Source organism: Eleutherodactylus coqui, chromosome 12, assembly GCF_035609145.1.
Source record: "Eleutherodactylus coqui strain aEleCoq1 chromosome 12, aEleCoq1.hap1, whole genome shotgun sequence".
Classification (NCBI taxonomy): Eukaryota; Metazoa; Chordata; class Amphibia; order Anura; family Eleutherodactylidae; genus Eleutherodactylus; species Eleutherodactylus coqui.
Window position 1 is genome coordinate 28,741,337 of NC_089848.1, and position 72,089 is coordinate 28,813,425.

General features: G+C 49.2%; 1 protein-coding gene across 1 annotated transcript; it reads right to left on the reverse strand.

The window, feature by feature from the left end:
• Positions 1–41,097: 41,097 nt before the first annotated feature.
• On the reverse strand, positions 41,098–43,157 carry LOC136586985 (cyclin-dependent kinase 5 activator 1-like). Its single transcript, XM_066585362.1, has 3 exons — positions 43,068–43,157; positions 42,278–42,365; positions 41,098–41,381 (listed from the first exon to the last, which is right to left on the reverse strand). The coding sequence occupies exons 1-3, from the start codon at positions 43,125–43,127 to the stop codon at positions 41,155–41,157; spliced, it is 375 nt and encodes a 124-aa protein (XP_066441459.1). The 5' UTR covers positions 43,128–43,157; the 3' UTR covers positions 41,098–41,154.
• Positions 43,158–72,089: the final 28,932 nt, after the last annotated feature.

The following is a 72,089-nucleotide window of genomic DNA, read 5'->3' on the forward strand; positions in this document are numbered from 1 at the left end:
AACTGTTGCACGGTCTGACAGAGCAGACCAACCGCTGGCTTTCGCCACTGAGCCTCCAAACGGGCATGGTCGTGTGTGACAACGGCCGTAACCTGGTGGCGGCTCTGCAGCTCAGCAGCCTCACGCACAGGCCATGCCTGGCCCACATCTTTAATTTGGTGGTTCAGCAGTTTCTGAAAGGCTACCCACACTTGTCAGACCTCCTCGGCAAGGTGCGCCGGGTCAGCGTACATTTCCGCAAGTCCAACACGGACGCTGCCAGTGCACCGACTGCTTTGCGACGTGCCCTCACAGTGGAACTCTACACTTCACATGTTCTCCCGGCTGTATGAGCAGCGTAGAGCTATAGTGGAATACCAACTCCAACATGGGCGACGAAATGGGAGTCAGCCTCCTCAATTCTTTACAGAGGAGTGGACCTGGATGGCGGATATCTGCCAGGTCCTTGGAAACTTTGAGGAGTCCACCCTGATGGTGAGCGGCGATGCTGTAATCATTAGCGTCACCATTCCCCTGCTATGCCTGTTGAGAAGTTCCCTGCAAAGCATAAAGACTGATACTTTGCAGGCAGAAACGGAGGTGGGGGAAGACAGTATGTCACTGGATAGTCAGAGCACCCTCATGTCTATATCTTAGCGCATGGAGGAGGAGGGGGAGGAGCCTAAGGAGGAAGAGACAGCTGGGCCCACTGTAGAGGGTACCCATGCTGCTTGCCTCTCATCCATTCAGCGTGTATGGCCTGAGAAGGAGGAGGAGGAGGAGGAGGAGGATACTCAAAGTGATCTTCCTAGTGAGACAGCCATATGTTGCGTACAGGTACCCTGGCACACATGGCTGACTTTATGTTAGCATGCCTTTCTCGTGACCCTCGTGTTAAACGCATTCTGGCCACTACGGATTACTGGGTGTACACACTGTTTAACCCACGGTATAAGGAGAACCTTTCCACTCTCATTCCCGAAAAGGAAAGGGGTTTGAGAGTGATGCAATACCACAGGTCCCTGGTGGACAAACTGATGGTAAACTTCCCATCTGACAGTGCTAGTGGCAGAAGGCGCAGTTCCGAGGGCCAAGTAGCAGGGGAGGCGCGGAAATCAGGCAGCATGCTCAGCGCAGGCAGGGGAACACTCTCCAAGGCCTTTGCCAGCTTTTTGGCTCCCCAGCAAGACTGTCTCACACCTCCCCAGTCCAGGTTGATTCGGAGGGAGCACTGTAAGAAGATGGTGAGGGAGTACGCAGCCGATCGTACCACCGTCCTCCGTGACGCCTCTGCTCCGTACAACTACTGGGTGTCAAAGCTGGACATGTGGCCCGAACTCGCGCTGTATGCCCTGGAGGTGTTGGCGTGCCCTGCGGCTAGCGTCTTGTCAGAGAGAGTGTTTAGTGCAGCTGGGGGAATCATCACGGACAAGCGTACCCGCCTGGCAACTGACAGCGCCGACAGGCTTACACTCATAAAGATGAATAAAGCCTGGATTTCCCCAGACTTCTCTTCTCCACCAGCGGACAGCAGCGCTACCTAAAGACTTTTGTCAATCTGTGTATGATATTCGTCTTCCTCCTCCTGAAACCTCTCGTAATCACCGCGAACGGGCAATTTTTCTGTGGGCCAAAAGGTTTTTCTAAATAATATTTATCTGTTTCAATTCTCATTAAAGCATTGAAACTTCCCCCTGAACCAATTGTTTTTTAGACTGAGCTGCCTCTAGGCCTAGTTAAAAAGTAAGCCACAGTACGTTAAGCGATTAATGGGTTTCACCTGCCCTCTGGGTTGGGCATGGGCAATTTTTCTGGGGTACATTTGTACTGTCAGTACAACAATTTTTCGGGCCCTCGCCTACAATGTAATCCAAGTAATTTTTATGGGCTTCGCCTGCACTCATGGTACACCACTGTGTCTGGGATTGGCCTACACTTTTGCTACAGAAATGTAACTCTGTTCTGCCTACCTATACTTCTGCCACAGTAATGCTACAGGGGTCTGACTATACTTCAGCAACAGAAATGTTACTTCGGTCTGCCGATACCTCTGCTCCTGAAATGTTACCTTGGTTGGTGTATACTGTTACTACTGTAATTTTACTAATACTGGGCTCTGCCCATAATGCTTCAACGGAAATGTTACTGGGGCAGGTCTATACTGCTAAAACAGAAATGTAACTAATAGTGGGCTCTGCCCATACTGCTTCTACGTTAATGTTACTGGGGCCTGTCTATACTGCTACTACTAAAATCTTATCAATACTATGCTCTCCCTACACTGCTGCCAGGGAAATGTGAATCTGCTGCTTTGCCCATACTGCTTCTACGTTACTGTTACTGGGGTCTGACTATACTGCTACTACTGAAATGTTACAAATGCTGTGCTCTTCCTACATTGCTGCCAGGGAAATGTGAATCTGCTGCTTTGCCCATACTGCTTCTACGTAAGTGTTACTGGGGCCTGTCTATACTGCTACTACTGAAATGTTACAAATACTTTGCTCTCCCTACACTGCTGCCAGGGAAATGTTTATCTGCTGCTTTGCCCATACTGCTTCTACATAAGTGTTACTGGGGTCTGACTATACTGCTACTACTGAAAAGTTACAAATGCTGTGCTCTCCCTGCACTGCTGCCAAGGAAATGTGAATCTGCTGCTTTGCCCATACTGCTTCAACGTTACTGTTACTGGGGTCTGTCTGCACTGCTGGAACTGAAATGTGACTGGGGCATGTCGCAACTGATACTACTGAAATGTTACAGGGGTCTGTCAGTACTGCTGGAACTGAAATGTTACTGGGGTCTGTCTAGACTTATACTACTGAACTGTTACTGGGGTCTGTCTATACTGATACTACTGAAATGTTACTGGGGTCTGTGTATACTGCTGCAAATGAAATGTTAGTGGGGTCTGTCGTCACTGCTGCCAATGAAATGTTACAGGGGTTTGTGCATACTCTTACTGCTGAAATGTTACTAATTCTCGGCTCTGCCTATACTGCTGCTACTGCAATGTTACAGGGTAGTGGAAACGGAGGCTTCCCAAAGACATGATGGTGGCGAGGCCGCGCTACTAGGTTCCACAGGCTCAACAACTTTTCAGCGACGCGGTCACTGGGAAGGTGCATATAACCACGGATACGGGGACAGGACACGTACCGCCTCAAAAACTTCCCCGGCCTCCTCCTCCAACAATGAAAACATACTTGGCCGAAGCCCACCTGTATTTAATCAGACGTTAGCTCTGCTGTCCAGGGCACTGCAATGGGATCTATTTATGTACCGCCAGTGGGTTCCAGGGAGCCACCCATGCTGTGGGTCCACACGGAGTTCACATTAGGGAGATGTACCTGCCTGTGTCTATGTATTAAAAACCCCGGTCAGACTGGGGCATGCAGTGTGGGCCGAAGCCCACCTGCATTTAATCTGACGTTACCTCAGCAGTGCTGGGCAATGCAATGGGATTTATTTATGTACCGCCGGTGGGTTCCAGGGAGCCACCCATGCTGTCGGTCCACACCGACTGCACAATTGTACCTGCCTGTGTTGACTTATAAAAACCCCGGTCTGACTGGGGCAGGCAGTGTGGGCTGAAGCCCACCTGCATTTAATCTGACATTACCTCAGCTGTGCTGGGCAATGCAATGGAATTTATTTATGTACCGCCGGTGGCTTCCTGGGAGCATGCTGTCGGTCCACATGGAGTTCTACCTGCCTGTGTCTACTTATAAAGAACCCCAGTCTGACTGGGGCATGCAGTGTGGGCCGAAGCCCACCTGCCTTTAAGCTGATGTTAGCTCTGCTGTCCAAGGCACTGCAATGGGATATATTTATGTACCGCCGGTGGGTTCCAGGGAGCCACCCATGCTGTCGGTCCACAGGGACTTCACATAGGGGATTTGTACCTGTCTGTGTCTATGTATTAAAAACCCCGGTCAGGTTGGGGCATGCAGTGTGGGCCGAAGCCCACCTGCATTTAATCTGACGTTACCTCAGCTGTACTGGGCAATGCAATGGGATTTATTCATGTACCGCCGGTGGCTTCCTGGGACCCACCCATGCTGTCGGTCCACACGGAGTTGTACCTGCCTGTGTCTACTTATAAAGAATCCCAGTCTGACTCGGGCATGCAGTGTGGGCCGAAGCCTACCTGTATTTAATCTGATGCTACCTCAGCTGTGCTGGGCACTGTAATGGGATATATTTATGTACCGCCGGTGGGTTCCAGGGAGCCACCCATGCTGTGGGTGCACACGGAATTCCCATTGCGGAATTGTACCTGCCTGTGACTATTTATAAAAAACCCCGGTCAGACTGGAGCATGCAGTGTGGGCCGAAGCCCACCTGTATTTAATCTGACGTTAGCTCTACTATCCGGGACACTGCATTGGGACAAACTACAGAAGCAATACAGCGCTAATGAGACGTGCACAGCTACGCTAGCATTGGAGTCCGCTGTAGGCCCGCGATTGCTGAGGGTTTGTGCAGAGGCCTATGTCCTGGGTGCAGTGAAAGTCCGCTTCCTGCCAACGATTGCTGAAGCTGTGGGCCAAGGCGTATGTCGTGGGCGCAGTGCAAGTCTGCCATGTTTGGCCGCTCAGATCAATTTTTTGTTCATGTCCTGGGTTTCCTAGGACCCACCTATGCTGTTGATGCAAACTTAGTTCCCATCGCGGTGTTTGACCTGTCTGGCACAAAGACACTGACTGACTTGGGTAGAGGGCAGAGCGCTGACGGCTTTCCCCTTGCAGTGTGGATTGAGCTATGCGACACCTTGACAGAATGAATACTGTGTGGCACATGGATTCCTCATTGCTATGCCCACGTTTGCAGCTCCTGACGGAGGTGGCACAGGATTGGATTTCTCATTGCTTCTGTACAGCATTGTGGGCTATCGCCTCGCCCCTTTTGAAGAGGGTCGCTGCCTGGCTCTGCCAACCCTCTGCAGTGTGTGCCTCCGGTTCCTCCTCATGGCAGACGCACTTATAAATAGACATGAGGGTGGTGTGGCTATGAGGCCAGCGTGTGGCATGAAGGCAGCTGAAGGCTGCGCAGGGACACTTTGGTGTGCGCTGTGGACACTGGGTCGTGCGGGGGGGTTGGGCAGCATGTAACCCAGGAGAAGAGGCAGCGGTGTGTCCCGCAGGCAGTGCTTGTGCTTAGTTGGAGGTAGTGTGGTGCTTAGCTAAGGTGTGGCTTACTAATGAGGGTTTGTCCAAAGTAAAAATTGTTAGGGTGGGGGCACTCTTGCCGCTATTGTGGCTTAATAGTGAGACCTGGGAACCTGAAATGCAGCCCAGCATGTTGCCCCTCGCCTGCCCTATCCGTTTCTGTGTAGTTTCCATCACTTTCTTGGGTTTTGCAGATTTTCACCAATGAAAACCGTAGAGAGCATCGGCGATATACAAAAATGCTCGAGTCGCCCATTGACTTCAATGGGGTTCGTTACTCGAAACGAACCCTCGAGCATCGCGGAAAGTTCGACTCGAGCAACGAGCACCCGAGCATTTTGGTGCTCACTCATCTCTAATTGGGATGCAGGCATTGAGATATAAGCCCTTCCCTGTAAATCATCCCTTCCCAGAATTCAATGAACGGCTGAGTGCTGCCTGTGATTGGCTACCCGCTCAGCCAATCAGACACAGCCCTTACAGGAGACGAGGATTTTTAAATCCCTAACAGGAAAAGAAGCTGCAGAAGAGCAGTAAAGTGTTGGGGAGCCAGCGCCTGACAGCAGCAGAGAGATGATTTTTTTTTTTACAGCAGCTTGGGATGATTTTCAGGGGAGGGATTATATTTCAAGCCCCTCCCTGAAAATAACTGTGCGGTTTGCCTGCATCCCATTGAAAGTAGCGAGATGGCATGGCAGTCCTTTGCCACAGCTGTCACAGCTGTGTCAGGGGATTCCTTCATACCTGCGGGGAGTCCCCTTGTCACTGAACACTGACAGTGCTGTCACAGTATTCAATAATGAGGAGACTCGCTGCAGGGAATCTTTCCACGCAGCACAGAGCTTCCTGATGCACAGATGTCCTATCTTTTGCAGGTGCCAGTATTTTGCACCTGTAAAGGACGGACATGTGAACACACCATAGGAAACCAATGGTTCTATCAAACGCACTTATTTTTGCGTACATAGGCGCACAAAAAAACGCTTGTCTGACTTCGCCCTCGGACGCACTTTTTTCCGCCAGTCAGTGTGTCTTATAAAGCAAACGTACCGGAATTCAAGCTGTCCGGCACTAGTGTAGGATCGCATGCCAACAGCAGGGCAAGTTGGAAGTTCTCTATCTCCTCTGCACTGCTGCTCGTACCTACCGCTGATTGGTGGTGAGCGTTGGCAGGAAGAGGCATTTTCCAGTAGAATAATGCTTGGCCGCACACAAGGGGATCACAGGAAGCCTCCACAACACTGTCAGACTTTTGTAGCCGCCTGGTCACCAGATTTATCACCAAAAGAACATATATGGGGCCATCTGGGATGTTAACTTCCACATCTTGAATCCCAGCTAGAGGCAGTGCAACAGGGTCCTAGAGCCTCCATGCCCGCCCGTATCACATCTTGTATCCCAGCTATAGGATGCCCAACAGAGTACTAGAGCCTCCATGCCCACCCGTATCACATCTTGTATCCAAGCTAGAGATGGTACAACAGGGTACTAGAGCCTCCATGTCTGCCTGTATCACATCTTGTATCCAAGCTATAGGCGGTCCAACAGGGTACTAGAGCCTCCATGCCCTCCGTATCACATCTTGTATAGATTAATTACATGTATAGACCAATACTATAAATAGTTTGCTGTCAGTCCACCACCAGGGCTGACATGCCGCCGTTTTGTTTATTTGTTTGATTTCAGTTTTTGCTTATTAAGGCTCTGACTTAGTGACCACCTTATTGAGGGACTAATATAGGTCTTTGAATCCTCTCTCCACTCTATTGAGGGACTATTATAGGTCTTAGGAATTTTCCTTGTAGGTCTAGAGCGAAAATTTATCAGATGGCTATCCAAAAGGCGGCTAGTCTGGGCTGCTGTGAATATGCCATCTGATTATCCAGGGACCCGATTACCAAAATTTTGCCCTCGGGATACTCTTTGACTTAATGGCTAAAATTATTCTATCTTTCTGTACTCGGGACTATTATCCCTGAGAAATTATAACTTTCTCTCGCATAAAGGGTAGAAATTTTTCTTACCTATACCCTACTCTTATTTCTACCATTGTAGTAGTAGGGTTCTCGTAGTCCTGTCAGTTCATTTATCTTATATGGCGACAATAATCTATCTAGTAATATAATTGTCACCAGTGGAAATGACAGTTCTACTCTGATTGATCCCTCTATATCCAGTGTGTCATTTATTTGACAGTGCTGGACATTTTGAGGCTTCATCAATTTTTTATTTTTGTACCACTATCCGATTTCTGACTGGGAGTCATTAAACCAGTAAAGTACCATTTTTTGCGTATTGAAACCCCTGATGAACCCACGTTGTGGGAGAAACGCGTTGGGTTACGCTCACAATTTTTAGTGGTCCGGCATAGCTTATTTTCTCGATGTGAACGACGTATACATCACCGAACCTGATCTCTGGATTTTGGGTCACGTTCTGTAACATCCAACTGTCGGACTTATGTCACTTTTTCATCTCCTGATTAGGTTGACGTGTATACAATAGATTCTGATAATCCTGTCAGATTCTGCAAAGAGACCGCATACACTAAATGGCTGAGTCATAACGATACTCAGACTGACCGGTCTATTACTGTTTATGGACAGTGGTATCAATACATTTTTATCGGTTCCATGGGTTTTCCTGGATCTAGATTTACGTGTGTATGTTCTTCCTTTTAGTTATTTCTTTAATAAAAGTTATATTTTATTATAATTTTTTTTGGTCAAGGGTCCACATAGTCAGTTCTTTCCAAACTAGTTGGACTTCACTGCCTCTGTTAAATTGCGTTTTCAAAGCTTTAAAACCAAATAAAGCTAATCGTTTGGGTATATTTTACAGCTCAGTCTGTCAATAGGCCGGGGGGGAGGGGAGCCATGATGCACAGGATCTCTATGCATTTCAGCAGTGTTGTCCAAACAAGCGCTAATAATTCTTGGAATAGGAATTTGAGGTTAGCGCGGTAGAACAGTAAAATTTCCCGAAAACATGAGTTTTTCTGGGCTCTGTTCCCTTGTTTTAAGTATTTAGTCTAAGTAGTGCTTATTGAAAATGTGCGCAGTACTTAAAGGAGTTATCCACTTTAGACAACCTATTCCACATATGTTATTCGGGAATTCAGAGTTAAATCCATCCAGAATGCTTATCTCCTAGCCAGAGGGGTGAGCTACAAAGAGCATCCCAGCTTTGGAGGATCTGCCCTGCTTTAAGCAGACAACCCATTGTTTTGAAAACGTCTCTTTAACCCCTTGAGTGGCACGCCCGGAAATTTTCCGGGACGAGCTCCTCTGCCCATAGTGATATAGCCCGGAAGATTTCCGGGCTATGTATCACTATGGGAGCTGCAGAGCACAATGCCACAAGCTGTGACAGTGTACTCTGCCTGCACAGTCCCACAGAGAGCAGTGCAAGGGCTTTGAAAAACCAGCAGAAGATATTGCCGATATGCCGGCAACCTCCTGCACTGGTTTGTTTACAGGTTGCCATAGAGACCATCGGCTTGTCAGAAGCAAGCCGATGGTCTCTGTGGCAGGGAGAGCTTGGTGCTTGGTTGTCAGAGGACAGCTAGGTACCAGCTCTTACAGCAGAGATCAGAGAAAACCTCCGATCTCTGCTGTGTGGTAACCCTTTACATGCTGCAGTCTATGTGACTGCAGCATGTAAAGGGCTGTCACTGCAGCATGTAAAGGGCTGTCACCATCAGACCCCCGGAATGTGATCAGGGGTCCTGATGGGTCCCTGTGGAAGTCCCCTAAAGGGACAAGAATAAAAAATAAAAGAATAAAAAAAAATTTTAAAAAAAAAAAGTAAAAAAATTATTCAAAAAATAATAAAAACACTTGTCTCCCTTTACTTTGTAAAAAAATCAAAAATATAATCACACATGTGGTATCCATGCATCGTAATGACCCAGAGAAGGAAGTTAATACATTATTTAACCCCTTTAATGACATGGCCCCTTTTTTTCTTTTTTCCCCATTTCTTTTTTTCCTCCCCCCTGTTTAAAAAATCACAACTTGTCCCGCAAAAAGCAAACCCTTATATGGCCATGTCAATGGAAAAATGAAAAAGTTATGGCTCTTGAGACGCAACTGCAAAACTAGTTGAAATGCAATGATTAGACCATTTTAAAAAACCTGCCCTGGTGGGCACGACAGGGTGGTAGGAAACCCGCCACTCAAGGGGTTAAAGGGATAATCCAGAGATTGGGCAAAATTGTCCTCATGGTTCCACTTATTGTCGTTATTCCAAACATCCATCTAAATTGTCAAACTGAACTTTAGTACCTTTTTTTGACGCCATGCTCTACCACTGCTAGCTTCAGATTAACACATTGTTACTTAAAATGGAAAAAGGACTGCAAAAACTACATCCCCCACAATGCCCCATTACCAGTTACTGACGTGGGCATTCATAACTGTACAGACTGGGTCAACAATACAGACTCTGAAGGCACTGAGCATGCCTGACCGGTAACAGCGGAGCGTACAGGCCGTAACTACTGGATACCAATGGAGAACCAAGGGGGGAGGTGGGGGGGGGGGGGAAGCAATATCTCTGAAGCTTTGTAAAACAAGGTATAACATTATATTGCACAATTCTCTGTTATCACCTTATGAAGCATATAACTTTCACTTTGAATCACGGGAATACCTTTTTAAGCATTGCACAGTGCCCAATCACCCAAAATTACCCATCATTTTTACATAAAAAATCACCAGCCCTTCCCCCATCAATAAAGACTTGAACAAATTTGAAAGTCTCCATTGGTCTGTGTCTTTGCTGCCTTCTCGGAGACGGTCGTCAGGCACTTCTGCCTTTCAATGGTTACCAATCAATTGATTCTTTATTAATAGAGATGAGCGAGCACCAAAATGCTCGGGTGCTCGTTACTCGGGACGAAATTTTCGCAATGCTCGAGGGTTCGTTTCGAGTAACGAACCCCATTGAAGTCAATGGGCAACCCGAGCATTTTTGTACTTCGCCGATGCTCGCTAAGGTTTCCATGTGTGAAAATCTGGGCAATTCAAGAAAGTGATGGGAACGACACAGCAACGGATAGGGCAGGCGAGGGGCTACATGTTGGGCTGCATCTCAAGTTCACAGGTCCCACTATTAAGCCACAATACCGGCAAGAGTGGGGCCCCCCCCTCCCAACAACTTTTACTTCTGAAAAGCCCTCATTAGCATGGCATACCTTAGCTAAGCACCACACTACCTACAACAAAGCACAATCACTGCCTGCATGACACTCTGCTGCCACTTCTCCTGGGTTACATGCTGCCCAACCCCCCCCCCCACGACCCAGTGTCCACAGCGCACACCAAACTGTCCCTGCGCAGCCTTCAGCTGCCCTCATGCCACACCACCCTCATGTCTATTTATAAGTGCGTCTGCCATGACGAGGAACTGCAGGCACACACTGCAGAGGGTTGGCACGGCTAGGCAGCGACCGTCTTTAAAAGTGGTGGGGCGATAGCCCACAATGCTGTACAGAAGCAATGAGAAATATAATCCTGTGCCACCGCCATCAGGAGCTGCACACGTGGGCATAGCAATGGGGAACCTATGTGCCACACACTATTCATTCTGTCAAGGTGTCTGCATGCCCCAGTCAGACTGGTAATATGTACCTTAAGAGTAACCGCGTTGGTGGTAATGTGGTGGTGACTGCGGACCTAGTAGCGCGGTTGTATTTTGTTGGTTTTCGGAATGTGGCCAGGATTAAGTTGGCCGTGGCGGGGGATGTTTTTGAGGCACTACGTGTCCTCTCCACGTGTCCGTGGTTATATGCACCTTAACAGTAACCGCGTTGGTGGTAATGTGGTGGTGACTGCGGACCTAGTAGCGCGGTTTTATTTTGTTGGTTTTCGGAATGTGGCCAGGATTAAGTGGGCCGTGGCGGGGGGATGGTGGGGGGGCTCTCTTGTTGTGTCGGTAAAGGTGAAATTCTTGGACTGCCACCAGACGAACCAATGCAAAGGCATTTGCCAAGAATGTTTTCATTGTTGGAGGAGGAGGGGGATGTTTTTGAGGCACTACGTGTCCTCTCCACGTGTCCGTGGTTATATGCAACCGCGTTGGTGGGAAATGGCCTCGCTGCCATCATGTCTTTGTGAAGCCTCTGTTTCCACACCCCAGAGACATACCATTAGCAGCGGTATAGGCAGAGCCCATAATTCGTAACATTTCAGCCGTAGCATTAGGACAGGCCCCACTAACATATCACTAGCAGCATTATAGGGGGAGCACAGTATTAGTTCCATTTCAGTAATAGTAGCACTCAAGACAGGCCCCAGTAACAATTCCGAAGCAGCAGTATAGTGGGAGCGCAGTCTTCGTTCCATTTCAGTAATAGTAGCACTCAAGACAGGCCCCAGTAACAATTCCGAAGCAGCAGTATAGTGGGAGCGCAGTTTTCGTTCCATTTCAGTAATAGTAGCACTCAAGACAGGCCCCAGTAACAATTCCGAAGCAGCAGTATAGTGGGAGCGCAGTCTTCGTTCCATTTCAGTAATAGTAGCACTCAAGACAGGCCCCAGTAACAATTCCGAAGCAGCAGTATAGGAGGAGCATAGTCTAAGTTCCATTTAAGTAATAGTAGCAGCCTACACAGGCCCCAGGAACAATTCCGAAGCAGCAGTATAGTGGGAGCGCAGTCTTAGTTCCATTTCAGTAGCTGCAGTATAGCCAAGGCCCAAGTTACATTTATGTAGCTAAAGTGTAGGCCAACCCCACACACCTTTCTGTACCATAAGTGCAGGCGAAGAACATAGAAATTGCTATGATTACACTGTAGGTGAGGGCCCAAAAAAATTGGTGTACCAACAGTACTAATGTACCGCAGTAAAAATTGGCCATGCCCAACCAAGAGGTCAGCTGAAACCCATTAATCGCTTTGGTTAATGTGGCTTAAAGGAGATGTCTCGAGGAAGCAGTTAAATTTTTTTTTTGCCCAGTCCCCCCCATTAAGTACACATTACTAAGCCCCCCTGTAAATGACATTTCTAGCTGGTTCGTACTTACCATTCCAGCGTTTCAGCAACTTATAAAAGTTTCCTCAAGATGGCCGCCGGCTCTTTCCCCGTCGCTCGCTGCAGCCCGACGTGCGCGCTCCCGAGACGCCGCCAGCTGTGTCTCCATGGCAACCGGACGCATCGCAGCCGCCGACCAGACGCCCCGCAGCCGCCGACCAGACGCCCACCGCCAGGCAGCAGGTAACCGGCGCTAGCCCCCGGCTCCCCAGCGCTAGACCCTCAGCCCAGGTGAAGGCCCCGGAGCCCAGCGCTAGGTTCCGGAGCCCAGCGCTAGTTCCCCCGGCCTAGCGGCAGCCCCCCCCCCCGGCCTGGCGGCAGCCCCCCCCGGCCTAGCGACAGCCCCCCCATCGCAGCGACAGCCCCCCCCCGGCCTAGCGACAGCCCCCCCATCGCAGCGACAGCCCCCCCATCGCAGCGACAGCCCCCCCCGGCCTAGCGACAGCCCCCCCATCGCAGCGGCAGCCCCCCCCGGCGCAGCGACAGCCCCCCCCCCCCGGCGCAGCCCGGCGCAGCGGCAGCCCCCCCCCCGACAAATCACTTACCTGGGAGGCGTCTCGGGGCTGCTGGGCTGGGCTGGGCTTCTCCGCTGGGCAGCTCCAGTTTCTGCACCTTCCTCTAACAGAGGAAGGTACAGAATGGCCGCTGCAGCGCGCTCCCGAGCAGTGACAGCTCGTCTGCGCATGCGCAGAAGAGCTGTAGCGGGGAGCACACTGAAGCGGCTCGTGCTGAATGGAGAAGACCGGACTGCGCAAGCGCGTCTAAAAAAGCAAGCTGCCAGCGAATTTAGACGGAACCATGGAGACGAGGACGCTAGCAACGGAGCAGGTAAGTGGAATAACTTCTGTATGGCTCATATTTAATGCACAATGTACATTACAAAGTGCATTAATATGGCCATACGGAAGTGTATAACCCCACTTGGTTTCGCGAGACCACCCCTTTAAGTGGTAACTAGGCCTGGAGGCAGCCCAGTTTAACGAAAAATTGTTTCAAGTTAAAGTTCCAACGCTTTTAAGAGCATTGAAACGTCTAAAAATTTTTTAGAAAAATTATATAACTGAGCCTTGTGGCCCTAAGAAAAATTGCCCGTTCAGCGTGATTACGTGAGGTTTCAGGAGGAGGAGGAGGAATATTATACACAGATTGATGAAGCAGAAATGTCCCCGTTTTGGATGGTAAGAGAGAACGATGCTTCCATCCGCGGGTGCAGCCTACATATTGCTTAGGTATCGCTGCTGTCCGCTGGTGGAGAAGAGAAGTCTGGGGAAATCCAGGCTTTGTTCATCTTGATGAGTGTTAGCCTGTCGGTTGACAGACGGGTACGCTTATCTGTGATGATTCCCCCAGCCGCACTAAACACCCTCTCCGACAAGACGCTAGCCGCAGGACAAGCAAGCACCTCCAGGGCATACAGCGCTAGTTCAGGCCACGTGTCCAGCTTCGACACCCAGTAGTTGTAGGTGGCAGAGGCGTCACGGAGGACGGTCGTGCGATCGGCTACGTACTCCCTCACCATCCTTTTACAGTGCTCCCGCCGACTCAGCCTTGACTGGGGAGCGGTGACACAGTCTTGCTGGGGAGCCATAAAGCTGTCCAGGCCCTTAAAGACTGTTGCACTGCCTGGGCTGTACATGCTGCTCGATCTCCGCACCTCCCCTGCTACCTGGCCCTCGGAACTGCGCCTTCTGCCACTAGCGCTGTCGGATGGGAATTTTACCATCAGCTTGTCGGCCAGGGTCCTGTGGTATAGCAACACTCTCGAACCCCTTTCCTCTTCGGGAATGAGAGTGGGAAGGTTCTCCTTATAGCGTGGGTCGAGCAGTGTGTACACCCAGTAATCCGTAGTGGCCAGAATGCGTGTAACGCGAGGGTCACGAGAAAGGCATCCTAACATGACGTCAGCCATGTGTGCCAGGGTACCTGTACGCAACACATGGCTGTCCGCACTAGGAAGATCACTTTCAGGATCCTCCTCCTCCTCCTCCTCCTCCTCAGGCCATACATGCTGAAATGATGACAGGCAAGCAGCATGGGTACCGTCAGCAGTGGGCCAAGCTGTCTCTTCCCCCTCCTCCTCATCCTCCTCATGCTCCTCCTCCTCCTCCTGAACGCGCTGAGATATAGACAGGAGGGTGCTCTGACTATCCAGCGACATACTGTCTTCCCCCGGCTCTGTTTCCGAGCGCAAAGCGGCTGCCTTTATGGTTTGCAGGGAACTTCTCAAGATGCATAGCAGAGGAATGGTGACGCTAATGATTGCAGCATCGCCGCTCACCACCTGGGTAGACTGCTCAAAGTTTCGAAGGACCTGGCAGATGTCTGCCAACCAGGCCCACTCTTCTGAAAAGAATTGAGGAGGCTGACTCCCACGCGCCGCCCATGTTGGAGTTGGTATTCCACTATAGCTCTACGCTGCTCATAGAGCCTGGCCAACATGTGGAGCATAGAGTTCCACCGTGTGGGCACATCGCACAGCAGTCGGTGCACTGGCAGATTAAACCGATGTTGCAGTGTCTGCAGGGTGGCAGCGTCCGTGTGGGACTTGCGGAAATGTGCGCAGAGCCGGCGCACCTTTACGAGCAGGTCTGACAAGCGTGGGTAGCTTTTCAGAAAGCGCTGAACCACCAAATTAAAGACGTGGGCCAGGCATGGCACGTGCGTGAGGCTGCCGAGCTGCAGAGCCGCCACCAGGTTACGGCCGTTGTCACACACGACCATGCCCGGTTGGAGGCTCAGCGTCACAAGCCAGCGGTCGATCTGCTCTGTCAGACCCTGCAGCAGTTTGTTGGCCGTGTGCCTCTTATCTCCTAAGCTGAGTAGTTTCAGCACGGCCTGCTGACGCTTGCCCACCGCTGTGCTGCCAAGCCGCGCGACACCGACTGCTGGCGACGTGCTGCTGCTGACACATCTTGATTGCGAGACAGAGGTTGCGGAGGAGGAGGAGGGTGCTTTAGTGGAGGAAGCATACACCTGCCTCTACCCCTGGACACCGCACTGCCTCTTGCAACCTGCCCTGCTGCTGCCCGTGCCTCGCCCTCTGAAGACCTGTCCTGTGTAGGCGTTGCACACCAGGTGGGGTCAGTCACCTCATCGTCCTGCTGCTCTTCCTCCGAATCCTCTGTGCGCTCCTCCCTCGGACTTACTGCCCTTACTACTACCTCACTGCAAGACAACTGTGTCTCATCGTCATCGTCCTCCTCACCCACTGAAAGGTCTTGAGACAGTTGCCGGAAGTCCCCAGCCTCATCCCCCGGACCCCGGGAACTTTCCAATGGTTGGGCATCAGTGACGATAAACTCCGCTGGTGGGAGAGGAACCACTGCTGCCCAATCTGAGCAGGGGCCCGAGAACAGTTCCTGGGAGTCCGCCCGCTCCTGAGCATGTGTCATTGTAGTGGAGTGAGGAGGCTGGGAGGAAGGAGGAGTAGCAGCCAGAGGATTTGGATTTGCAGCACTGGACGGCGCAGAACTGTGGGTGGATGATAGCTTGCTCGAAGCACTTTCTGCCATCCACGACAGGACCTGCTCACACTGCTCATTTTCTAATAAAGGTCTCCCACGTGGACCCATTAATTGGGCGATGAATGTGGGGACGCCAGAAACGTGCCTCTCTCCTAATCGCGCAGCAGTCGGCTGCGATACACCTTGATCAGGAGCTCGCCCTGTGCCCACACCCTCACTTGGGCCTACGCGTCCTCGGCCACGTCCACGTATTGATCCCTGTTGTAGGAATCTTTCTCAAGCAAACACAGAAACCAAAGTGCTGTCACTATATACAAGTCTAAAAAGGTCAGCCCCCTACATAAGCCTATCCTGGAGAAGTCACACAAGTGAGAGTATGTGTGTTTAAAGAGAAACCTCTTAACCGACAGAATTTGTGTACCGATATACTCTGTAAACCGACACGTCAAAACAACCTCCTCATGTTTGATAGTTGCCATCCACGGAGGATGATTGAGTCACTGCCATCGAGCCAACTATTACGTGTTCGTCGCATCACTCATGATGAGACACTAGACATGAGGCTAGAGGAAATGAGCAGACGGTTTCTAATGAGGGGTTATCCACAAGATCTGGTTTGAACATCCACCATAAAAGTGAAGGGCATCTCACGTGACGATTTGATGACCCCGAAGGCACAACCAGAAAAAATGTTGAGAATTCCATTTGTTTCAACCTATGGTCTAGAGAGTAAGTCCATTTCTAAAATTGTTAAAAGTATTGGCATATACTTACAAAAAACTGCCCTCAGATTGGGGAATGGAAATAGCCTCCACTCATGTCTTATAGAAGAGCCTCTAACCTGAGGGATAAGCTTGTACATGCACATGAGAATACACCTGGTACATCCGAACAAACACTCTTGGCCCCATTAAAATCTGGAAATTTCCCTTGTGTGAACTGTTCATACTGCAATAACCTCATTTGTGGGGACACCTTTTTTCATCCACGGACGGAAAGAAAATATAAATTCAGAGATTGGTACTCATGCGAATCTGCATTTGTAATATATGCAATCACATGTCCATGTGGACTTATATACATAGGTGAAACCACGAATGGGGTTAGAGTACGCATTACGGCGCATAACAGCATGATTCGGACGCGCAAACAGGATTTGACCGTACCTCAACATTGCGCACTAATTGGGCATACTGTAAGCCAATTTAAATTTCGGGTCATTGACCAAGTCCCTAAATCCATCAGGGGTGGTGACCGGGAGAAACTATTAAGGAAAAAGGGGCTTCAGTGGATTTTTAATAGAGATGAGCGAGCATACGCTCTAAGGGCAATTGCTCGACCGAGCATTGCCCTTAGCAAGTACCTGCCCGCTCGGGAGCAAAGATTCAGCTGCCGGCGGCGGGCGGGGAGCAGTGGGGGAGAGCGGGGAGGAACGGAGGGGAGGTCTATCTCCCCCCTGCTCATGGCCACAACTCACCTGTCACCTGCGCCAGCAGATGAACCTTTTCTCCCGAGCGGGGAGATACTCGCTAAGGACAATGCTCGATTGAGTAATTGTCCTTAGCGATATACTCGCTCATCTCTAATTTTTAATCTTGAGACGGTGACTCCTAACAGGTTATCTTTAGATGACAATTTTACCCCTTATATTTAAATGTATCTGAATATTCTCGTTGCTCTTGTCATTTCCTTTTGTGTATTGTATTTTAGATCGCTGTCCCATGTATCAGTCTTACCTGAGTTTCTCATTATTTGTCTCTTCTTTTTCAGGCATGTGTAGTAGTGGGTAAAATCCCTGGCATCCTCTTCCTGCGTTTCCCTGTTGTGTTATTCCGGATATGATTTATTATATTTTTTTCTGCATAACGGATTTTTTCAGGCAAAATTATTTTACTTTAGGGGGACTACCCACTAGAGTTTTCTTTCACTGCGAAATTCGCAGCGTTTTTTTTTTCTGCAGGGATCTATGGGACTTGTAATGTTAAAATCACGATCACGCAAAATCGCAATTTACTGCGAAATCGCGATTTTAACATTACAAGTCCCATAGACCCCTGCAGAAAAAAAATGCTGCGAACTTCGCAGTGAAAAATAACTGTAGTGGGCAGTCACCCTTAAAAAAATGTAATTTCCAGAAAGATTGACATTGTGTTACTTGTCTTGGATGAATAAATAAAATATACTTTGAAGCATATATGCTGTGATTCTTTGTATAAAGAGAGACCTCTATACACGTACAACATCTTTATGCATTATGGGTAAATTAATAGGCAAACGATACACAAGTGATAACACGATGTGATGTGGATAGAATGGGTATTGCCATAGACAGTGGTTATGTTCCGTTGGTTTAACAGGCTGAACCACATTGTACTATTAGTGAATGGACATGACACCGCTTTGCATTATAAGGGCTTAGTCACACGGGCGCATCGGCCGATGCGCCCATGTGACTGTGCCCTTACTGCAGAAAGAAGACGGCCGTACTTCAGGATGGACGACTCCCCGCAGTGCAGAAGAAAGAACACATGACCGGCAATGAAGCCGCTCACATGTTCTTTCCTCCGGCGCTGCAGAGAGACGTCCATCCTGAAATGTAGCCGTCTCTTTCCCGCAGTAACACGGGCGCCGATGCGCCCATACGACTAAGCCCTCACACGTTTGGCGGTTGCTTTCCGTCAGGGCAGTGGGCTGTCTTGCTGGTGGCTGCTGTGAGGAGCAACTTGCACGGAACTAAAATGAGCAGATGCGCATGTGGTTGATACTCAATACTTACACATATGGTTGGTGCCTGTTAAGATGGACGCCTGACGCTACGGAGTTATAACGCCAGTATTCTCATGAGTACGTGGGAATGTCGCATATGCGCAGTTGACTGATAGGCCCGAGAAATGCATAATGTGGCGGTTTGATTAGAAGACATGCGTACATTGAAAGCTATAGATATTATGGCAAACACAGTGTGTGGAGGCTGCGAGGTGAGACATAAAGGTTTCTCTTTAACCCCTGCTCGCTCCAGGGCGCACAGTTACATTCTGCAGCGTCGGACTATTTATGAAGCGAGATCATGGGGCGACCTCTTCATTTAGCGTGGGCGGCAGCTGTTTAATACAGCTGACACCCACGGGCAATAGCTGCAATAGGCACGGCCGATCGCGGCTAGTAACCCTTTAAAAGTTCTGACAGCGGCATTTAAATCCCCCGAATGATGTTCAGGGGTCCCAGACGCCACCCTCCCAAGATGAGATCACAGGGAGACGTGCAGGTGTCATGGCAGACGGGGGCTGTTTTAAAGCATTAAAGTTTAATTCACCCCCCTTTTGCCATATCTATAGTAAAAAAAAAACTAAATCATAAAACAAAAATACATATTTAATATCGCCAAGTCCGTAAAAGTCCGATCTATCAAAGTAGAGTATTATTTACCCCGTACGGTGAACGTCGTCTGAAAAAAAAGGAAGGCCAGAAATGCACCTTGAGTCACCCTGCCTCCCAGAGAAAAATGCAATAAAAAGCGATCAAAAAGTCGCGCAGAAAGATGGCGGAATGTCATTTTTTCCCTTTTACTCCACATAGAATTTTTAAAAAAATTTTCATTGCATTATATGGTACATTAAATAGTACAATTAAAAAATACAACTCAGGGCTTATTCAGAAGTGCGTATATCAGTCAGGTTTTTACAGCCCCGCCGATATACGCTGTCCCTTTCTGCAGGGGGAGGAGGTGGACTGGGCCAGGAACAATGCACTGAGCTCCCGCCCCCTGCCACTGTTTTCAATAGGAGGGGCGGTGGTGGAGCCAAGTTCCATCCCCTCCTTTTGCAAATAGTGGTGAGGGGGCGGGAGCTCAGTGCATTGTTCCCGGCCCAGTCCACCTCCTCCCCCTGCAGAAAGGGACAGCGTATATCAGCCCGCATACAGCTACATCAATGGATAAAGAAAGGAGATATGATTTTTTTAAAGGGGGAGTGTGTGTGGGGAGAGGGGATGAAAATGAAAAGAAAAAAAGAAAGAAAAAAGAAGGGCTGCATCATCAAGGGGTTAACACTCATATCTCTCACTTGTGTGGCTGCTCCAGGATAGGCTGATGCAGGGGGCTGTCCTTTTTTAGACTTGTCTATAGTGACAGCACTTTGGTTTCTGTGTTTGCTTGAGAAAGTTTCCTGCAGCAGGGATGGAAGCATTGCACTGTCCTGTTTTTTGAAGATTAAAGAATATCCATGTTGGACGCATTCATATTTGGATGCTGTCTGATACCTATACTTCTCCATATCTGCATTGTTGGTGAACTTGGATCCAGTTCCCTCTCGGGCGTGCATCCTGCTTTATAAGCTGTGTATTCCTGGTGAGTGCTGCTGACACCGTCTACCTGCCCAACATACATAGTTATGGAGTAAAATACAGAATTCAAATGGTGTTGGAAGTTTGTTCTTTTTAAAAGATTTATTTTAGAAATCCAACCCGGCAAATGTACAATAGAACCTCTGGAACAGCAGGAAAACGCTGCTGAGTGCAGGGGCCCATCTGCACCCCAACTCCCACAAGTCACAGCTCCTGAGAATGATCCACAAATGATGGAGTCGATCGAGAGACTGTGGGCGACATGGAGCGACCTCTCTTCTGTAGTGGGGAAGTTATGTACTTCCCACTGATGGAGGTTGGCCAGGCGCTCCCGGAGACCGTCCAACACACTCTGCATGGCACACACCTGCAGAGTGCACAAACGGACCTCCTGGAAGTACCAGGCCAGCCTCTCATCAGGGAGAGCATCGCGCCACGCTGTTAGGAAAAGAGAGATTGTATTAAGGGCAATTGAGCTTTTCACAAACAAAATACACAATCCAAGTCGACTAAAACAAACCAACGGGCTCTGCCATTTGTAACCCTGCTGATTCACTTGACGGCCCACCAAACACCCTGTCTGAAAACTGCCCCAGCTTGGTGCAGTAAGGACACATGTTTGCTTGCATTTGTTACAGCCCCAGGTGTTCTTGCAGAAAAGATTAGCCACCATTTTGCCTGGTATGTGAAGACTCAATGGAGGAATAGGTGCCTTTAAAAGGTGCTTAACAAACACTTTTTTGTCCCCCCCTTTTAAGGTCTCTGAGCAAAAGAGCTTGGTGTAATTGAGCAGCCGCTTGGGACCTAAAATTGTGTTCTGACAACTATCGGCGACTAGAAAAAAAAGGCGCCCGGTCATAGCTCAACCACTGCAAGGTCCAAAAAGCTTCCGTAACAAAGGGTCTGAATCTTGAACTACTCTCTATGACACTCAGCCAATCTTAAGGTGCCTACTGACTGCAAATAAACTAGTGAAAAGGTCAGTTGCTCATTCTCAGTTGGCTAGACAACACTAGTGCCACAATCTTTTACTAGTCCGTCTACATGGGCCACTGTGAGAACTACAGTCACCAACATGTGGTTTGCACTTACTAAACACAGGGCAGGACTCCAGGATCCGGTGTGTAGCCTCCTCCATCACAGGATGGGCTCTAGAGGAGCCACTGATGAAGGTAAACCCTCTGGCTCTAGAGAAAATTGTGCCAGCGGCTCTTCTGCTGCAAGGAGACAAGTATAGCATTGAGGAAAGTGTTCCCAAGCAAGCCTATCATAACACGCAACATTTCTTGGCTTTTTGAATACCTACAGGGGTGCTCCTCCATAGAGGATTGTGGTGGAGGGGTTGGCAGCTGGACTTCCATCTCTGCAGCTGGCACTGGCTGGCCATGTCCCATCCTGTGGCTGCATTGCGCTTCTGTTGGGACATTTAAAAAAAAAAAAGGGAATGGCAACTTTAGCAATACCCAAAGAGATAGACGCTTATGCTAAAAGGTAAGCATCAAGCAGTTTGATAGCCCACATCTTTGGATCCACATAGCAGACAGCCACCAGTGTAAAAAGAACAAAATGGTGCAAGCTTCAAAACACTTATTCTAATGCTCCTGCTGTCACTAAGCGAAGGCAACCCAAAAAGTGAAAGTGTTGGTCATCCCCATTGCAGGGCAAGCTACAGGGCAAGTGCTGGAGATCTGTACAGTGCCCATGGTTGCATACATGTCTCAGGCCTCTTTCACACGTGCGCCGTTTTAGCGCTGATTAGGTGCATGGCAAAAAAAAACATCTTAAAAAAAGCCCATGGTTTCCTATGGGTTCTTTCAGATGTGCGTCTTTTGGACGCCCAATAAAATTGCTTATCAAAAGATAAGACATGTCCTAAGCGAGCACTCATGGCAAAAAAAAGTTCACTAGCATGGCAAAAACTCACAAGTTTGACGCAATAAGATGCCTAAAATGTTCCGAAAAATACACACCCAACACCCACATGTGCCAATACTTGTGACATCACCAACCACACAGCTAGCCTACCTCTTCCCTGGCACAGAGTTTCCCGCCAGATCTTCCGTAACTGGGCTGGGTTCTTTAACTTTAGGTTCCTCCACCTTTTTTGTAGCTGCCCATGTTTTCTCCATCGCCCTTGAGACCTTCTGCAAAATCTACTTTTTGTGAATGTTGGGATGTAAATGTGGGCCATGCTTTCCGTCATAGTCGAGCTGGTCCATCAGATGGACCAGCAGTTGGGTTTCCCGCTGTCCCAGAGGAGATGCACGTCTGCTCATTTTGTGGCCCTAAGGTTATGAAAACAAAATGACAGAATATTTTCACTTTCAAGCGTAAGCTGCCATCGGGGAATGCTCGCAATTACGTGGGGTTGGGCCAGCAGAAGCTATGCCAGGCGCACATGCAGCCACCTCCTCCTCTTGCAGTTGGGCCCCATGCCAATGTGTATTCTCGCCCGACCCCAAATACTCTTTGTGGCGCTTTTTAGCACGCTAACACAATCACTTTGGCGGCCACATTAAACAGAGCTCAAACTTTCATAGTTGAAACTAGTGCCATGCGTTTAAAACCATAAATAGTCTGACTCTGGAGCTCATGGGGAGACAAGTGCATAAAGGCTGGTCAAAAACGCAGTCATAGCCCTGCAACTATTTAAAGCCACAAGTGCAGCCAATAGACCATGCTGTTATTAACAGTCACAAAGCACAGTTCTTTGGTGGTGAAATTAGATTTTAACCAACAGTGAAATTTTGATTCTCTAACAACGAGTAGCGGGGCAAAGCCGGTGGTGTGATGATGTTTGTGCGAATCCTTAAACAAGCCAATAAAGGCTGGCAAGCCAAGCAAATGCATGACTGCCATAGGGTTAAAAATCAAGGCACCCATGTACATTTAGCCAATTAGAAAACCCCTGGACTAATGTGGTGGTAAGAAGAGATCTTGTAGCAGGGAGGGCGCTGAAAAAAGCTTGGTGCTTAGGTTGGGCCCAGCCCCAGACTGATTTCTGGTCCACTGCTCATAGGCCTGTCTCTGGTGGTGACTTTCCCTGCTGTTGAGCCACCACAGGTCCAGAAACCAAAAGACCTCCTTGGCAGGTTCAGGCTGCAGGGCAGCAGCGAAAAGGGTCTCAATGGCCCCCTCTTGGTGGTTATGCAAACGGATCACCAAGTGTCCCAAATTAATATTGCCCGTGTGTAGGCTCCATTCCACAAGGCCCCTTTGGTTGTGGTCTCAAAATATACAGTGCTTAGACCATGTATCTTTTTACTTTGTTTACCATGTCCACTGAGGCTAAAAGCACCTCATTTCGTGGACTTCGAATAACAGGAGGGTGAGCAAAGGAATCGGCGGAATGACCTGGAAAGTGCAATTCAGTGAGAGAACGCCTACTCCTCCACTGCACCGGTCATCCGATCTGGGGGTGTGGTAAGGCTTGGGGGGTGGGTGTTTTGATATTATTGGGGGGGTGGTGGTAGGGAGCACTATGAGGTGGGCTTGAGTTGGGGATAGCGAGGGTGAGCAATTGTGGAGTGCGTGTCAGCTCTGCGTGGGTAAGAAAAGAGGAAGGGACTGATGTGGATTGAGTGCATTAGAGACAGGCGTAGGAAGAAAGTATTAAGGTTGGCAGTGAAGATAGCGATGGAGGCTATAGCAGAGAATGTGCAGTGTGTTAGTGTTGGTGGAGTATACCTGTCTTCCCCCCGTCAAGCAGCCATGTCTAGATGCGCGGTTCGCCCAATTGAACAGTTAAGCAAGTGAGGTAGGGTGTATGTGAAGCAGACTATTGCAGGTGATGAGGCAAGAGAGGAGGGGAGCGGTCAATGACTTTGACTTTCAGGGGCACTCAGTAGTGGTGTGCTGGTGATCCTGTACTGCTCCTAAATCCCCTCTCATGTGGGCCCTCTCTCTTTTCCCCCCAGTCCCCCACAGCCATGGGGGGAGAGCAGGGTTGGCTCTCTTCCCTGTTGCCCTGCTGCAGGATGGCGGTTGCCCGGCAGGGGGTGGGGGCTGCAGAGAATTTCAGAGACCAGAGGTGTCTCAAAGTCAAGGGATTTGGGGTGTCGGGGCAGCGGGAGCGAACGGCCCGGGGTCCGTTCGCCGTGAGACCATCTGGAACTGCTACTGATGGCAGTGAAACTCACTCAGCTGCAAGGCGGTGGAAGCAGAGGTGGGCAGCAGGTCCTGCTCCTGCGACGGATCGCTAGCTGGGAGGGTTTCGGACGGACTCCTTTTAAGTGCCAGTATGCTAACCTGGGGATCATTCTGCCAAGTAGGCCTGATGGGCTCATACTCCGGTGAGGCCTTGAGAAGGCTCTGGCTGCACCACTGGAGCTAAGGAGAGCAGTGCTGGGTCAGGACAGCAACTCTATCCATGCAGCAGCTGCCTCCGGATCACTGAAAGGTTCCAGCCGCCACTCTAGCCCAGGGAAGCTCGCGCCCAGTAGGTCTCGTGGGCCGCAGCGGCTCCCATGCTCTGGTGAGGCCTTAAAAGGTCTCTAACTGACAAGGCTTGTAGCTATATTATTGTATTAAGATGAAAAATCTTTTTATACACTGCTACACCCTTGTATGTATTATTGAAAATTCAATAAAAATTATTGCTACAAAAAAAAAGGTCTTTAACTGCTCCTCCGGTGCAAGGGAGAACAACGCATATTCACAGTGGGTTTTGTCGGGCCCGAGTGAACAGTTTAGGAGGAGAAAGGAGGAAAGGTGCCTAATAGAGATGAGCGAGCACCAAAATGCTCGGGTGCTCGTTACTCGGGACGAAATTATCGCGATCCTCGAGGGTTCGTTTCGAGTAACGAACCCCATTGAAGTCAATGGGCGACCCGAGCATTTTTGTATATCGCCGATGCTCGCTAAGGTTTTCATTTGTGAAATGCTGGGCAATTCAAGAAAGTGATGGGAACGGCACAGCAACGGATAGGGCAGGCGAGGGGCTACATGTTGGGCTGCATCTCAAGTTCCCAGGTCCCACTATTAAGCCACAATAGCGGCAAGAGTGCCCCCCCCCCAACAACTTTTACTTCTGAAAAGCCCTCATTAGAAATGCATACCTTAGCTAAGCACCACACTACCTCCAACAAAGCACAATCACTGCCTGCATGACACTCCGCTGCCACTTCTCCTGGGTTACATGCTGCCCAACCCCCCCGCATGACCCAGTGTCCACAGCGCACACCACAGTGTCCCTGCGCAGCCTTCAGCTGCACTCATGCCACACCACCCTCATGTCTATTTATAAGTGCGTCTGCCATGAGGAGGAACCGCAGGCACACACTGCAGAGGGTTGGCACGGCTAGGCAGCGACCCTCTTTAAAAGGGGCGGGGCGATAGCCCACAATGTTGTACAGAAGCAATGAGAAATATAATCCTGTGCCACCTCCATCAGGAGCTGCACACGTGGGCATAGCAATGGGGAACCTATGTGCCACACACTATTCATTCTGTCAAGGTGTCTGCATGCCCTAGTCAGACCGCGGTTTTTTATAAATAGTCACAGGCAGGTACAACTCCGCAATGGGAATTCCGTGTGCACCCACAGCATGGGTGGCTCCCTGGAACCCACCGACTGTACATAAATGTATCCCATTGCAGTGCCCATCACAGCTGAGGTAACGTCAGATTAAATGCAGGTGGGCTTCGGCCCACACTGCATGCCCCAGTCAGACTGGGGTTCTTTAGAAGTGGACACATGCGGTTACAACTCTCTGTGGACCCACAGCATGGGTGGGTGCCAGGAAGCCATCGGCGGTACATAAATATATCCCATTGCATTGCCCATCACAGCTGATGTAACGTCAGCTTTAATGCAGGTGGGCAAAAAATTAATTGGATTACACTGTAGGCGAGGGCCCCAAAAAATTGGTGTAGCAGCAGTACTAATGTACCTCAGAAAAATTGCCCATGCCCAACCAAGAGGGCAGGTGAAACCCATTAATCGCTTTGGTTAATGTGGCTTAATTGGTAACTAGGCCTGGAGGCAGCCCAGTTAAAATAAAAATTGGTTCAGGTGAAAGTTTCAACGCTTTAATGAGCATTGAAACATATAAAAATTGTTTACAAAAATTATATAACTGAGCCTTGTGGGCCTAAGAAAAATTGCCCGTTCGGCGTGATTACGTGAGGTTTCAGGAGGAGGAGCAGGAGGAGGAGGATGAATAGAATACACAGATTGATGAAGTAAAAAGGTCCCCGTTTTTGATGGTGATAGAGAACGATGCTTCCATCCACGGGTGCAGCCTACGTATTGCTTAGGTATCGCTGCTGTCCGCTGGTGGAGAAGAGAAGTCTGGGGAAATCCAGGCTTTGTTCATCTTGATGAGTGTAAGCCTGTCGGCACTGTCGGTTGACAGGCGGGTACGCTTATCCGTGATGATTCCCCCAGCCGCACTAAACACCCTCTCTGACAAGACGCTAGCCACAGGACAAGCAAGCACCTCCAGGGCATACAGGGCGAGTTCAGGCCATGTGTCCAGCTTCGACACCCAGTAGTTGTAGGGGGCAGAGGCGTCACGGAGGACGGTCGTGCGATCGGCTACGTACTCCCTCACCATCCTTTTACAGTGCTCCCGCCAACTCAGCCTTGACTGGGGAGCGGTGACACAGTCTTGCTGGGGAGCCATAAAGCTGGCAAAGGCCTTGGAGAATGTTCCCCTGCCTGCGCTGTACATGCTGCCTGATCTCTGCGCCTCCCCTGCTACCTGGCCCTCGGAACTGTACCTTCTGCCACTAGCGCTGTCGGATGGGAATGTTACCATCAGTTTGTCCACCAGGGTCCTGTGGTATAGCATCACTCTCGAACCCCTTTCTTCTTTGGGTATGAGAGTGGAAAGGTTCTCCTTATACCGTGGGTCGAGCAGTGTGTACACCCAGTAATCCGTAGTGGCCAGAATGCGTGTAACGCGAGGGTCACGAGAAAGGCATCCTAACATGAAGTCAGCCATGTGTGCCAGGGTACCTGTACGCAACACATGGCTGTCCTCACTAGGAAGATCACTTTCAGGATCCTCCTCCTCCTCCTCCTCGGCCATACACGCTGAAAGGATGACAGGCAAGCAGCATGGGTACCCTCAGCAGTAGGCCAAGCTGTCTCTTTCCCTTCCTCCTCATGCTCCTCCCACTCCTCCTCAATGCGCTGAGATATAGACATGAGGGTGCTCTGACTATCCAGCGACATACTGTCTTCCCCCGCCTCCGTTTCCAAGCGCAAAGCATCTGCCTTTTTGCTTTGCAGGGAACTTCTCAAGAGGCATAGCAGAGGAATGGTGACGCTAATGATTGCAGCATCCCCGCTCACCATCTGGGTAGACTCCTCAAAGTTTCCAAGGACCTGGCAGATGGCTGCCAACCAGGCCCACTCTTCTGTAAAGAATTGAGGAGGCTGACTCCCACTACGCCGCCCATGTTGGAGTTGGTATTCCACTATAGCTCTTCGCTGCTCATAGAGTCTGGCCAACATGTTGGGCGTAGAGTTTCACCGTGTGGGCACGTCACACAGCAGTCGGTGCACTGGCAGATTAAACCGATGTTGCAGGGTCCGCAGGGTGGCAGCGTCCGTCTTGGACTTGCGGAAATGTGCGCTGACCCGGCGCACCTTTCCGAGCAGGTATGACAAGTGTGGGTAGCTTTTCAGAAAGCGTTGAACCACCAAATTAAAGACATGGGCCAGGCATGGCACGTGCGTGAGGCTGCTGAGCTGCAGAGCCGCCACCAGGTTACGGCCGTTGTCACACACGACCATGCCCTCTTGGAGGCTCAGCGGCGAAAGCCAGCGGTCGGTCTGCTCTATCAGACCCTGCAGCAGTTCGTGGGCCATGTGCCTCTTCTCTCCTAAGCTGAGTAGTTTCAGCACGGCCTGCTGACGCTTGCCCACCGCTGTGCTGCCACGCCCCGCGACACCGACTGCTGGCGACGTGCTGCTGCTGCTGACACATCTTGATTGCGAGACAGAGGTTGCGTTGGAGGAGGAGGAGGAGGAGGGTGGTTTAGTGGAGGAAGCATACACCGCCGCAGATACCAGCACCGAGCTGGGGCCCGCAATTCTGGGGGTGGGTAGGACGTGAGCGGTCCCAGGCTCTGACTCTATCCCAGCCTCCACTAAATTCACCCAATGTGCCGTCAGGGAGATATAGTGGTCCTGCCCGCCTGTGCTTGTCCACGTGTCCATTGTTAACTGGACCTTGGCAGTAACCGCGTTGGTGAGGGCACGTACAATGTTGCGGGAGACGTGGTTGTGCAGGGCTGGGACGGCACATCGGAAAAAGTAGTGGCGACTGGGAACTGAGTAGCGCGGGGCCGCCGCCGCCATCATGCTTTTGAAAGCCTCCGTTTCCACAAGCCTATACAGCAGCATCTCCAGGCTGATCAATTTGGCTATGTGCACGTTTAACGCTTGAGTGTGCGGGTGCGTGGCGGCGTACTTGCGCTTGCGCTTAAACAGTTGCGCTAGCGACGTCTGGACGCTGCGCTGAGAGACATTGCTGGATGGGGCCGAGGACAGCGGAGGTGAGGGTCTGGGTGCAGGCGGGTAGGCACTCGTGCCTGTGTCCTCAGAGGGGGGTTGGATCTCAGTGGCAGGTTGGGGCACAGGGGGAGAGGCAGTGGTGCAAACCGGAGGCGGTGAACGGCCTTCGTCCCACTTTGTGGGGTGCTTGGCCATCATATGCCTGCGCATGCTGGTGGTGGTGGCTCCCCAGCTGATCTTGGCGCAACAAAGGTTGCACACCACTGTTCGTCGGTCGTCAGGCGTCTCTGTGAAAAACTGCCACACCTTAGAGCACCTTGGCCTCTGCAGGGTGGCATTGCGCGAGGGGGCGCTTTGGGAAACAGTTGGTGGATTATTCGGTCTGGCCCTGCCTCTACCCCTGGCCACCGCACTGGCTCGGCCTGTGCCCACACCCTGACTTGGGCCTCCGCGTCCTCGCCCGCGTCCACATCCTCTAGGCCTACCCCTACCCCTCAGCATGCTGTATTACCAGTAGTGCAGAAACAGAACGCTGTAGTTAAATGTGCCGCTTATTGGCCTGTGGTTGGAGGCTAACTTTGCTTACGGAACGCACAGCAGAGGCAGGAAAGAATTTTGCGCAAGCCTGCTGTAACACTTAGCTGGCTGCGTATGAATTAGGACAACTACCCCCAGCAGAGACCCAGTACACTGAGGACGGTCACAGGCAGCCCAAATAGATTTTTTTTCCCAAATGTTTTTGGAAAGGCCCACTGCCTATATACACTAAATATGTCTTCTGTCCCTGCCTCACCACTACTGGCCCTGGACAATGTAAAATTACTGCAGGACGCAATGCTCTGCACGGCCGATATACAAAAAAAAAAATGTGCAACACTGCAAAAAGCAGCCTCCACACTACTGCATACAGTTAGATGTGGCCCTAAGAAGGACCGTTGGGGTTCCTGAAGCCTAAAATAACTCCTAACGCTCTCCCTATAGCAGCTCCGGCACCAGCAGCACTGTCCCTGATCTCTGTCAGAATGCATCTGTGGCGAGCCGCGGGAGGGGACGATTTATATACTCGGGTGACACCTGATCTCGCCAGCCACTCACTGCAGGGGGTGGTATAGGGCTTGAATGTCGCAGGGGGAAGTTGTAATGCCTTCCCTGTCTTTCTATTGGCCAGAAAAGCACGCTAACGTCTCAGAGATGAAAGTGAAAGTAACTCGAACATCGCGTGGTACTCGTCTCGAGTAACGAGCATCTCGAACACGCTAATACTCGAACGAGTATCAAGCTCGGACGAGTACGTTCGCTCATCTCTAGTGCCTAATATTGTGAATGGAGGCAGAGGCATTTTGTGTGATGAGATATACAACCCCAATTACAAAGAAGTTGGGATGCTGTGTAAAATATAAATAAATTAGAAGAAAAAAAGAATGCAATGATTTGTAAATCTCATCTAACCACACTTTATTCACAGTAGAACATAGAAAACATATCAGAGGGGAAGGGAGACATTTTTCCATTTCATTAAAAGCAAAAAAAATAAATAAAACTCATTAAGAAATTGATGGCAGCAACACATCTCACAAAAGTCTATCCAGGGCCATGACTACCATCGTGTAGCATCCTCTCTTCTGGGAAGTGAGGAGACCAAATGCTGGAGATCTGGGAGAGGAATGTTGTCCCGTTCTTGTCTGATATACGATTTTAGCTGCTCAACGGTCCTGGGTCGTCTTTGCCAGGTTTTTCATGTTGTAATGCACCAATTGTTATCTATCAGTGAAAGGTCTGGACTGCCGGAGGCCGGTTCACCCCTGGATCCTTCTTCTGGGCAGCCATGCTGTTGTGATGGATGTAGTATGTGGTTAAGTAGTGCCTTCCTGAATTATACAAGACCTTCCCTGAAAGAGACGTTGTCTGGATGGAGCATATGCTGTTCTACAACCTCTATATACAGCTCAGCACTGATAGTGTATTACACAATGCAATTTCAAAATCATTGCATTTTTTTCTTTACATGTATTAACATTTCACACAGCATGCCAAGGGTGGAAATACGGACTATTCATCAATCCCTAAACAATCCTTCCTTGTACCTTTATGGTCTGCTCTTTTATCTAGGAAGAACAGTGATTCAGCCAATTATATGTTGGATACTACTTACCTTCTGTTTCACTCATATGAAGAGTGTGTGTCTTCTATGTCCTACGTAATACCGAGCCTAAGGGAAGATATAGGGGCAGGAGATGAACATGTGGAATCTCTGTGGGTAGAAATACAGGGAGAAAAAAAATAACTAAATCCTGATAGGGGTTTTCTATAGGCCACCAAAAGCAACAGAAGAAACTGAAACCGTACTACTAAGGCAGATAGAAGAGGTGTCAAACCGCAACGAAGTAATTATCATGGGGGACTTTAATTATCCAGATATAACATGGGAAAACAAAACCTGCAAATCTCACAAGAGTATAAAGTTCTTGAGAACAATTAAAGATAAGTACCTTACCCAACTTGTACAGGGGCTAACTAGAGGGAGGGCCACTCTGGACTTAGTACTAACTAACAAACCAGACCGAATAATGGGGCTGCAGGTAGAGAAACACTTGGAAAATAGTAACCACAATATAATTAATTTCCAGCTGTCATCATCACCAGGGAGCGACAAAAAAACTAAACTTTAGTAAAGCAAAATTTGATCAGCTTAGAACTACTAATCGGTAACATGAATTGAGACAACATCCTCAAAAATATCAGTACAGACAACAAATGGGAAACGTTTAAAACATCCTAATTACGTCATGTGAGCAGTTCATACCCTTTAAAAAAAAAGAACCACAAGTAGAAGGAGACCAATGTGGCTCGACAAGACTGTAAGGGGGGCAATAAACGAAAAAAAAGGAAGCGCCTAAATTATTAAAACAAGAAGGCAGCAAAGAAGCTATAAAATCATACAGGGAAAAAAACAAAATATGTAAAGAAAAGATCAAGATTGCTAAGGAGGAGGCAGAAAGACTGATCACCAAAGAGACCAAAAATAACCTTAAACTATTCTTCAACTATATTAACAGCAAAAGGATTTGTACTGTTAGCACTGGCCCTTTAATAAATAATGCAGGAGAAATCATAGAAGACAATGTGGGGAAGGCAAATCTATTAAATGGTTTCTTTTCAAGTGTATTGACGAACTAAAAGAAAATGTCACACGAGATGCAGGGGAATAGAACGAGCCCCCCACCAACTATTGTATACCTAACACAGGAGGAAGTACAGAACCGGTTAAAGAGGATTAAAATCGACAAATCACCGGGCCCAGATGGAATAAACCCAAGGGTTCTAAGGGAACTAAGTGATGTGATAGCTAGACCACTATTTCTTATATTTATGGACACTATCAAAGCCGGGGTTGTACCATTGCATTGGCGCATTGCCAATGTAGTTCCAATTTACAAAAAGGGGTCCAAAAGAGAGCCTGTTAACTACAAGCTGGACAGTCTCCTTTCAATAACTGGAAAAACATTTGAGGAGTTTCTGAGAGATGCCATCCTGGAATACCTCAAGGGAGAACAACGGTATAACTCCTCATCAGCATGGGTTCATAAGGCGTCGATCATGTCAGACCAATCTGATCAGCTTCTACAATGAAGTAAGTTCTAGGCTGGACCTGGGAGAGTCTATTGATCTCGTATATCTGGATTTCTCTAAAGCATTTGACACTGTGCCATAAGAGGCATAATAGGTTGATATATAAAATGAGACATTTCAGACTGGGTGAAAATGTGTGTATCTGGGTAAAGAACTGGCTCAGAGAAAGGAAGCAGAAGGTGGTAATAAATGGTTTGTACTCTGATTGGGCCACCGTCACTAGTCGGGTGCCACAGGGTTCAGTACTAGAAAAGGAACATATTGAAACATTATTGGAGCATCATTGCGAATGATCCAGACCTCACAGAGATCCTGCCATCCACCCCAATGATAACCTTCCGCAGAGGACACAATATAAGGGACCACCTTGTCAAAAGTCACCTAAACCCCGACACCAACGAGAATTGGTTAAATAGTCGCAAACCGTCTGGGACATTCCCCTGCCACAACTGCACAGCTTGCAAATTCATCTTAAAAAGCAACACATTCACAAGTGCGAGTACAAAGCAAAGATATTCTAACCGCGGGTTCATCAATTGTAGAACCCGCAACGTGGTGTACATGGCCTCCTGCCCCAGGAACTACGTCGGAAAGACCATACAGGAGTTCCGGTGTCGTATCCTGGGGCATGTTGGCAGTATTCAACGTGGGGAATCTACCCCACTAGCGGACCACTTTCGGGATGTTCATAATGGTGAACTAAAAGACCTGAAATTCCAGGGAATTGAGATCCTACGGACGAATGCAAGACGAGGTGACATTGATAAAAAATTGTTACAAAAAGAGGCCAACTGGATATTTAGACTAAACACGCTAAAACCAGAAGGCCTTAATGCGACACTAAGTTTCAACTGCTTCTTATAGCCTCTAAGAGGCTCCCTCCTTCGGCCAAAGAACCATTATAATTCTCCTTTGTCAATGATAATATCTCTTAACATGGATGTTTGTATGAAATAATATATATATATATGCAAAAATCTTTTTTTCTAGGTATCATCCTATAGATATATATCTACACATCATACAACTTCCCGGCACTACAAAAGCTTCATCTGACCTATTTTTTATATTGTCAATCTAATATCTTGGATATCACATGACTTATGCATGACACTATGATTTAAATGGAGTGCTACTGACAGAGCAGCCAGCTGCAGACCTGGATACCAAACCTCTAAAGTTTTCCTTCCCCCTGTAATCTTCAGGGTAATAAACAAATCCCTTCTATCTGGTTACTATGAAACCTTGTATTACAAGACTGCCTGAGGGGTTTCAGCTGCACTTCTATTAAAGTAGAAACTGACGCTGTCTACATCCCTTATAGCAAGTCGATTGCTGGCATGTCTATATACAGTTCATCATATGAACCCTCGGGGAGGGCTGGGCTACGTTCAAATCACGCCTTCATTCACGCCCATCTGTCGTCTTGGGGTAACGCCCCGCTTGATGACGTGTGACTGTCATATGTGATACACCTATACGTGACATGCAGCCCCTTCATATGATGTGCCGCGCGATTATCGTTTGATGCGGCAGATGCTATAATAAGACAAGATTTAGTGGCTCTCTTACCATCCTTGAGTGATCCTTTTCGCAGCTAAGCCACCGTACTATAGTACATCTGACCTCCGATACCAAGCTCCACCTATGCCAGCATATTATCCAATAAGGAGGCTCGCTACGTGATGACGTCATCACGTGGCGCGTCATGCGTTCTACTGTGGAACGTGGAAGCCTCCACTAACCTTGACCCCTCCTGGTCATCTATCCAATGAGTAGGCACGCTGCGTGGTGACGTCATCACGCGGCGCGCCATGCGTTCCACCGTGGAACGCGGAAACTAATACACGGTCACCTCAACAGTGGATCGCTCAGACTTCCACCACGATCGGATGGGGGATTATAAACCACGAAAGAAGGGTCTGCAGGATCGCCCAACGGTTGCACCATCTCGAGGTATATAAATACAATAACCGGGCATTATCCCCAGGTGGGCGTTCCTTAAGCTAGCTGATACCGCCCCTCGGGGCTCTAATAGGTTGGATCACAAAACTCCTCCCCTAGAGGAGGAGCTACACTTCCTTTTAAGCACTGTCAGAAGCCTCAGCACTTCATAGCCGGCCGCTCACCATCAGAGCCGCAGGCGCTACTTCTTCCACTCTGTCCCTGCTTTATACCCCGGTCTAATCCAGCTTGGACTGACACCTATGGGGTTCTGTCTTCCCTTGCTTTCCTGAATGAAGCCCAAACGGGGCATCCTTCCCTGATTGTAACTAGAATAACCTGTTCTCCTTTCTGAGCTAACCTGTCCTTTCTCTGGGACATATGCTGCTTCGTTCTTTTTTGCCATCCGTCTCTAAGGGCATTTTCCCTGACATACACAGATTGGACATACACCAACTGTGTTAGAGCGGATATAGAGCAACTATAGGGGAGCGTTCCAGTGTAACAAATGCTGACAGATTACCCATTGTGCTGAACAAACGGGCACTAATCTGTATCGATCTGAGAAATCTGGAAGACCAAGGTCTTAATACTGATAGACCTAGCAGGGAATATTCAGGGAGTCATTACCTGGCAACAGTCTAATAGTGGCCGACTAGGCTTGATCTGAGGCTGTCATCCACTGCCTGGAGGTGCTTCTTGACATACCTGAAGGGATATTGGTATATATTACTTTATATGCCAGATCTAACCAAAGACCATTTAAAATGAATCCGGCATCAGTACAAACTTAAGATACTGCGTCGGGAATGGCAATCACGGAGTGGGGACTGTAATTTCTAAGAAGTGGGGACCGTAACTTTACAGAAATATCGAATAAGCGGCACCATTTAAACAGGACCAAACCGTTACTAACGTCCTGATTTTGTAACAAATCTTGCTCTATTGCTCTATGACTCCTTAGATACCCAAATTAATGGGTGATAATCACCCGTGCTCCTGAGGAACTGCCCTTTACTAGGACAGGGAAATGCGTCGAGCCTTCTGAGCCTTTTTTTGTTCAGCATCATTGATGTGCAATGAGCCCATGTTCCTAGCACCTTCAGATGTGCCAACAAAAGTGTGCTGGAACTGAGTACCCATTGAAAACTACTTTAAGCGTCATCAATATGCAAAACAATATTGTGTTTTAAGTGAGCCGTTTAAGCTTTTCTTGTTCAGCACTGCTGATGTACAATGAGCCCAGGCTTCTAGCACACGCCTATGTGCCAACACAAGTGTGCTAGAACTGAGTACTCATTGAAAATAGTTTCAAGCATCATTAACATGCTAAACAATATCGTGTTCTAAGTGGGTATCAATCCATGTACCGCATTAACCCTTAAAGCATCTGTCCTCCAGTTTGGGATACAGAAAGGGGGTAGAGAATCTTTCCTTCTTCTTTTCAACCATTGGAACCTTTACCCGGTCTCTATATCTACGAGCGGTACTTACTCCCCCTATTATACCTGGGAGATACATTACCCCACACGATCCCTAACCAGGGTTGATCCCTTTCGTATGTGTGTTACTTGTTCTTCTGTGTATCGTCTGAAAGTGTTATATGTGAGCCCATGTTTTAAATATTTATTAATAAAAGTCATTAAATTTTAAATATCTATATCTGTGAAGGGTTCAGTACTAGGCCCCATTCTGTTCAATATATTTATCACCAACCTGATAGAGGGGCTGCACAGTAAAATATCAATATTTGCAGATAACACAAAATTATATAAAACAATACAACGGAGGGCAATGTGCAGCTACAAATGGACCTAGATAAGCTGGGGGCTTGGGCAGAAAAATGGCAAATGAAGTTCAATGTTGATAAATGTAAGGTTATGCACATGGGCAGGAGAAACGGATGTCACCAACATACACTAACTGGGGTACTGCTAGGGAAAAGTGATATGGAAAAAGACCTGGGGGAACTAGTGGATTGTAGAATTATCTGGAGCAACCAATGCCAGTCAGCCCCTGCAAAAGCAAATAAGGTCTTGGGGTGCATTAAAAGAGGTATAGGGGCAAAGGACGAGAACATTATCCTTCCACTATATAAGGCACTTGTCAGGCCTCACATGGAATACTGTGTACAGTTCTGGTCACCGGTACTCAGGAAAGATGTTGCAGTGCTTGAGGGGGTTCAAAGAAGGACAACTAAATTAATAAATGGAATGAGAGGAATGGAATACCCGGAGAGATTATCAAAATTAGGATTATTCAACCTGGAAAAAAGACAGCTAAGGGACGATCAAATAACTATGTATAAGTACATTAGGGGACAATACAAGGATCTCTTCCATGATCTGTTTATACCCAGGACTGCGTCAGTAACAAGAGGGCATTCACTACATTTAGAGGAAGGTTTCATCACCAATATAGAAGGGGGTTCTTTACTGTAAGAGCAGTGAGACTGTGAAACTCTCTGCCTGAGGACGTGGTGATGGCAAAATCCATAGAGGAGTTTAAAAGGCGGACTAGACATCTATCTAGAGTGCTATGATATTACAGGATATAAACATTAGGTGACCAATCGGTTATTGTTCTGGGTCTTATATTCAGGTAGGAACTATCAAAGGTTGATCCAGGGATTATTCTAATTGCCATTATGGAGTCGGGAAGGAATTTTCCCCCAAATGGGCTAATTGATTTTCTGCCTCTTGGGGTTTCTTGCCTTCCCCTGGATCAACAAGGTAGTTGCAACAGGCTGAACTAAATGGACATTGTCTTCATTCAGCCTAACCTACTATCTTACTATGTTTTGCCCAAAATTTTACATTACGTTGTAAACACTTGTGGTGCACATATAAATGGCTATTTATCAACAATGTAACAAACCATATGTCCCAGCAGAGCCAACACCGGCGGTGACAATAACGATTGGCAATTGTATCTGACCAAAACAAAAACCTCCGATCAGCCAGCTGAGCGCCCCATGCTTCCAGAGCCATTACTACAGGATGTTTTTTACTGTACTGTAATCTTAATGATCTCCCTCTCTTTCCACCAACCTGAGCAGGGAGTTCTGCACCCATAGTTGCCAAAAATACCCAAATTGATGACTCCCACTGCATCCGTAAGATCTTGCTACTAGCTAAATACACGATACATGGAGATAGCTCTCCATCCCCTTGTTATGCAAACAAAACAATGCGATTCTGAAACTCCCACCATTGCCAAGGAACATCTCCTCAAAAAGGATGACCCATAGAGATAATCTAACACACCCATCTCAGCAACTCTAAGGCACCTGAATTTGGTGAAAAGTAAGCTTTGCGTCTACTCACTGCATTGACCACCGGCTGCAACCACATTACTTTTTTGCTTGGCAATCTGAAAAACCCATACTTCATTAAGTTCGATCCCTAAGAAAAAAATCACGCGTGACCCGGCCCCAACTAGGACAATGGGACGCCGGACTGCGACATCAACCTGTGAAAAGACGTTACTAAGTCAACAATTCACAAAACAGTGAAACCTTCGAGCGACAGATAAAAAATCATCTATATAGTGAATGACCGCTGATACCCGCCACCACTCTGAAAAGGAACTAAAGAACTCAAAAATAATAACACGAAATGAGGCAATCACATATAATCTACAGCCCAATAATGAAAACCATCTCGGGCTTTACTGAAATACCATCCTTTACCGCTCTCCAGCAGGGAAACGGCAACTGATGAATGCGCGATCAAAGATGTGTACGAAAAACGCCGTCAGCTGGACTTTTCTTGTCTCCTTCCAGGGAACTAAACCGAATGAGGACACGAGCAATCTCGTAAAAGATTGTCCTAAAATGGGACCGTCATACCCTCTTTAACCCACAGGACACTAAAAGCCCCTTTCTTATCAAAAAAATTAAAACGCCTTCAACACTACCTTTGTTTTTTACATCAGGCAGGCTAACCAAGCCCCCTGTTTTCATCAAAAATTGAAAGCGATTTTAACGCTACCTCCATTTCCACATCAGGTGGGCTAACCAAGCCCCCTGGGCCACCACAGGACACTAAAAGCCCTTTTTCATTATCAAAAATTAAGAGCGATTTTTAACACTACCTTCTTTTTCACGACAGGTGGGCTGACCAAGCCCCCTGGACTAAATCAACAAGTAAAAGCGATTTTCCACATCAGGTGGGCTACCCAAGCCCCCCGGGTCCAAAGAGTTTAAAAGTGAATTTAACGCTATCACAAATTCACTGTCACCATAAACAATCACAGGAGCAGCATTTCAAGCAATTTGACAAATCCACTCACTGGCTTGTCCGTTCTCTGGCTCCGCCAAGGGTAGACTCTGCGCCGATCCGCGTTGCCGTCTTGTATTCTACTTTGTTACATGCTGTTCCTTACTGTGCCTGGGAGAAGCACCATGATCCCCATCGATCCGACGACCGCTGCACAGGTCTCGGGCCCACTGACTGGATCCTCCCCTGCGCCTATGCTGCCATTTATGAACATCCCCCATCAAGTTTGATGTTGACTCAGATAACAAGCGGTGGCTCCTCTTGTGAGGGTGCCGTCCATGACGCATGCTCTACCCAGAACCATTGCTTGCCTCGTGATAATACATAACCAGCTGATGGACTTTCGTCCTGTGCTGCTGATGTTCCGCTGCAGCTAAACATAAAAGCGAACTGCGATCTCAGAACTGCCTAGCTTGCACCCCTGTCTCACCCTCCCTATCAGCCAGCTACCACTCCCTCCCACCCTACCCTTATCCATACTACCCCTCCTTGTGGCTGATGCCCTCCCTCCTTTCTCGAATACCCGCTATGCACCCATTAAAACACCTCCCCACATGCCTATGATCCCCCTCTTGTGCCTCTGCTGCAAATTGGCCTCTAACTTGCCCCTCCCCCAACACAGAGGGACATTTACTCTGCCTCTTGCTTCTGCATAACAGCCCATAATCCTCCTTCCCACTCTCTCCCCTTCCTTCCCCTCCTCCCTCTTCCCCGCTCAACAATTACCCACTGCCATATCCCCTGCTTATTGCTGCACCTTTCCTACCGGCTTCACTTTCAAACATATGGGTTGCTGTTCCCGGTCCCCTGTGCGCACTCCCAAGCGCCGTGGTGCTGCCATACCACATGTTATCCAACGCTTACTCTGGCTGGCTCCCCTATCCCAGCTGACAGATGGCAGCCACTTCTCCAGGCTCTCACTCCACTGCCACTGGACTGCACCAGCACGCGCCCCTGTGCGAGCCTGCTCACTTCCCGACACATGTGAAACGCAAGGCTTGTGGGACAGATCCGGCCGGCCACCTCATTTTAGATGGCCCATCGGCTGTGCAGCTACTTAACAGGTATTCCACTCACCCAACCTGCAGCTCAGATCTGGAGGCCGCACTTAGTCTGTGACTGGTGAACTCTTCCCCCGGGCGTTGTTACTGAGATCACTATGGGGGTCACTATTACTACTGGGACTACTGCAGGAGTAACTGTTACTACTGGGGACACTATGGGGGTCACTATTACTACTGCGACCACTAAAGAGGTAAGACAGAAAAGATAGGCAGATAGAGGAGATATTTTTTCATTACATACAGGCCAGTTAGATTCCTCTCAGTGTATAGGCAGATAGAAGAGGGATTTTTCTCAAACCGTATGTAAAAATTTCTTCTTTGTTGGCAAACAAGGCTGCTAAACTTGACTTGCCACATTTAGTCCTGGTGGCCTATTATGTACCAGGCCGGCTGCTGGCTCGCTCAGACACTAAGGCCTTAGGTCCACGTGCAGAATCCCACAGCGGATTCCACCTGTGCCACAGCCATGGATATTCTCTCACCTGTCCGGCTTCGGTGCGGGTCTTCTCCGTTCTGGCTGGATCTTCTTTTCTTCTGCAGTGCGGAGCATGTGGACACACCGTCCAGCGTGCCGCACGCATGTGCAGTTCTTTTTTTTTTTTTAAATCTCCTGCTTTCTCACAGATCCGGGGCCCGTCCGCAGTGTCAGCTGCGGGTGTCCTGCAGATCGGAGGGCTTCCATTGTCTTCAAAGGAAGCTGTCCATCCAGGAATCCGTAGAAAAGGGAGCATGCTGCGATTTCGTATCCTGCATGTGTGATCCACACGCTGGGATAAAATGACATGCGCAGGTATTTAATAACCTCCACATGTCCAATGATTGTCTATGGCCATATTGAACTGCGGATCGTCTACAGGTGACCCGCACGCATTCCGCGATTCCATTTTGGCCGTGGACATGAAGCCTTACTGTACATTTACACGGGCGATTATCACCTGAATTATTGCTGGAAACAGTGAATTTGGGCAATAGTCATCCCGTGTACAAGCCGCCGCCGCCGCCAGGCATCGAGGGACAAACCGGAGTTGCTTGTTTTTTCAGCAGGACCAAAAACCAAATGACTGTCGGCTGCAGAAACAAGAGTCACTCAATCTTTGGGCGACTCCTGTTTACAGTGAATGATGGCGGGCGGCCAGAACGATCCCCGGCGCATGCCGCCTCCATTCACGTGAACGACTATCGCTCCTGTGTAAAGTGCAGCAGTAATAGTCGCCGGTACAGCTGTCATCTCTAATGCAGATGTGAATAGAGCCCAAGAGCGGCTTCACCCAACCGTGTTTGTGCGCAAAACACAGCGGATAGGACCCACTGATTGCAGCGGGTTACTTCTCATGTGTTTTGTGCGCACATTTCACATGTGGGGAAAATAATAGGACCTGCTCGATCTTTCTACGTTTTGCACAGCAAAAGCCCCATAGAATACAAATGTCCAAGGGGATGCGTGAAGCACCGCGCAAAAACGCTATTAGGTGAGCTGACGAGTAGCGACTAGCGACTACTGAGCGCTTCCTCACATGGCGCCCCGTCAGGTCCCGGATTTACACGGGACAACTACCGCTGGAAATCATTCATTTGAGATTTTTCGGCTGATAGTTGCTCCATGTAAAACCACCCGAACTCCGTATTCTCTCTTGTGGAGGATAAATACAGCAGATACCAGAAAAGGTTTTATAATTCTTTATTTATATTATATACACAAGTATATATTTAAAGAAGCATCATAATAATTGCATTTTCTTTGGTGGTAGCTGATGCTCTATTGGCATGTATTGGAACGCTATGGTTCCTGGGTGAACAGGCTCTTCTCTTGTTCACCATCCATAGTCAGAGTGGGAACTATGAATTTTAGCCACATGACTGGTCCTGGGGCACTACGGACATCCAGTTTTGGGCATCGCATCTTGATAAAGACTCCAAAGCATTTCAGAAGATGATTAATACGCTTGCGGCGCTCTGCATGTTTATCAGCCGCAGCCTGATGCGGAACCTCTTTAGCGGAAGATGCTGTAAATAAATATATATACATTATAAGTGGAGCACTCATAAACCAATCCATGTGATACAATGACACGGCAGGGAAGGCGATCTTCATCATTACCGCTACTCACTTTTACCCCGTGGTTTTTAGTTTAAGAATTTAACAACTACTAATTGCTGTTGCTTCCCTGAACTAGCAAAAGTCTAAAGAAAGTACATTTTACTTTAATTTTAATGCCCCATAATAATATAGTATATGGTATAATCCAGTCCCGTCCCTATGATATACCCTTAGTGACCGGCCAACAAGTCAGCAGCGTTGGTTTACAAACTGTAGAAAACGTTCACATTCACAGTTAACATTCAAGCTGACATTTAACACAATTAAAGCGGTTGGAATAGTCAAGTTAACGTTTGCTACTTCTGTACATTGCACTGTCTGAGCTTCTGGATTGTCAAGGAGTCTCCGAAAATAATGGAAGAGCGGGCGAATCCCCCACAGGGACGGACAGCATCGCCATACCGGACAGCATCACTATACCGTGACTGTTAATCACTACCATGCAGTGACTAAATACGGCCACCATAAAGTAACCTGATAACATCACTATCATGATTGTGTAATACCGCCATACTGGGACCAGGTATATGACTAAATAAGGCCTAAATAGAATATGCAGGCGGCGCAGGACACCGTCGGGGCACGGTGTCAGTGGATTTAGACAGAACGAGAATCACTCAAAAGACGCCTTTGAGCGACTTTTAAGCGATTCTCGTTGTGTCTAAATGGGCCTTGAGGGTGACTGCAGCCATCATATAGTGGTCCAAGACCACCCAGACGGCTGCAGAGTATCACCCCCTGCAGACTGCAGACATTAATAAAATACTGACTAGACGCAGAAAGAAGAAACAAAGTGACTTACAGGTGACGTCCACTCTGATGGGCAGTACTTTGGAGTCTTCGATTTCAACTGGTTCTCCAGAGAAATCCTTTCGGAATAGATTTCCCATCTGCAGAATTAGATACAAAGACATCGTTAGCGGATGCTGGAGTTCTGGTCAGAGCGGTGGGGATACGCGGAGGATACGCTCACTTCACAGTAATGAATGAAGTGGAAAGATAAGCTGTGCGTCAGTCACCTAACGGTTAATATTCAAATACAGGACTATAACGACTGTTGCTATGGCAACAGCACCTGTCAGAGTTAGTAAAATTCTGGTGTAATGGCGCAAAAATCATCATTAAGTGGAATCCTTTTAAAACCTTATTTGTGGTAGATAAATTGTTAATTCACACAATATTTACTTCTAACACCTGAATATTAAATTACAGAACATTCCTCACGCCCCCCCCCCCCCCCCCCCCATGCACCCAGGAAAGCCCTGACTATTCACTATAAATGCATAAGCCCCGCCTCCTTGTGCTCCCGCTCGCCTAAGAACATCCATACGGGAAAGAAATGTTACGCAATTTTTGAATAGAAAATCCCCAGAATTCATTAGCAGTAAAGTAGATGAGATCCCAACAAATATCATCCACCGGCTGTGGAAATTGGCGCGTAGTGCGGATTATTACATGCACAATATGTCCGTTTCCGGGGATGACGGCGGATTTGTTGCAGATTTTCCTCTTTAAAACCAATAGGGATGAGGAAATCTGCAATCAAATCAATCTACAGGTGATGGAATGCAGTTATTATACCCCTACTGTACCTTATCAGATGAGGAGATCCTTTCTGTCTCACAGATTGGCGAATCACGTTGACGTAACATAATCGCCGGGAGATACACACGGAGTGCATATCTCTTCACCCGTAAAGGATGAAGTGTAAGGAATACCTGAGTGTCGGTCACTTATGTTCTAGCGGTCAGTGTTCTAGAACCGCTTACAGAACAATGGTTACTGTGACATCACAGTGCAGAGAGTTACTGGAAGGGCTTTTCTTAAAGGCGCAGTATCATCATTAAGTGGAATCCTTTCCCAGACCGGTGTCACATGAAGTCTCTTCACAAATATCATGTTTTTTGTGATTTTGACACCGGCGTTCTTCTGCAGCAAAAAATGCCATGTCCATTTGTTAGCTATAGGTCAATATGGAACACGAAATGCGCTACAAACACGGCATGTTTTGTGTTGTTTTTCATAACTTTTGGTACATTTTTGGAGTCCATGGCATTTTTTTCAAACTCGCCCCATTCTGGAGGTGAGATGCTTCTTCTGATGTTTTCCTCCAGGCTTCTCTGTAACAAATGAAATAGTGGAAATAAAAAGATGTGCGTTCAAAAAAAGCGCCACCAAAAGGCACTTGGAAAAAAAGGTCCAGGAAATCCGTGGTGTTTTTTTTATAACCCTAAAGGCGCGATACACGCAGACAATCTTAGGGGAAGCTTGTATTTTATTTCGGTGGACAATAAATTCCTAAGGCCGCTTTCACACTTACGTTGAGTTAAACGCCGCTCAAAACTGCGGCATTTTACCAAGATTTTGAGCGCCATTTTTGAATGCATAGTGCAAAGCTTTACAGCGCTTTTTAACACACCCCAACACTGTGATGGGTGATGGGTTACGTTAAAAACCACGAAAACACTGATAAAAAGAACAAACAGCACTGGTCTGCGAGGCCTAATGGAAATCAATGGCGGTGTTGTACTGTGGTTAGCGCGGTGCTAAGAACGGCGCACTAATCACTGCGCTCAGAATGCCGCACTAATCGCAATAAAAAGCATCGAGTGTGAGACCGGCCTAACACTTGAATGCCAAATTGCTGGATATTTCTGTCCCCGTCCACCTGAGAAAGTTCTCAAAATTGACTATAAATGCCCTGTTCCATAAATTTGCATAAGCCCCGCCTCCTTGTGGTCTTGTTTGCCTAAGGGCTCATGGGAGCGTTTTTATTGTGTATTACACATGCGATGCACGGCCGAGTGACACACGGTGAAGTCAATTTACGTAAATGGGCTTTCATTGATCCATTCACATTAGCGTGTAAACACTGCGTGTAGATACCTGCGAGAAATAGATCACAGCATGGTCTTTCTCTTGGCCTACCACACAGCATGAGCCCTATGCATTTCTATGTGCAGCGTATTAGGATCCGCTTTCTTTGAGGCTCTAAATCAAGGATTGACATGTGAGCCCTGAGCTTCCTCCCCCGGTGTCAAATGTTATCCTCCAGTGTGCTTACTGCGAGGAGCCACATGGTTACATTATAAAGGTTACACATGTATCTACTACAAGGTGCTGCAAGTCTCCCAACAATTCACATCCGCATGCAACAATGTATCAGTTGTAACACTGAACACATGTGACCTGTTAGCTGCACTGTTGGCTGCCTGAAAATATGGATCCATGGACATTTATCTGACATTCCCAAAATCCGTGATAAACATGTATTGTAGCTTCTCACCACTTTGCTGAGGTCCAGAATGGGGCTTTCTTTTACTTAGAAGTTTAGGGCATAGAAAGAGTTGATGCAACTGCGCCAATCGATAGCGCCGATCGAAATAAAGTGAAGAAAAAAGTAAAAGATTTAGCTGCCCGGATGAATTGGATCCATCAGGGCAGCTGAGCATACTCCCCTGCCTTGTCCATGGTGTCCTGCTGTGAACTGGTCCTCCGGGACCCGCCACCGCTCTTTTGCACATGCGCGACAGACGAATGACATCACGCGCATGTGCAGAAGACGGGGAGCCTCGGCAAATTTAAAATCTCCTGGCTCCCAGCTCCTGAAGGTAGCCAGGAACCAGGAGATGCCACCGATCCCTGGACCTGTGATCGCCGCTATCCAATGGAAACGAAAAAGTTGTAAAAAGTTTTTTAAAAGTTCAAGTTTCACCTCCCCTCATGGATCAGATCCATGGGGGAGGTAAAAATACTCACCCCGGGTCCTCCGTGATGTTCCGGTCTTCGGGGACATGAAGTCCCCTTCTGCACATGCCCGCCCAATGTCATTCATTGGGTGCATGCACAAAGGGGCTCGCGCCCCGGGAAATTCAAAAAGGGCTCTACAAGTGGTCAATGGGGCCTAAATCACCTTCATGCAAAATTTCTGTTCTGAAAGCCACCAACTACTCCTTTCATTTTGGGCCCCGTTGTGCATCCAGACATAAAATTAGGGCCACAGTGAGTATGTCTCTAAACACGAGAGAACAGGGGTATCCATTTTGGGGTGCAAGTCTTCATTCATATGTGTGCTGTACAAAAAAAGCTGTTTTTAAAATGACAGAATTGCCCAAAAAATGAAAATCACAAATGTTTCCTTCTGCTTTGCTTAAATTCATTCAAAAACTGTGGTGTCAAAATGGGCAGTACACCCCTAGATAAATTCATTAAGGGGTCTAGTTTTTAAAATGGGGTCACTGGTGGGGGTTCTCTATGGTTTTCGCCGCTCAAGAGCTCTACAAGAGGGCTATGGGGCATAAAAGGCCTTCAAGCAAAATCTATGTTCTAAAAGACACTGACTACTCCTTTCATTTTGGGCCCCGTTGTACATCCAGACATAATATTAGGGCCACAATGGGTTTGTTTCTGAAAACAGGACAAACCGGGGGATCCATTTTGGGGTGTCAATCCTAATTTTCATGTGCGCTATAGGAAAAAAATATGTCTTTAAAATGACATATTTGCCAAAATATGAATTTCTTTTTTCTCCTCTAAATTGAATTAATTCCTGAAAAAAAACAGTGGGGTCAAAATACTTCTGACCCCCTCAGTGAATACATTAAGGTGTGTAGTTCTTAAAATAGTGTCATTTGTTGGGGTATCTATCATTCTGACACCTGTGAGCCTTTACAATCTTGGCTTGGGGCAGGAAAACAAAATGTTACTCAAAATGCTGAAAAGTAATGTTGAATTTGTACGTCTCCTAAATGGTTAAAAAACACGAAAGTTTTTCAAATGTGCGCCCAGAATAAAGTAAACAGATGGAAATATAAATCTTAAAAATTTGTACGGTATGTTTGCACATATTTTAGATATTACAGTTAAAATTGTAAACAAAATGACTTTTTTTTCTTAAATGTTCTCAACATTGGCACTTTAAATTCCATGGGTCTATTTTTACAACCAAACTGAAGTACAACATGTGGCGAAAAACAATGTCAGAATCACTTGGATATACAAAGCCTTTACGGAGTTATGATATGTTAAGTGACAGATTTCCAAAATTTGGCTCCATCACTAAGGCGCAAACAGGCTTCGTCTTAAGGGGTTATAGGATGCAACTTAATTGGTGGCCTCTTGTGTTCATTCCGTGCATACACACTCACTAGTATGCCATGACTAAGGGCACGATGGGTGGATTTTGATGAGGATTCAAAGCAGATTTCCCCCCTTCAGTTTCTGGGATGTAGTCTGCTGCGGGTCCTAGTCAAAATCCACAGCAAATGGTGCAGATCTCTGCCTCTCTCCTCCCCTCAGGCTGTTGGCAATGGAAGAGGGCGTGGTGGGGGTGGAACTAAGCTCCCGCCCCCTCCCCTTGTCCGCAGCCAGCAATGGGAGGGGGCAGGAGGGGCTTAGCTCCACCCCCATCCAGCCCTCTCCCATTGCAAACAGCCAGAGGGGAGGAGAGAGGCAGACAGGCAGCAAGGGGGAGGGAAGGGGGAAGACAGCTCATATGGTAGCATATATCGTCCGGCCATGAAAACGGCGGCCGATATACACTCCTGTGATAAAAAGCCCTTAGGCCGGGCTCACAAGAACATATCTGGCAGGGTGCAATGACATTGTGTACAGGCTGCGTGCCGACCATAGCCATGTACTATAGTGACATGTATGCAGGTGTAATATGTGCCCAGATAGAACATGCTGTTCATTACATTGTATATTAATTATGAGGACACAAAAATGGATCCACACATAGAGCTTATAGTAATGAAAATAGATAAACTTTATTACAAAACATAATAATAGTTAAAAACATATATATAGTGGGAAACAATGAGTATCTGGATTGCAGGAACAGGATTTAAATAGAGATGAGCGAATGTACTCGTCCGAGCTTGATATTCGTACGAATATTAGCGTGTTCGGGATGCTCGTTACTCTTAACGAGCACCACGCGGTGTTCGGGTTACTTTCAGTTTCCTCTCTGAGACGTTAGCGCGCTTTTCTGGCCAATTGAAAGACAGGGAAGGCATTACAACTTCCACCTGTGACGTTCAAGCCCTATACCACCCCCCTGCTGTGAGTGGCTGGGGAGATCAGATGTCACCCGAGTATAAAAGTCGGCCCCTCCCGCGGCTCGCCTCAGATGTCTTGTGAGTTAGCTGAGGGAAAGTGCTGCTGCTGGTGCTGCTGTAGGGAGAGTGTTAGGAGTGAGTGTAGGCTTCAAGAACCCCAACGGTCCTTCTCAGGGCCACATCTATCCGTGTGCAGTACTGTGGAGGGTGCTGTTAGCAGTGTTGCACAATTTATTTTTTTTTCAAAATCGGCAGTCTGCAGAGCATTGCGCCTTGCAGTAATAGTCCAGGGACAGAAGTGGTGGTTAGGTAGGGAGAGTGTTAGGAGTGAGTGTAGGCTTCAAGAACCCCAACGGTCCTTCTTAGGGCCACATCTATCCGTGTGCAGTACTGTGCAGGCTGCTGTTAGCAGTGTTGCATATTTTTTTCTTTTCAAAATCGGCTGTCTGCAGAGCATTGCGCCTTGCAGTAATACTACAGGGAGAGAATTGTGTAGGCAGGGCCAGAAGACATATATTATTGATTGAATATAGTCAGTGGGCCCTCCGTTTCCCAAAAAGGGAAAAATTGTATTTGTCCTGCAGGCTTGTGCCAATTTATTTGCTGCCTGTGAAAAGTCTCCGCTCTGCTGCACTTCATATAACTGCATTTCTGTGCAACTCATATCTTATCTGATTGAATATAGTCAGTGGGCCCTCCGTTTCCCAAAAAGGGAAAAATTGTATTTGTCCTGCAGGCTTGCGCCAATTTATTTGCTGCCTGTGAAAAGTCTCCGCTCTTCTGCACTTCATATAACTGCATTTCTGTGCAACACATATCTTATCTGATTGCATATAGTCAGTGGGCCCTCCGTTTCCCAAAAAGGGAAAAATTGTATTTGTCCTGCAGGCTTGCGCCAATTTATTTGCTGCCTGTGAAAAGTCTCCGCTCTGCTGCACTTCATATAACTGCATTTCTGTGCAACACATATCTTATCTGATTGCATATAGTCAGTGGGCCCTCCGTTTCCCAAAAAGGGAAAAATTGTATTTGTCCTGCAGGCTTGCGCCAATTTATTTGCTGCCTGTGAAAAGTCTCCGCTCTGCTGCACTTCATATAACTGCATTTCTGTGCAACACATATCTTATCTGATTGAATATAGTCAGTGGGCCCTCCGTTTCCCAAAAAGGGAAAAATTGTATTTGTCCTGCAGGCTTGCGCCAATTTATTTGCTGCCTGTGAAAAGTCTCCGCTCTGCTGCACTTCATATAACTGCATTTCTGTGCAACACATATCTTATCTGATTGAATATAGTCAGTGGGCCCTCCGTTTCCCAAAAAGGGAAAAATTGTATTTGTCCTGCAGGCTTGCGCCAATTTATTTGCTGCCTGGGAAATCGCTGGTAATACAGCATGCTGAGGGGTAGGGGTAAGCCTAGAGGACGTGGACGTGGACGTGGCCGAGGACGCGTAGGCCCAAGTGAGGGTGTGGGCATAGGGCGAGCTCCTGATAAAGGTGTATCGCAGCCGACTGCTGCGCGATTAGGAGAGAGGCACGTTTCTGGCGTCCCCACATTCATCGCCCAATTAATGGGTCCACGCGGGAGACCTTTATTAGAAAATGAGCAGTGTGAGCAGGTCCTGTCGTGGATGGCAGAAAGTGCTTCGAGCAAGCTATCATCCACCCACAGTTCTGCGCCGTCCAGTGCTGCAAATCCAAATCCTCTGGCTGCTACTCCTCCTTCCTCCCAGCCTCCTCACTCCACTACAATGACACATGCTCAGGAGCGGGCAGACTCCCAGGAACTATTCTCGGGCCCCTGCTCAGATTGGGCAGCAGTGGTTCCTCTCCAAGCAGAGGAGTTTATCGTCACTGATGCCCAACCATTCGAAAGTTCCCGGGGTCCGGGGGATGAGGCTGGGGACTTCCGGCAACTGTCTCAAGACCTTTCAGTGGGTGAGGAGGACGATGACGATGAGACACAGTTGTCTTGCAGTGAGGTAGTAGTAAGGGCAGTAAGTCCGAGGGAGGAGCGCACAGAGGATTCGGAGGAAGAGCAGCAGGACGATGAGGTGACTGACCCCACCTGGTGTGCAACGCCTACACAGGACAGGTCTTCAGAGGGGGAGGCACGGGCAGCAGCAGGGCAGGTTGCAAGAGGCAGTGCGGTGGCCAGGGGTAGAGGCAGGGCCAGACCGAATAATCCACCAAGTGTTTCCCAAAGCGCCCCCTCGCGCCATGCCACCCTGCAGAGGCCGAGGTGCTCTAAGGTCTGGCAGTTTTTCACAGAGACGCCTGACGACCGACGAACAGTGGTGTGCAACCTTTGTCGCGCCAAGATCAGCCGGGGAGCCACCACCAACAGCCTCACCACCACCAGCATGCGCAGACATATGATGGCCAAGCACCCCACAAGGTGGGACGAAGGCCATTCACCGCCTCCGGTTTGCACCGCTGCCTCTCCCCCTGTGCCCCAACCTGCCACTGAGATCCAACCCCGCTCTGAGGACACAGGCACTACCGTCTCCTGGCCTGCACCCACACCCTCACCTCCGCTGTCCTCGGCCCCATCCACCAATGTCTCGCACCGCACCGTCCAGCCGTCGCTAGCGCAAGTGTTTGAGCACAAGTACGCCGCCACGCACCCGCACGCTCAAGCGTTAACCGTCCACATAGCCAAATTTATCAGCCTTGAGATGCTGCCGTATAGGGTTGTGGAAACGGAGTCCTTCAAAAGTATGATGGAGGCGGCGGCCCCGCGCTACTCAGTTCCCAGTCGCCACTACTTTTCCCGATGTGCCGTACCAGCCCTGCACGACCACGTCTCCCGCAACATTGTACGCGCCCTCACCAACGCTGTTACTGCCAAGGTCCACTTAACAACGGACACGTGGACAAGCACAGGCGGCCAGGGCCACTACATCTCCCTGACGGCACATTGGGTGAATTTAGTGGAGGCTGGGACAGAGTCAGAGCCTGGGACCGCTCACGTCCTACCCACCCCCAGAATTGCGGGCCCCAGCTCGGTGCTGGTATCTGCGGCGGTGTATGCTTCCTCCACTAAAGCACCCTCCTCCTCCTCCGTAACCTCTGTCTCGCAATCAAGATGTGTCAGCAGCAGCAGCACGTCGCCAGCAGTCGGTGTCGCGCGGCGTGGCAGCACAGCGGTGGGCAAGCGTCAGCAGGCCGTGCTGAAACTACTCAGCTTAGGAGATAAGAGGCACACGGCCCACGAACTGCTGCAGGGTCTGACAGAGCAGACCGACCGCTGGCTTGCGCCGCTGAGCCTCCAACCGGGCATGGTCGTGTGTGACAACGGCCGTAACCTGGTGGCGGCTCTGCAGCTCGGCAGCCTCACGCACGTGCCATGCCTGGCCCACGTCTTTAATTTGGTGGTTCAGCGCTTTCTGAAAAGCTACCCACGCTTGTCAGACCTGCTCGTAAAGGTGCGCCGGCTCTGCGCACATTTCCGCAAGTCCCACACGGACGCTGCCACCCTGCGGACACTGCAACATCGGTTTAATCTGCCAGTGCACCGACTGCTGTGCGACGTGCCCACACGGTGGAACTCTACGCTCCACATGTTGGCCAGGCTCTATGAGTAGCGTAGAGCTATAGTGGAATACCAACTCCAACATGGGCGGCGCAGTGGGAGTCAGCCTCCTCAATTCTTTTCAGAAGAGTGGGCCTGGTTGGCAGACATCTGCCAGGTCCTTCGAAACTTTGAGCAGTCTACCCAGGTGGTGAGCGGCGATGCTGCAATCATTAGCGTCACCATTCCTCTGCTATGCATCTTGAGAAGTTCCCTGCAAACCATAAAGGCAGCCGCTTTGCGCTCGGAAACAGAGCCGGGGGAAGACAGTATGTCGCTGGATAGTCAGAGCACCCTCCTGTCTATATCTCAGCGCGTTCAGGAGGAGGAGGAGGAGCATGAGGAGGATGAGGAGGAGGGGGAAGAGACAGCTTGGCCCACTGCTGACGGTACCCATGCTGCTTGCCTGTCATCATTTCAGCGTGTATGGCCTGAGGAGGAGGAGGGGGAGGAGGAGGAGGATCCTGAAAGTGATCTTCCTAGTGCGGACAGCCATGTGTTGCGTACAGGTACCCTGGCACACATGGCTGACTTCATGTTAGGATGCCTTTCTCGTGACCCTCGCGTTACACGCATTCTGGCCACTACGGATTACTGGGTGTACACACTGCTCGACCCACGCTATAAGGAGAACCTTCCCACTCTCATTCCCGAAGAGGAAAGGGGTTCGAGAGTGTTGCTATACCACAGGACCCTGGCGGACAAGCTGATGGTAAAATTCCCATACGACAGCGCTAGTGGCAGAAGGCGCAGTTCCGTGGGCCAGGTAGCAGGGGAGGTGCGGAGATCGAGCAGCATGTACAGCCCAGGCAGTGCAACAGTCTTTAAGGGCCTGGACAGCTTTATGGCTCCCCAGCAAGACTGTGTCACCGCTCCCCAGTCAAGGCTGAGTCGGCGGGAGCACTGTAAAAGGATGGTGAGGGAGTACGTAGCCGATCGCACGACCGTCCTCCGTGACGCCTCTGCCACCTACAACTACTGGGTGTCGAAGCTGGACATGTGGCCTGAACTAGCGCTGTATGCCCTGGAGGTGCTTGCTTGTCCTGCGGCTAGCGTCTTGTCGGAGAGGGTGTTTAGTGTGGCTGGGGGAATCATCACAGATAAGCGTACCCGCCTGTCAACCAACAGTGCCGATAGGCTAACACTCATCAAGATGAACAAAGCCTGGATTTCCCCAGACTTCTCTTCTCCACCAGCGGACAGCAGCGATACCTAAGCAATACGTAGGCTGCACCCGCGGATGGAAGCATCGTTCTCTCTTACCATCCAAAACGGGGACATTTCTGCTTCATCAATCTGTGTATAATATTCCTCCTCCTCCTCCTGCTCCTCCTCCTGAAACCTCACGTAATCACGCTGAACGGGCAATTTTTCTTAGGGCCACAAGGCTCACTCATATAATTTTTCTAAAAAATTTTTATACGTTTCAATGCTCTTAAAAGTGTTGGAACTTTAACTTGAACCAATTTTTCGTTAAACTGGGCTGCCTCCAGGCCTAGTTACCACTTAAGCCACATTAACCAAATTGATTAATGGGTTTCACCTGACCTCTTGGTTGGGCATGGCCAATTTTTACTGAGGTACATTAGTACTGTTGGTACACCAATTTTTTGGGGCCCTCACCTACAGTGTAATCATAGCAATTTCTATGTTCTTCGCCTGCACTCATGGTACAGAAAGGTGTGTGGGGTTGGCCTACACTTTAGCTACATAAATGTAACTTGGGCCTTGGCTATACTGCAGCTACTGAAATGGAACTAAGACTGCGCTCCCACTATACTGCTGCTTCGGAATTGTTCCTAGGGCCTGTGTAGGCTGCTACTATTACTTAAATGGAACTTAGACTATGCTCCTCCTATACTGCTGCTTCGGAATTGTTACTGGGGCCTGTCTTGAGTGCTACTATTACTGAAATGGAACGAAGACTGCGCTCCCACTATACTGCTGCTTCGGAATTGTTACTGGGGCCTGTCTTGAGTGCTACTATTACTGAAATGGAACGAAGACTGCGCTCCCACTATACTGCTGCTTCGGAATTGTTACTGGGGCCTGTCTTGAGTGCTACTATTACTGAAATGGAACGAAGACTGCGCTCCCACTATACTGCTGCTTCGGAATTGTTACTGGGGCCTGTCTTGAGTGCTACTATTACTGAAATGGAACTAATACTGTGCTCCCCCTATAATGCTGCTAGTGATATGTTAGTGGGGCCTGTCCTAATGCTACGGCTGAAATGTTACGAATTATGGGCTCTGCCTATACCGCTGCTAATGGTATGTCTCTGGGGTGTGGAAACAGAGGCTTCACAAAGACATGATGGCAGCGAGGCCATTTCCCACCAACGCGGTTACTGTTAAGGTGCATATAACCACGGACACGTGGAGAGGACACGTAGTGCCTCAAAAACATCCCCCTCCTCCTCCAACAATGAAAACATTCTTGGGAAATGCCTTTGCATTGGTTCGTCTGGTGGCAGTCCAAGAATTTCACCTTTACCGACACAACAAGAGAGCCCCCCCCACCATCCCCCCGCCACGGCCCACTTAATCCTGGCCACATTCCGAAAACCAACAAAATAAAACCGCGCTACTAGGTCCGCAGTCACCACCACATTACCACCAACGCGGTTACTGTTAAGGTGCATATAACCACGGACACGTGGAGAGGACACGTAGTGCCTCAAAAACATCCCCCTCCTCCTCCAACAATGAAAACATTCTTGGCAAATGCCTTTGCATTGGTTCGTCTGGTGGCAGTCCAAGAATTTCACCTTTACCGACAAAACAAGAGAGCCCCCCCACCATCCCCCCGCCACGGCCCACTTAATCCTGGCCACATTCCGAAAACCAACAAAATACAACCGCGCTACTAGGTCCGCAGTCACCACCACATTACCACCAACGCGGTTACTGTTAAGGTACATATTACCAGTCTGACTGGGGCATGCAGACACCTTGACAGAATGAATAGTGTGTGGCACATAGGTTCCCCATTGCTATGCCCACATGTGCAGCTCCTGATGGCGGTGGCACAGGATTATATTTCTCATTGCTTCTGTACAGCATTGTGGGCTATCGCCCCGCCCCTTTTAAAGAGGGTCGCTGCCTAGCCGTGCCAACCCTCTGCAGTGTGTGCCTGCAGTTCCTCCTCATGGCAGACGCACTTATAAATAGACATGAGGGTGGTGTGGCATGAGGGCAGCTGAAGGCTGCGCAGGGACAGTTTGGTGTGCGCTGTGGACACTGCGTCGTGCAGGGGGGAGGGGGGTTGGGCAGCATGTAACCCAGGAGAAGTGGTAGCAGAGTGTCATGCAGGCAGTGATTGTGCTTTGTTGTAGGTAGTGTGGTGCTTAGCTAAGGTATGCATTGCTAATGAGGGCTTTTCAGAAGTAAAAGTTGTTGGGAGGGGGGGGGGGCCCACTCTTGCCGGTATTGTGGCTTAATAGTGGGACCTGTGAACTTGAGATGCAGCCCAACATGTAGCCCCTCGCCTGCCCTATCCGTTTCTGTGTCATTCCCATCACTTTCTTGAATTGCCCAGATTTTCACACATGAAAACCTTAGCGAGCATCGGCGAAATACAAAAATGCTCTGGTCGCCCATTGACTTCAATGGGGTTCGTTATTCGAAACGAACCCTCGAGCATTGCGAAAATTTCGTCCCGAGTAACGAGCACCCGAGCATTTTGGTGCTCGCTCATCTCTAGACTTAAACAATAGAATAAAAATATATTCATGGTATAGATAGGATAGCAATAAATACAATAACGTATCTAAGTCATATACAGTATAATACAAGCCAGACAAACAAGGCAATAAATTAAGACTCTCAGATCACACAAAGTATAAATGCAAAGCTGTTACCACATCCTAGTCAAGACCTGTATCCTGAGCCCCAACGCATGTTTAGCATCTGCTTTCTCAAAGGGCCCCTTTGCGAAAGCATTGGGATTAGAGATGAGCGAACGTACTCGTCCGAGCTTGATGCTCGTTCGAGTATTAGTGTGTTCGAGATGCTCGTTACTCGAGACGAGCACCACGCGGCACTCAACTCCATTACATATCCTTCCCTGAGTAATTTGCGCCCTTTTCTGGCCAATAGAAACACAGGGAAGGCATTACAACTTCCTCCTGTGACGTTCCAGCCCTATCCCACCCCCCTGCAGTGAATGGCTGGCGAGATCAAGTGACACCCCGAGTATTTAAATCTGCCCCGCCCGCGGCTCGCCACAGACACACGCTAAGAGAGATCAGGGACAGTGCTGCTGATGCTGCTGCTATAGGGACAGTGTTAGCGTCTTCAAGAACCACAACGGTCCTTCTTAGGGCCACAGCTCACCTAGTGCATTACTGTTGTGGCTGCTGCGAGCAGTTTTGCACAATTTTTTTTTATGTATATCGGGCGTGCAGGCTATAGCATTCTCAGGCTGCAGTCTGTACTTGAGTATAGGGGCAGTATTGGTCAGGCAGGGACAGTGGTAGTGTAGAATTCTGTCTACAAGAACCCCAACGGTTCTTCTTAGGGCAACCGGTGACCATGTGCATTTAACTCCGTGGTTGCTGGGAGTTGTAGTACCTGTGGTGGCTGCTGTGAGCACTTTTGCACAATTTTTTTTTTTTTATGTATATCGGGCGTACAGGCTGTAGCGTTCTCAGGCTGCATCTGTACTTGAGTATAGGGGCAGTATTGGTCAGGCAGGGACTGTGGTAGTGTAGAATCCTGTCAACAAGAACCCCAATGGTTCTTCTTAGGGCAACCTGTGACCATGTACATTTAACTCCGTGGTTGCTGGGAGTTGTAGTACCTCTGTATTGCACAGCAGAGCCTGCGTGCAGCCTTCATTTAAACATATTTCTGTCCGCACTTTGCGTTGCCTCACTGCAGTCTGCCTCTAAGTGTATGCCAAAAACCACACATTTTCTACAACGCTCTGTGTTATACATGTGTGTCTCAGAAGTTCACGGTCTGCCCGACGCCCATGGATTGAAAGTGCAATACACACTGCATAGCTTCAGCCTGCATTGCATAGTAAAATAAGGAGATTTTTTTTTTAAATTCCTTTTTACGGCTACCGGTGACCCAGTGCATTTGCCTGCGTGGCCTGTGGGACTTCACGTCCATCCAAACTGCAAAGTTCACAGCTAGGCCTAAGTGCAGCCTTCCTTATAATTTATCTCTGGCTTCATTTAGCGTTATATTACCGCTGGCAGCTACCAACTGCGCGGCAATAATTCACAAACATTTTTACACCGCTCTGTCTCTGCTCGATTTTTAATCCAGCATGCTGAGGGGTAGGGGTAGGGTCAGAGGACGTGGACGCGATCGAGGACGCGGAGTCCCAAGTGAGGGTGTGGGCATAGGACGAATTCCTGGTCCAGGTGAATCGCAGCCGGCTGCTGCAGGAGTAGGAGAGAGGACAGTTTCTGGGGTCCCCAGCTTCATATCGCAATTTTTGGGTCCACGTCGTAGACCTTTATTAAAAAATCAGCAGTGTAAGCAGGTCCTGTCGTGGATGGCACAAAGCGCATCCAGCAATGTATCGACCACCCAGTCTTCTACGCTGTCCACTGCTGCAACTCTGAATCCTCTGGTTGCTGCTCCTCCTTCCTCCCAGCCTCCTCACTCCATGAAAATTACACATTCTGAGGAGCAGGCAGACTCCCAGGAACTGTTCTCGGGCCCCTGCCCAGATTGCTCAACAATGGTTCCTCTCCCACCGGAGGAGTTTGTCGTGACCGATGCCCAACCTTTGGAAAGTTCCCGGGTTCCGGGGGATGAGGCTGGGGACTTCCGGCAACTGTCTCAAGAGCTTTCAGTGGGTGAGGAGGACGATGACGATGAGAAACAGTTGTCTATCAGTGAGGTAGTAGTGAGGGCAGTAAGTCCGAGGGAGGAGCGCACAGAGGATTCGGAGGAAGGGCCGCTGGACGATGAGGTGACTGACCCCACCTGGTGTGATAAGCCAACTGAGGACAGGTCTTCAGAGGGGGAGGCAATTGCAGCCGCAAGACAGGTTGGAAGAGGCAGTGGGGAGGCCAGGGGTAGAGGCAGGGCAAGAGCGAATAATCCACCAGCTGTTTCCCAAAGCACCCCCTCACGCCAAGCTACCGTGCAGAGGCCAAGGTGCTCTAAGGTGTGGCAGTTTTTCACTGAGACGGCGGACGACCGACGAACAGTGGTGTGCAACCTTTGTCGCGCCAAGATCAGCCGAGGAGCCACCACCACCAGTATGCGCAGACATATGATGGCCAAGCACCCCACAAGGTGGGACGAAGGCCGTTCACCGCCTCCAGCTGGCGCCACTGCCTCTCCCCCTGGGCCCCAACCTGCCACTGAGATCCAACCCACCTCTCACGACACAGGCACGACTGTCTCCTGGCCTGGACCCACACCCTCACCTCCGCTGTCCTCGGCCCCATCCAGCAATGTCTGGAGCGTTGGAGCGAAAGCGCAAATACGCCGCCACACACCCGCACACTCAAGCTTTAAATGTCCACATAGCCAAATTGATCTGCCTGGAGATGCTCCCCTACAGGCTGGTGGAATCTGAGGCGTTCAAAAACATGATGGCGGCGGCAGCCCCGCGCTACTCTGTCCCCAGTCTCCACTATTTTTCACGGTGTGCCGTCCCAGCCCTGCACGACCACGTCTCACGCAACATCGTACACGCCCTCACCAACTCAGTTACTGGCAAGGTCCACTTAACAATGGACATGTGGGCAAGCACAGGCGGGCAGGGCCACTATATCTCCCTGACGGCACATTGGGTGAATTTAGTGGAGGCTGGGACCGAATCAGAGCCTGGGACCGCTCATGTACTACCCACCCCCAGAATTGCGGGCCCCAGATCGGTGCTAGTATCTGCGGCGGTGTATGCCACCTCCACGAAACCTTCCTCCTCCTCCTCCAACGCAACCTCTACCTCGCAATCAAGACTTGTCAGCAGCAGCACGTCGCCAGCAGTCGGTGTCACGCGGCATGGCAGCACAGCGGTGGGCAAGCGTTAGCAGGCCGTGCTGAAACTACTCAGCTTAGGAGAGAAGAGGCACACGGCCCACGAACTGTTGCACGGTCTGACAGAGCAGACCGACCTCTGGCTTTCGCCACTGAGCCTCCAAACGGGCATGGTCGTGTGTGACAACGGCCATAACCTGGTGGCGGCTCTGCAGCTCAGCAGCCTCACGCACAGGCCATGCCTGGCCCACGTCTTTAATTTGGTGGTTCAGCGGTTTCTGAAAGGCTACCCACACTTGTCAGACCTCCTCGGCAAGGTGCGCCGGGTCAGCGTACATTTCCGCAAGTCCAACACGGACGCTGCCAGTGCACCGACTGCTTTGCGACGTGCCCTCACAGTGGAAGTCTACACTTCACATGTTCTCCCGGCTGTATGAGCAGCGTAGAGCTATAGTGGAATACCAACTCCAACATGGGCGACGAAATGGGAGTCAGCCTCCTCAATTCTTTACAGAGGAGTGGACCTGAATGGCGGATATCTGCCAGGTCCTTGGAAACTTTGAGGAGTCCACCCTGATGGTGAGCGGCGATGCTGTAATCATTAGCGTCACCATTCCCATGCAATGCCTGTTGAGAAGTTCTCTGCAAAGCATAAAGACTGATGCTTTGCAGGCAGAAACGGAGGTGGGGGAAGACAGTATGTCACTGGATAGTCAGAGCACCCTCATGTCTATATCTTAGCGCATGGAGGAGGAGGAGGGGGAGGAGCCTAAGGAGGAAGAGACAGCTGGGCCCACTGTAGAGGGTACCCATGCTGCTTGCCTCTCATCCATTCAGCGTGTATGGCCTGAGGAGGAGGAGGAGGAGGAGGAGGAGGAGGAGGAGGATACTCAAAGTGATCTTCTTAGTGAGACAGCCATATGTTGCGTACAGGTACCCTGGCACACATGGCTGACTTTATGTTAGCATGCCTTTCTCGTGACCCTCGTGTTAAACGCATTCTGGCCACTACGGATTACTGGGTGTACACACTGTTTAACCCACGGTATAAGGAGAACCTTTCCACTCTCATTCCCGAAAAGGAAAGGGGTTTGAGAGTGATGCAATACCACAGGGCCCTGGTGGACAAACTGATGGTAAACTTCCCATCTGACAGTGCTAGTGGCAGAAGGCGCAGTTCCGAGGGCCAAGTAGCAGGGGAGGCGCGGAAATCAGGCAGCATGCTCCGCGCAGGCAGGGGAACACTCTCCAAGGCCTTTGCCAGCTTTTTGGCTCCCCAGCAAGACTGTCTCACACCTCCCCAGTCCAGGTTGAGTCGGAGGGAGCACTGTAAGAAGATGGTGACGCCTCTGCTCCTTACAACTACTGGGTGTCAAAGCTGGACATGTGGCCCGAACTCGCGCTGTATGCCCTGGAGGTGTCGATGTGCCCTGCGGCTAGCGTCTTGTCAGAGAGAGTGTTTAGTGCAGCTGGGGGAATCATCACGGACAAGCGTACCCGCCTGTCAACTGACAGCGCCGACAGGCTTACACTCATAAAGATGAATAAAGCCTGGATTTCCCCAGACTTCTCTTCTCCACCAGCGGACAGCAGCGCTACCTAAAGACTTTTGTCAATCTGTGTATGATATTCGTCCTCCTCCTCCTGAAACCTCTCGTAATCACCGCGAACGGGCAATTTTTCTGTGAGCCAAAAGGCTTTTCTAAATAATATTTATCTGTTTCAAGTCTCATTAAAGCATTGAAACTTCCACCTGAACCAATTGTTTTTTAGACTGGGCTGCCTCTAGGCCTAGTTAAAAAGTAAGCCACAGTACGTTAAGCGATTAATGGGTTTCACCTGCCCTCTGGGTTGGGCATGGGCAATTTTTCTGGGGTACATTTGTACTGTCAGTACAACAATTTTTCGGGCCCTCGCCTACAATGTAATCCAAGTAATTTTTATGGGCTTCGCCTGCACTCATGGTACACCACTGTGTCTGGGGTTGGCCTACACTTTTGCTACAGAAATGTAACTCTGTTCCGCCTACCTATACTTCTGCCACAGTAATGCTACAGGGGTCTGACTATACTTCAGCAACAGAAATGTTACTTCGGTCTGCCGATACTTCTGCTCCTGAAATGTTACCTTGGTTGGTGTATACTGTTACTACTGTAATTTTACTAATACTGGGCTCTGCCCATAATGCTTCAACGGAAATGTTACTGGGGCAGGTCTATACTGCTAAAACAGAAATGTAACTAATAGTGGGCTCTGCCCATACTGCTTCTACGTTAATGTTACTGGGGCCTGTCTATACTGCTACTACTAAAATCTTATCAATACTATGCTCTCCCTACACTGCTGCCAGGGAAATGTGAATCTGCTGCTTTGCCCATACTGCTTCTACGTTACTGTTACTGGGGTCTGACTATACTGCTACTACTGAAATGTTACAAATGCTGTGCTCTTCCTACATTGCTGCCAGGGAAATGTGAATCTGCTGCTTTGCCCATACTGCTTCTACGTAAGTGTTACTGGGGCCTGTCTATACTGCTACTACTGAAATCTTACCAATACTATGCTCTCCCTACACTGCTGTCAGATAAATGTTTATCTGCTGCTTTGCCCATACTGCTTCTACGTAACTGTTACTGGGGTCTGACTATTCTGCTACAACTGAAATGTTACAAATACTTTGCTCTCCCTACAGTGCTGCCAGGGAAATGTTTATCTGCTGCTTTGCCCATACTGCTTCTACATAAGTGTTACTGGTGTCTGACTATACTGCTACTACTGAAAAGTTACAAATGCTGTGCTCTCCCTGCACTGCTGCCAAGGAAATGTGAATCTGCTGCTTTGCCCATACTGCTTCAACGTTACTGTTACTGGGGTCTGTCTGCACTGCTGGAACTGAAATGTGACTGGGGCATGTCGCAACTGATACTACTGAAATGTTACAGGGGTCTGTCAGTACTGCTGGAACTGAAATGTTACTGGGGTCTGTCTAGACATACTACTGAACTGTTACTGGGGTCTGTCTATACTGATACTACTGAAATGTTACTGGGGTCTGTGTATACTGCTGCAAATGAAATGTTAGTGGGGTCTGTCGTCACTGCTGCCAATGAAATGTTACAGGGGTTTGTGCATACTCTTACTGCTGAAATGTTACTAATTCTCGGCTCTGCCTATACTGCTGCTACTGCAATGTTACAGGGTAGTGGAAACGGAGGCTTCCCAAAGACATGATGGTGGCGAGGCCGTGCTACTAGGTTCCACAGGCTCAACAACTTTTCAGCGACGCGGTCACTGGGAAGGTGCATATAACCACGGTTACGGGGACAGGACACGTACCGCCTCAAAAACTTCCCCGTCCTCCTCCTCCAACAATGAAAACATACTTGGCCGAAGCCCACCTGTATTTAATCAGACGTTAGCTCTGCTGTCCAGGGCACTGCAATGGGATCTATTTATGTACCGCCAGTGGGTTCCAGGGAGCCACCCATGCTGTGGGTCCACACGGAGTTCACATTAGGGAGATGTACCTGCCTGTGTCTATGTATTAAAAACCCCGGTCAGACTGGGGCATGCAGTGTGGGCCGAAGCCCACCTGCATTTAATCTGACGTTACCTCAGCAGTGCTGGGCAATGCAATGGGATTTATTTATGTACCGCCGGTGGGTTCCAGGGAGCCACCCATGCTGTCGGTCCACACCGACTGCACAATTGTACCTGCCTGTGTTGACTTATAAAAACCCCGGTCTGACTGGGGCAGGCAGTGTGGGCTGAAGCCCACCTGCATTTAATCTGACATTACCTCAGCTGTGCTGGGCAATGCAATGGAATTTATTTATGTACCGCCGGTGGCTTCCTGGGAGCATGCTGTCGGTCCACATGGAGTTCTACCTGCCTGTGTCTACTTATAAAGAACCCCAGTCTGACTGGGGCATGCAGTGTGGGCCGAAGCCCACCTGCCTTTAAGCTGATGTTAGCTCTGCTGTCCAAGGCACTGCAATGGGATATATTTATGTACCGCCGGTGGGTTCCAGGGAGCCACCCATGCTGTCGGTCCACAGGGACTTCACATAGGGGATTTGTACCTGTCTGTGTCTATGTATTAAAAACCCCGGTCAGGTTGGGGCATGCAGTGTGGGCCGAAGCCCACCTGCATTTAATCTGACGTTACCTCAGCTGTACTGGGCAATGCAATGGGATTTATTCATGTACCGCCGGTGGCTTCCTGGGACCCACCCATGCTGTCGGTCCACACGGAGTTGTACCTGCCTGTGTCTACTTATAAAGAATCCCAGTCTGACTCGGGCATGCAGTGTGGGCCGAAGCCTACCTGTATTTAATCTGATGCTACCTCAGCTGTGCTGGGCACTGTAATGGGATATATTTATGTACCGCCGGTGGGTTCCAGGGAGCCACCCATGCTGTGGGTGCACACGGAATTCCCATTGCGGAATTGTACCTGCCTGTGACTATTTATAAAAAACCCCGGTCAGACTGGAGCATGCAGTGTGGGCCGAAGCCCACCTGTATTTAATCTGACGTTAGCTCTACTATCCGGGGCACTGCATTGGGACAAACTACAGGAGCAATACAGCGCTAATGAGACGTGCACAGCTACGCTAGCATTGGAGTCCGCTGTAGGCCCGCGATTGCTGAGGGTTTGTGCAGAGGCCTATGTCCTGGGTGCAGTGAAAGTCCGCTTCCTGCCAAAGATTGCTGAAGCTGTGGGCCAAGGCCTATGCCAACTAAAGCTAATCGTTTGGGTATATTTTACAGCTCAGTCTGTCAATAGGCCGGGGAGGGGAGCCATGATGCACAGGATCTCCACGCATTTCAACAAGCGCTAATAATTCTTGGAATAGGAATTTGAGGTTAGCGCGGTAGAACAGTAAAATTTCCCGAAAACATGAGTTTTTCTGGGCTCTGTTCCCTTGTTGTAAGTATTTAGTCTAAGTAGTGCTTATTGAAAATGTGCGCAGTACTTAAAGGAGTTATCCACTTTAGACAACCTATTCCACATATGTTATTCGTGAATTCAGAGTTAAATCCATCCAGAATGCTTATCTCCTAGCCAGAGGGGTGAGCTACAAAGAGCATCCCAGCTTTGGAGGATCTGCCCTGCTTTAAGCAGACAACCCATTGTTTTGAAAACGTCTCTTTAAAGGGATAATCCAGAGATTGGGCAAAATTGTCCTCATGGTTCCACTTATTGTCGGTATTCCAAACATCCATCTAAATTGTCAAACTGAACTTTAGTACCTTTTTTTGACGCCATGCTCTACCACTGCTAGCTTCAGATTAACACATTGTTACTTAAAATGGAAGGAGGACTGCAAAAACTACATCCCCCACAATGCCCCATTACCAGTTACTGACGTGGGCATTCATAACTGTACAAACTGGGTCAACAATACAGAATCTGAAGGCACTGAGCAGCCTGACCGGTAACAGCGGAGCGTACAGGCCGTAACTACCTGATACCAATGGAGAACCAAGCGGGCGGAGGGGGAGGGGGGGGGGGCACGGGTAAAGCAATATCTCTGAAGCTTTGTAAAACAAGGTATAACATTATATTGCACAATTCTCTGTTATCACCTTATGAAGCATATAACTTTCACTTTGAATCACGGGAATACCTTTTTAAGCATTGCACAGTGCCCAATCACCCAAAATTACCCATCATTTTTACATAAAAAATCACCAGCCCTTCCCCCATCAATAAAGACTTGAACAAATTTGAAAGTCTCCATTGGTCTGTGTCTTGGCTGCCTTCTCTGAGACGGTCGTCAGGCACTTCTGCCTTTCAATGGTTACCAATCAATTGATTCTTTATTAATAGAGATGAGCGAGCACCAAAATGCTCGGGTGCTCGTTACTCGGGACGAAATTTTCGCAATGCTCGAGGGTTCGTTTCGAGTAACGAACCCCATTGAAGTCAATGGGCGACCCGAGCATTTTTGTATTTCGCCGATGCTCGCTAAGGTTTCCATGTGTGAAAATCTGGGCAATTCAAGAAAGTGATGGGAACGACACAGCAACGGATAGGGCAGGCGAGGGGCTACATGTTGGCATCTCAAGTTCCCAGGTCCCGCTATTAAGCCACAATACCGGCAAGAGTGGCCCCCCCCCCCCCTCCCAACAACTTTTACCTCTGAAAAGCCCTCATTAGCAATGCATACCTTAGCTAAGCACCACACTACCTACAACAAAGCACAATCACTGCCTGCATGACACTCTGCTGCCACTTCTCCTGGGTTACATGCTGCCCAACACCCCCCCCCCCACGACCCAGTGTCCACAGCGCACACCAAACTGTCCCTGCGCAGCCTTCAGCTGCCCTCATGCCACACCACCCTCATGTCTATTTATAAGTGCGTCTGCCATGACGAGGATCTGCAGGCACACACTGCAGAGGGTTGGCACGGCTAGGCAGCGACCCTCTTTAAAAGTGGTGGGGCGATAGCCCACAATGCTGTACAGAAGCAATGAGAAATAGAATCCTGTGCCACCGCCATCAGGAGCTGCACACGTGGGCATAGCAATGGGGAACCTATGTGCCACACACTATTCATTCTGTCAAGGTGTCTGCATGCCCCAGTCAGACTGGTAATATGTACCTTAACAGTAACCGCGTTGGTGGTAATGTGGTGGTGACTGCGGACCTAGTAGCGCGGTTTTATTTTGTTGGTTTTCGGAATGTGGCCAGGATTAAGTTGGCCGTGGCGGGGGATGTTTTTGAGGCACTACGTGTCCTCTCCACGTGTCCGTGGTTATATGCACCTTAACAGTAACCGCGTTGGTGGTAATGTGGTGGTGACTGCGGACCTAGTAGCGCGGTTTTATTTTGTTGGTTTTCGGAATGTGGCCAGGATTAAGTGGGCCGTGGCGGGGGGATGGTGGGGGGGGCTCTCTTGTTGTGTCGGTAAAGGTGAAATTCTTGGACTGCCACCAGACGAACCAATGCAAAGGCATTTGCCAAGAATGTTTTCATTGTTGGAGGAGGAGGGGGATGTTTTTGAGGCACTACGTGTCCTCTCCACGTGTCCGTGGTTATATGCACCTTAACAGTAACCGCGTTGGTGGGAAATGGCCTCGCTGCCATCATGTCTTTGTGAAGCCTCTGTTTCCACACCCCAGAGACATACCATTAGCAGCGGTATAGGCAGAGCCCATAATTCGTAACATTTCAGCCGTAGCATTAGGACAGGCCCCACTAACATATCACTAGCAGCATTATAGGGGGAGCACAGTATTAGTTCCATTTCAGTAATAGTAGCACTCAAGACAGGCCCCAGTAACAATTCCGAAGCAGCAGTATAGTGGGAGCGCAGTCTTCGTTCCATTTCAGTAATAGTAGCACTCAAGACAGGCCCCAGTAACAATTCCGAAGCAGCAGTATAGTGGGAGCGCAGTCTTCGTTCCATTTCAGTAATAGTAGCACTCAAGACAGGCCCCAGTAACAATTCCGAAGCAGCAGTATAGTGGGAGCGCAGTCTTCGTTCCATTTCAGTAATAGTAGCACTCAAGACAGGCCCCAGTAACTATTCCGAAGCAGCAGTATAGGAGGAGCATAGTCTAAGTTCCATTTAAGTAATAGTAGCAGCCTACACAGGCCCTAGGAACAATTCCGAAGCAGCAGTATAGTGGGAGCGCAGTCTTAGTTCCATTTCAGTAGCTGCAGTATAGCCAAGGCCCAAGTTACATTTATGTAGCTAAAGTGTAGGCCAACCCCACACACCTTTCTGTACCATGAGTGCAGGCGAAGAACATAGAAATTGCTATGATTACACTGTAGGTGAGGGCCCAAAAAAATTGGTGTACCAACAGTACTAATGTACCTCAGTAAAAATTGGCCATGCCCAACCAAGAGGTCAGGTGAAACCCATTAATCGCTTTGGTTAATGTGGCTTAAGTGGTAACTAGGCCTGGAGGCAGCCCAGTTTAACGAAAAATTGGTTCAAGTTAAAGTTCCAACACTTTTAAGAGCATTGAAACGTATAAAAATTTTTTAGAAAAATTATATGAGTGAGCCTTGTGGCCCTAAGAAAAATTGCCCGTTCAGCGTGATTACGTGAGGTTTCAGGAGGAGGAGCAGGAGGAGGAGGAGGAATATTATACACAGATTGATGAAGCAGAAATGTCCCCGTTTTGGATGGTAAGAGAGAACGATGCTTCCATCCGTGCAGCCTACGTATTGCTTAGGTATCGCTGCTGTCCGCTGGTGGAGAAGAGAAGTCTGGGGAAATCCAGGCTTTGTTCATCTTGATGAGTGTTAGCCTATCGGCACTGTTGGTTGGCAGGCGGGTACGCTTATCTGTGATGATTCCCCCAGCCACACTAAACACCCTCTCCGACAAGACGCTAGCCGCAGGACAAGCAAGCACCTCCAGGGCATACAGCGCTAGTTCAGGCCACATGTCCAGCTTCGACACCCAGTAGTTGTAGGTGGCAGAGGCGTCACGGAGGACGGTCGTGCGATCGGCTACGTACTCCCTCACCATCCTTTTACAGTGCTCCCGCCGACTCAGCCTTGACTGGGGAGCGGTGACACAGTCTTGCTGGGGAGCCATAAAGCTGTCCAGGCCCTTAAAGACTGTTGCACTGCCTGGGCTGTACATGCTGCTCGATCTCCGCACCTCCCCTGCTACCTGGCCCTCGGAACTGCGCCTTCTGCCACTAGCGCTGTCGTATGGGAATTTTACCATCAGCTTGTCCGCCAGGGTCCTGTGGTATAGCAACACTCTCGAACCCCTTTCCTCTTCGGGAATGAGAGTGGGAAGGTTCTCCTTATAGCGTGGGTCGAGCAGTGTGTACACCCAGTAATCCGTAGTGGCCAGAATGCGTGTAACGCGAGGGTCACGAGAAAGGCATCCTAACATGAAGTCAGCCATGTGTGCCAGGGTACCTGTACGCAACACATGGCTGTCCGCACTAGGAAGATCACTTTCAGGATCCTCCTCCTCCTCCCCCTCCTCCTCCTCAGGCCATATACGCTGAAATGATGACAGGCAAGCAGCATGGGTACCGTCAGCAGTGGGCCAAGCTGTCTCTTCCCCCTCCTCCTCATCCTCCTCATGCTCCTCCTCCTCCTCCTGAACGCGCTGAGATATAGACAGGAGGGTGCTCTGACTATCCAGCGACATACTGTCTTCCCCCGGCTCTGTTTCCGAGCGCAAAGCGGCTGCCTTTATGGTTTGCAGGGAACTTCTCAAGATGCATAGCAGAGGAATGGTGACGCTAATGATTGCAGCATCGCCGCTCACCACCTGGGTAGACTGCTCAAAGTTTCGAAGGACCTGGCAGATGTCTGCCAACCAGGCCCACTCTTCTGAAAAGAATTGAGGAGGCTGACTCCCACTGCGCCGCCCATGTTGGAGTTGGTATTCCACTATAGCTCTACGCTGCTCATAGAGCCTGGCCAACATGTGGAGCGTAGAGTTCCACCGTGTGGGCACGTCGCACAGCAGTCGGTGCACTGGCAGATTAAACCGATGTTGCAGTGTCCGCAGGGTGGCAGCGTCCGTGTGGGACTTGCGGAAATGTGCGCAGAGCCGGCGCACCTTTACGAGCAGGTCTGACAAGCGTGGGTAGCTTTTCAGAAAGCGCTGAACCACCAAATTAAAGACGTGGGCCAGGCATGGCACGTGCGTGAGGCTGCCGAGCTGCAGAGCCGCCACCAGGTTACGGCCGTTGTCACACACGACCATGCCCGGTTGGAGGCTCAGCGGCGCAAGCCAGCGGTCGGTCTGCTCTGTCAGACCCTGCAGCAGTTCGTGGGCCGTGTGCCTCTTATCTCCTAAGCTGAGTAGTTTCAGCACGGCCTGCTGACGCTTGCCCACCGCTGTGCTGCCACGCCGCGCGACACCGACTGCTGGCGACGTGCTGCTGCTGCTGACACATCTTGATTGCGAGACAGAGGTTACGGAGGAGGAGGAGGGTGCTTTAGTGGAGGAAGCATACACCGCCGCAGATACCAGCACCGAGCTGGGGCCCGCAATTCTGGGGGTGGGTAGGACGTGAGCGGTCCCAGGCTCTGACTCTGTCCCAGCCTCCACTAAATTCACCCAATGTGCCGTCAGGGAGATGTAGTGGCCCTGGCCGCCTGTGCTTGTCCACGTGTCCGTTGTTAAGTGGACCTTGGCAGTAACCGCGTTGGTGAGGGCGCGTACAATGTTGCGGGAGACGTGGTCGTGCAGGGCTGGGACGGCACATCGGGAAAAGTAGTGGCGACTGGGAACTGAGTAGCGCGGGGCCGCCGCCTCCATCATACTTTTGAAGGACTCTGTTTCCACAACCCTATACGGCAGCATCTCAAGGCTGATAAATTTGGCTATGTGGACGGTTAACGCTTGAGCGTGCGGGTGCGTGGCGGCGTACTTGCGCTTGCGCTCAAACACTTGCGCTAGCGACGGCTGGACGGTGCGGTGCGAGACATTGCTGGATGGGGCCGAGGACAGCGGAGGTGAGGGTGTGGGTGCAGGCCAGGAGACGGTAGTGCCTGTGTCCTCAGAGCGGGGTTGGATCTCAGTGGCAGGTTGGGGCACAGGGGGAGAGGCAGCGGTGCAAACCGGAGGCGGTGAACGGCCTTCGTCCCACCTTGTGGGGTGCTTGGCCATCATATGTCTGCGCATGCTGGTGAGGTTGTTGGTGGTGGCTCCCCGGCTGATCTTGGCGCGACAAAGGTTGCACACCACTGTTCGTCGGTCGTCAGGCGTCTCTGTGAAAAACTGCCAGACCTTAGAGCACCTCGGCCTCTGCAGGGTGGCATGGCGCGATGGTGTGCTTTGGAAAACAGTTGGTGGATTATTTGGTCTGGCCCTGCCTCTACCCCTGGACACCGCACTGCCTCTTGCAACCTGCCCTGCTGCTGCCCGTGCCTCCCCCTCTGAAGACCTGTCCTGTGTAGGCGTTGCACACCAGGTGGGGTCAGTCACCTCATCGTCCTGCTGCTCTTCCTCCGAATCCTCTGTGCGCTCCTCCCTCGGACTTACTGCCCTTACTACTACCTCACTGCAAGACAACTGTGTCTCATCGTCATCGTCCTCCTCACCCACTGAAAGGTCTTGAGACAGTTGCCGGAAGTCCCCAGCCTCATCCCCCGGACCCCGGGAACTTTCCAATGGTTGGGCATCAGTGACGATAAACTCCTCTGGTGGGAGAGGAACCACTGCTGCCCAATCTGAGCAGGGGCCCGAGAACAGTTCCTGGGAGTCATTGTAGTGGAGTGAGGAGGCTGGGAGGAAGGAGGAGTAGCAGCCAGAGGATTTGGATTTGCAGCACTGGACGGCGCAGAACTGTGGGTGGATGATAGCTTGCTCTAAGCACTTTCTGCCATCCACGACAGGACCTGCTCACACTGCTCATTTTCTAATAAAGGTCTCCCGCGTGGACCCATTAATTGGGCGATGAATGTGGGGACGCCAGAAACGTGCCTCTCTCCTAATCGCGCAGCAGTCGGCTGCGATACACCTTGATCAGGAGCTCGCCCTGTGCCCACACCCTCACTTGGGCCTACGCGTCCCTCGGCCACGTCCACGTATTGATCCCTGTTGTAGGAATCTTTCTCAAGCAAACACAGAAACCAAAGTGCTGTCACTATATACAAGTCTAAAAAGGTCAGCCCCCTACATCAGCCTATCCTGGAGAAGTCACACAAGTGAGAGTATGTGTGTTTAAAGAGAAACCTCTTAACCGACAGAATTTGTGTACCGATATACTCTGTAAACCGACAGGTCAAAAGAACCTCCTCATGTTTGATAGTTGCCATCCACGGAGGATGATTGAGTCACTGCCATCGAGCCAACTATTACGTGTTCGTCGCATCACTCATGATGAGAAACTAGACATGAGGCTAGAGGAAATGAGCAGACGGTTTCTAATGAGGGGTTATCCACAAGATCTGGTTTGAACATCCACCATAAAAGTGAAGGGCATCTCACGTGACGATTTGATGACCCCGAAGGCACAACCAGAAAAAATGTTGAGAATTCCATTTGTTTCAACCTATGGTCTAGAGAGTAAGTCCATTTCTAAAATTGTTAGAAAGTATTGGCATATACTTACAAAGAACTGCCCTCAGATTGTGGAATGGAAATAGCCTCCACTCATGTCTTATAGAAGAGCCTCTAACCTGAGGGATAAGCTTGTACATGTACATGAGAATACACCTGGTACATCCGAACAAACACTCTTGGCCCCATTAAAATCTGGAAATTTCCCTTGTGTGAACTGTTCATACTGCAATAACCTCATTTGTGGGGACACCTTTTTTCATCCACGGACGGAAAGAAAATATAAATTCAGAGATTGGTACTCATGCGAATCTGCATTTGTAATATATGCAATCACATGTCCATGTGGACTTATATACATAGGTGAAACCACGAATGGGGTTAGAGTACGCATTACGGCGCATAACAGCATGATTCGGACGCGCAAACAGGATTTGACCGTACCTCAACATTGTGCACTAATTGGGCATACTGTAAGCCAATTTAAATTTCGGGTCATCGACCAAGTCCCTAAATCCATCAGGGGTGGTGACCGGGAGAAACTATTAAGGAAAAAGGGGCTTCAATGGATTTTTAATAGAGATGAGCGAGCATACGCTCTAAGGGCAATTGCTCGACCGAGCATTGCCCTTAGCAAGTACCTGCCCGCTCGGGAGCAAAGATTCAGCTGCCGGCGGTGGGCGGGGAGCAGTGGGGGAGAGCGGGGAGGAACGGAGGGGAGGTCTATCTCCCCCCTGCTCATGGCCACAACTCACCTGTCACCTGCGCCAGCAGACGAACCTTTTCTCCCGAGCAGGGAGATACTCGCTAAGGACAATGCTCGATCGAGTAATTGTCCTTAGGGATATACTCGCTCATCTCTAATTTTAAATCTTGAGACGGTGACTCCTAACAGGTTATCTTTAGATGACAATTTTACCCCTTTTATTTAAATGTATCTGAATATTCTCGTTGCTCTTGTCATTTCCTTTTGTGTATTGTATTTTAGATCGCTGTCCCATGTATCAGTCTTACCTGAGTTTCTCATTATTTGTCTCTTCTTTTTCAGGCATGTGTAGTAGTGGGTAAAATCCCTGGCATCCTGTTCCTGCGTTTCCCTGTTGTGTTATTCCGGATATGATTTATTATATTTTTTTCTGCATAACGGATTTTTTCAGGCAAAATTATTTTACTTTAGGGTGACTACCCACTAGAGTTTTCTTTCACTGCGATATTCGCAGCGGGTTTTTTTTCTGCAGGGATCTACGGGACTTGTAATGTTAAAATCACGATCGCGCAAAATCGCAATTTACCGCGAAATCGCGATTTTAACATTACAAGTCCCATAGACCCCTGCAGAAAAAAAATGCTGCGAACTTCGCAGTGAAAAAACTGTAGTGGGCAGTCACCCTTAAAAAAATGTAATTTCCAGAAAGATTGACATTGTGTTACTTGTCTTGGATTAATAAATAAAATATACTTTGAAGCATATATGCTGTGATTCTTTGTATCAAGAGAGACCTCTATACACGTACAACATCTTTATGCATTATGGGTAAATTAATAGGCAAACGATACACAAGTGATAACACGATGTGATGTGGATAGAATGGGTATTGCCATAGACAGTGGTTATGTTCCATTGGTTTAACAGGCTGATCCACATTGTACTATTAGTGAATGGACATGACACCGCTTTGCATTATAAGGGCTTAGTCACACGGGCGCATCGGCCGATGCGCCAATGTGACTGTGCCCTTACTGCAGAAAGAAGACGGCCGTACTTCAGGATGGACGACTCCCCGCAGTGCAGAAGAAAGAACACATGACCGGCAATGAAGCCGCTCACATGTTCTTTCCTCCGGCGCTGCAGAGAGACGTCCATCCTGAAATGCAGCCGTCTCTTTCCCGCAGTAACACGGGCGCCGATGCGCCCATACGACTAAGCCCTCACACGTTTGGCGGTTGCTTTCCGTCAGGGCAGTGGGCTGTCTTGCTGGTGGCTGCTGTGAGGAGCAACTTGCACGGAACTAAAATGAGCAGA

Excerpts from the sequence above, each read along its gene's own strand:
- LOC136586985 (XM_066585362.1), bottom strand. The coding sequence starts at position 43,127 with ATGTTACGTCAACGTGATTCGCCAATCTGTGAGACAGAAAGGATCTCC. Across the intron at positions 42,366-43,067 it reads GGATCTCCTCATCTGATAAG|ATGGGAAATCTATTCCGAAA; the intron begins GTACAGTAGGGG and ends CTAATTCTGCAG. Across the intron at positions 41,382-42,277 it reads CATCAGAGTGGACGTCACCT|CATCTTCCGCTAAAGAGGTT; the intron begins GTAAGTCACTTT and ends ATTTATTTACAG.